At 34.5% G+C, this 62,775-nt stretch overlaps 1 protein-coding gene and 1 long non-coding RNA gene across 13 annotated transcripts; one reads left to right on the forward strand and one right to left on the reverse strand.

Moving 5' to 3' along the window:
• The first annotated feature begins 624 nt into the window (after nt 1–624).
• On the forward strand, nt 625–46,339 carry LOC129922793 (uncharacterized). Of its 12 annotated transcripts, XR_008774655.1 has the most exons (17): nt 625–791; nt 6,514–6,704; nt 7,202–7,313; nt 13,929–14,037; nt 14,743–14,803; nt 15,471–16,923; nt 18,078–18,188; nt 18,452–18,547; nt 19,408–19,530; nt 19,808–19,950; nt 21,268–21,330; nt 21,482–21,548; nt 21,778–21,881; nt 21,988–22,111; nt 22,612–22,682; nt 22,882–23,004; nt 28,132–28,639. XR_008774655.1 is itself a non-coding variant. In XM_056010115.1 (8 exons), the coding sequence occupies exons 1-5, from the start codon at nt 17,144–17,146 to the stop codon at nt 19,841–19,843; spliced, it is 426 nt and encodes a 141-aa protein (XP_055866090.1). In that variant the 5' UTR covers nt 16,931–17,143; the 3' UTR covers nt 19,844–19,950; nt 21,268–21,330; nt 21,482–21,548; nt 21,778–21,881. The 12 variants fall into 12 exon arrangements, 2 of the variants coding, with proteins under 2 accessions (XP_055866090.1, XP_055866089.1); XR_008774658.1 differs by lacking the exon at nt 14,743–14,803; XR_008774651.1 differs by lacking the exon at nt 7,202–7,313.
• On the reverse strand, nt 28,690–37,087 carry LOC129922801 (uncharacterized). Its single transcript, XR_008774697.1, has 2 exons — nt 36,960–37,087; nt 28,690–29,859 (listed from the first exon to the last, which is right to left on the reverse strand). It is a non-coding gene; the product is annotated as an uncharacterized LOC129922801 (long non-coding RNA).
• Nucleotides 46,340–62,775: the final 16,436 nt, after the last annotated feature.

A 62,775-nucleotide genomic window follows, 5' to 3' on the forward strand; every position in this document is an offset into this window, starting at 1 on the left:
CGGAACAGTGGCGGTTACAGTATAGGAATATGAGACAAGCTCCCCAAGTTAGCACTGTTCTCGGCCACTTGTAGCGAGTGGGGCCCAGGAACGGGGACGGTGCGCTGTGTACACGTCTAGGTCCGGTCTGGCCCAGTCAATCGATATGGCCGTCTACCGTTGGGAGCCCTCAGACCAGTGGCGTAGCTAAAGTGGGGGTAGGAGGGGGGAGCATTTCAAAATCCCCCCGGGTCCCCACTTGAGGGGGGCCCCCTAATGAGTGTTTTTTACATTGAAAGTTTAATATTAAGCAACTGCAGGGGCCCCCAAAGAGGCCAAGCCCCCCGGGCCCCCAATCGATGAAAAATTCCTAGCTACGCCCCTGCCTCAGACAGGACAGAGGTGAAGAGCCCTACGTCCAGGACTGTTAGTTAGATAAAAGCCTTTCTAACCACCAATGGGATAATGGCGCCTACGCCCTTCTGGACTTCGATGTAGGTAGACAACTAGAGCGTGACCGCTATGTCGAAGGCGCCGATTAGTCGCCGATTTTGGGTTGTTTCGTTTACGCACGCACTGCTAGTTTTTAAATAACGATTTAAACCTTTACTAACTCTGACCTAGAAGAGCGATAGTGAAGCTATTTTTAGGTGCTTATCATGGCTTATGATTATGATTATCTCATCTCTGCAGCATGTTGGAATGGATTTTTTGAAAGCCTTCAAAATGAAACATATTTAGGCTTATGAATAAGATTCTAATGGGAATATTAATGTTTCAGCTGTAGAATATGGATATAAATAATGATTGGGGTAAGTAATTCTAGTAGTAAGTAGTGAAGTAGTAGACTAGTCACTAGTCTAGTGGCAGTACTACTAGTAGTGACTAGATTTAGATTTAGATCTATGATCTAGATCTAGTACTACTACTAGTCTAGTACTACTAGTACTAGTACTACTAGTAACTAGATCTAGTTAGTAGTAGAGTTATAGAGTAGATCTAGATCTATATAATAAGTATATTACTATATAATAAATAACTCTACGAAATAAATTATAGACTATACATAGAGTTAATAGAGATAGACTAGATGAAGATTCAAGATCTAGACCTAGACGACTAGACTATACTAGATCTAGAGTATTCTAGAGTTTCTAGAGACGAGTAATCTAGACAAACTAGAATCTAGATAGTTACTGTAGAGACAGTACTACAGTAGAGTCTAGATCTAGAAAAAATCTAGAACTAGAGTTAACTAGACTAATCTAGGTCTAGAGTCTAGAGTTTCTAGTAGCAATTTGTATAAATTTGTTGAATTTGTCTCATTAACATTTGACAAATTTGAGACCAATTTTTTTTAGTAGTGAAAATGAATAAAAAAATTGATGCTAGATCATGAGTAGATCCAGTATTGAATATATGTTAGAATAGATCTAGTGAAAGGGGAGATTAGAAGGCAACTAGATCTAGATCTAATCTAAAATAATCTAAATTATATGACGTGATATTTGGGTACTTGGGTTTACTCAAGTTTACTGTCATTGACCTCAAGTCCTGCTGGTTGAGATGCTTCTTCTAGTTGTGTGAAAAAACTAGCAATGTCAGACGTTTCTTTACCCAATAAGGCAGTGATGCCCAACCTTATTTGGTCTGTGGGCCACTTTAATTTTCGGCATTCGTGTCGCGGGCCATATCACCAATAAGAAAAAAAATATATACAATAAACTATTTGTAATAGTTTACATAAATTAATGTGATGCATGAAGTTTATCCAAAACCATCTTCTGAATATCTGGCTGCATAGATGAAACACCAAGTCGGAGCACGGAATCTAGATTTTCATCCGTGAGTCGCTTCCTCAGGTATGATGGAGCAGAAGTCAATGGTCTGCATCACTTGTCAAGCAGGGATGTCTGGCTTTGTAAGTCAATCAGTTCCAGTTGTAGATCTGTCGGAGCACTTGACACAAGCAGGTATGTCTGGCTTTGTAAGTCAATCAGTTCCAGTTGTCGATCTGTCGGAGCACTTGACACAAGCAGGGATGTCTGGCTTTGTAAGTCAATGTTCCAGTTGCAGATCTGTCGGAGCACTTGACACATCGGCAGCAAACGGATTTTCAAAAAGACGGATCTCATTTTTTAAATTCTGAAAATCCACTAATTTTTCACTGAAATTATCCATCAAGAGCCTCAGAAGTTTGATCATTCTTTCTTTAGGGAAAGACATATTTAGCTGCTTATCATTTTGTAGAGTGGTACAGGTCTGAAAGTGGACAAGATGCACCTTTTCCGCCTGTTAAATGAAGAGTTCCAATTTTGTTTGGAAAGCACATATGTCTGCATACACATGCGAAATCAATTAGTCTTTCCCATGTAGTTTGGTGTTGAGTTCATTTAGATGTGATGTGATCTCGCATAAAATAGCCAAATCCCACAGCCATGAGGAGTCGTTTATTTGTGGCACTTGTTTTGATTTATCGGTCATAAATATTTGAGCACAATCATGATCTCATGGTCCAAATTCAAAACCTTTCCACAGAGATTTTGTTGGTGAATGATAAAGTGAAGCTGCAGGGGTTCAGTTCCATTTGATTCAACAACTTTTTAAATAACTCTTGCTGTCAGTCCGCTGTGACATCCAACCATATTTCTAGCGCCATTAGTAGTCACTCCAAATAATTATTCCAAGGAAGAGCAAGGTCCTCTATGATGGCTGACACTTCTTTGAACAGATCTTCTCCAGCTGTAGTCCCATGCATGCTCCTCATAGCTGCTAGCTCTTCTGATATATCAAAATTGCTATTTCTTCCGCAAAAAAAAATACCAAGATTTGAGCAGTATCAGTTATGTCAGTGGACTCGTCAGCAGCAGTAGAAAACATTTCGAATTCTGCTGCTCTGTCTTTTAATTGTAAATGAAGATTTACTCCAATATCTTCCACTCGCTTTGTAATTGTCATGCGAGAAAGGCTGACAGCTTCTACTGCATTCTTTTTTTCATGACACATTTCTTCCATCACTGCTAGCAAGCACTTTTTTTTACACATTCGACATCGGAAAAAAAGTCTTCATTGCTCTACTTAAGATGTGAGCAACTCTGGCCCTTGTCTCTTTTTGTTAAATATTCTTGTCAATTCCCCAATCTCTAGTCGTAACTTGGCAATCTTGTCTTCGGGGCTCAAACCAAGAATGCCACCATATGTGTTTATATGTTTGGCTTCATGATGCCTTTTATGTTCTTTAAAAACAGCCACACTTTCTTTACAAATCAAACATGTTGGCTTACTATCATATTCCACAACAAAAGTAAAGATCTGTCCACTTTTCCTGAAAGCTTCTACATTCAGAGTCCACATTTCGTTTCTCTCCCATTTCATTCAATCATAAACGTGAAACACTGACGGTACCTATCGCTTTGATATGAAAAGAACACGACCCAAAACTATGCATCGATGATGTTCTGTGTTGCACACACAAGGTGTCAAGGACACGGCTAGCTCAAGACAGTAGCGGAATTTTCCAAGAATTAAAAATAGCTGTCAAGTTTTATCGTCATTGAAAAAAACAAAACACTTGTGTTCTTACAATAAAAAAATATTTACTATGAATATTAAAATACCAAACAAAAAGATGGAATTCATCAAAGAATGAGGGAGAATCATAACTTAGTGAGAATATTTTTTTCAACATTATAATTTTTTACCTTTGTTTTTAACATTTTGTTCCAATGCTTTGGCGGGCCGGATAGAAGCACGTCGCGGGCCGGATCTGGCCCGCGGGCCGTAGTTTGGGCATCACTGCAATAAGGCAATGTCATCGGCATAAGCAAGGTATTGTAGAGGTTAGCTGTATATCGTGACATCGTCCCTGTTGGTTGTGGACCCACAGTTGTGGATCTATCTGATCTGAAATCAGATTACTAGTCACCTAAGATTTCTTCTGAGTATTTTCCTAGCCTCTTAGTTATAAGCCTAGACAGGATCTTATAAGTCACATTTAGTAGAGAGATTCCTCTGTAATTGCAGCACTTTAGCTTGGATCCTTTTTTGTGTATTGGGATTATAAGAGCTATTTCCCATTCTGTTGGTATTACTTCTTCTTCCCAAATCCTTGATATTAGTCTGTGTATTTGGGAATCTAAGTGTTCTCCTCCATATTTAATTAGTTGTGCTGTAATTTGGTCCTCTCCTGGTGCTTTGTGATTCTTTGTGGTCCTAATTATTTCTGATGTTTCAATGAGTGTTGGTTCACTAAGGGATCTGGTCCTCCAATGTGGCAGTTCATATTCTCCATTGTCCCCTCAAAGTATTCAGCCCATTCCACAATCAAATAATTCAAATAATTAAACCGTCTTACTAGAAATAGTTTTACCTTTCAGCAAAGGAAAATGTCAAAATCTGTTTTCACTTGCTTGCCTGGAAAAATGGGAAAGTTTTGTTTGAAAAGATTTAGCATGCACATACATTTCATGTGCAATACCTCCGAAGAAAAAAAAAGTTTGAGTCTTCCACTCTTCATTAGAAATATTAGTAGCAAAGTCATAGTCAATGTCCTTCAAGGAACGTAACAATTTCTTCCTTGAGATCCAATATTCTACTCAATATCTTGTCCATGTTAAGCCAGCAGACACTACTGTGGTACCGATCATTGGAATGTTTTATTTCCAAATCTTCAAGTACTTCTCTGAGTTTCAATCTTTGACTGGATCTTTAAAATATTGCAAATAAGAATTTACGCTAGGTTTAGTTTAGGCTTTTTAGAATGATGTGTAGAGACTATTTCTTTCACCTCTTCATCATAACTGATAAGAATCAGAAATTTCAATAATTTATATAGATATTTAAAAGTAGTTATTTTTTATATATTTGCATTCTTTATATGTATAATCTATGAGCTCACCTAATTTCTGTAGGTATGCGCAGGTCACATAAAACAGTTAGGCGGGTCTCATGTGGCCTGTGGGCCGTAATTTGCACACTTCTGATCTAGCATATCCGATCCATGTCTCTTATCTATGAGTATATGATCTATTTGATTCTGGGTGTTAAATCGAGTGAGATCCAGGTTACCTTGTGAATACTCTCATGTTAAAATTTAGTGTTGCAGATAGACATTCCTTTTCCTGATGCAAAATTCACTAATCTTATGCCATTATTGTTGGACTATTCATGTAAGCTTTCTTTGCCAATTGTTGGCCTGTATGCTGGTTCTTTTCCAATTTTTGCATTAAAATCTCCTAGGATTTATTTTGATGTTATGCTTTGGTGCTTCATCATAAATTCTTTCCAGTCCATCATAGAAGGCTTCTTTTGTGTTATCATCTGCATCTTCAGTAGGGGTATGGACATTGATGAATAATATGTTGAAGAATTTTCCTCTCAAACGTAGTGAGCAGAGTCTATCACTTACAGGTTTAAGTCCAATGACATTACCTGCCATTTTCTTTTTACAGCAAAACCTGTACCTAAGTTAATGCGTCCACCACTATAAAATATAGTATACTCCTTAGTTCTGAGAATGTTTTTCCACCTGGTTTCCTGTATGGCTACAAGAGGTATCCTTTATTTCTTTAACACTTCAGTAAGTTGGGCTAGCGCACCTGCTCTATAAAGGCTTTGCACGTTCCATGTTGCAAAACAAAAATCATGTCTTTTCCAGGCCAAGTCTGTTTTCCTTTGAGATCTGTCCAGGTTTTCTTGTGAGTAGAAGCTTTCAGGACAGTATTTGTTTTTTATATGACAAAGTAGTTAGCCCTGCGCACAACCTTCTGGGGGACTGCCCCTTTCATCTCTCTGGATAGCTGCCTTTATTTTCGGGTAAGGTGCCATAGCCTTTGTTGATCCCTCCACTAATTTCTCACAATTTATTGAATTAGAATTAGAAAAAGCTGAAAAGAAAGAGAGGGATAAACTAGAAACATATATTGGGGAATAAGAGAAAGAGATGAAAGAGCAGCTCAACGAGCTCATCAAAAAGAATTAAAAGACTTAGAACTCAAACAAAAACAATTAGAAACCAAACAAAAAGAAAGTGAGGAATGGATAGAATTAGCAAAAGTAGAAGCAGTCAAAGTAAACCCTAATATATCGACCCAACAAACATCTCCAAATTCCATAACTTTAACATCAAAGAGGAAACTCTTGAAAATTACTTGGATCAATTTGAACACATAGCTTCAACCTACACAATGTTTAGTGAAGAAATGGCAAAACAATTATTATTCTGTCGGGAGAATCTTCTCTCGATATTAATTGGAAAAAGGCTTAGAGTCCACTAAACTCTAATGCCTACCTTATATGGGTTGCCTAAATCAGCAAGGGAAACCAATGACTTAGCAGAGTAATCTGAGTTTAAGGCAATAAGAAACAGTCGTAATAAATATAGTTTGTTAAGATGTTGACCATTTGTCTATATTTCAAAAGAAATTGGACTGAAAACTTGATTAGTTGTAAAGAAAAAATTTAACCCAAGAAACTTAAAAATGTTTAATTCAGCTATCAGAATGCTTAACCTTATATATCTTTTTTTTTTTCAAGAATAGAGATGTAATTCTGATGTGTCCCCGTGAGTTGGAAACCAGTAAGCAAGTCTTCTAATAGAGGTCTGATAGAGTCATGTACATCAAGCGATCAGCACTAAAAGATGTGGACCTGATGTGGTGTCAAGCTGATGAAGCTTTTGCTTTCTTCTTTTGGCTGTTCGTTTAACACAAGACAAAGCACAGACTGTAAGATTTTTTTCCATTTTATGTTAGATTTTTGTTTTAAATTTCTTTTTAAGATTAACTTCATGTTTCTTCACTTAACCTCATGTTCTTCACCGTTCTCATTGTTATGTTGGAGTGTTCATATGACTAGACCAATACATGAGATGAACTGCGCAGTGGTTTCCAAATCAGGGAGCACTCCATATAGTTTTCTTTCTATTGGGGTGATTTGGGGCCAATGTCTTATACGGGCCTCTTGGTAGAGAGAGCAGTTTTGGAGGACGTGGTCGGCATTTTCTGGTGATACTCCACATGGGCAGATTTCACTGGTTCCAATTTTGAGCTTCCGGAACATGTGTTGTCGCATTCTGTTGTGTCCGGTCCTGAGTCGAAAGATTAGACGTTGGTCTTGTCGGGATAGCTTATAGTAAGCATCATCTTTCTTGTGATTTGGATGGGAGCTCGTCCATTTCTCATTTATTTTATCTACAATTAATTTCTTCATTTCTTCTGGATAGAGTGCAGAGTTTACTTGTGAGTTTGTTCTCCCACTCTTGGCGAGTGTGTCAGCCTTCTCATTTCCTGCTAGTTGTATGTGGGCTGGTATCCATTGAATAACAGTAACCTCATGTAAGTAAGACTGTCTAAAACTTTGATTCCATGAGTGGTACTCAGACATTGGTCTTTGAATGAAGCTTGCAATCTCCTGGTTAACTGAAAACACAAATTGCAGTCTCACTTCGAAACTGAATGATGCATACATATTACATATATAAAGACTGTTTCTGGGGTTACTGGTTATTGCCCTGCTTGTTACAGTCCCTTATTGTGTTTATATAATTCACTAATTTCTCTTATAAAAATGTGGACCCTAGTGCTTCACGGGGATGCTATATGTATGTATTGTTCATTGTTTCAGCATTTAGCGTCATGTTGAAACTGGCAACAAAAAAATAACAAAAAATTAAAGAAGCAAATTTGTTCAAGCTATTAGCCCATAATATTTTTCTTTCTCTCTTTCTTCCACTTCTATTGAACATGCCAAATATTAAAAAAACAACTCTTTGGTTGCTGAACTCCAACATAGCAAAAAAACTGTTATTCAATGGATACCAGCTCACATACAACTAGCAGGAAATGAGAAGGCTGACACACTCGTCAAGAGTGGGAGAACAAACTCACAAGTAAACTCTGCACTCTATCCAGAAGAAATGAAGAAATTAATTGTAGACAAAATAAATGAGAAATGGACGAGCTCTCATCCAAATCACAAGAAAGATGACGATTACTATAAGCTATCCCGACAAGACCAACATATAATCTTTCAACTCAGGACCGGACACAACAGAATGCGACAACACATGTTCCGGAAGCTCAAAATTGGAACCAGTGAAATCTGCCCATGTGGAGTATCACCAGAAAATGCCGACCACGTCCTCCAAAACTGCTCTCTCTACCAAGAGGCCCGCATAAGACATTGGCCCCAAATCGCCCCAATAGAAAGAAAACTATATGGAGAGCTCCCTGATTTGGAAACCACTGCACAGTTCATCTCATGTATTGGTCTAGTCATATGAACACTCCAACATAACAATGAGAATGATGAAGAAGAACTCTTTGGTGCTTAAAACAAGAAACACTGTTTTTGTGGCTGTTCTAAAGCCTGAGCTGGATTATGTACATTAAATAAAAATAAAATTCATCAAGATTTTCTAGTTTGTATGAGACTTTATTGAGTTTCTGAAATTTTTTCAATTTTATGCTCCAGACTTGTAGCAAGAACACTAAATTATTTATATAACTACACTTGAACCACTGAGACATGATCTTACACCATTTTCCCTTTTTACTTAGAAATATAATAAACACAAAAAGTGAATTAATAAAGGAAATTTCACAGAAGTTAATTCATCGCAGACAGAACCAATTACCACAAAATAACCAAGACTGTATGGCAGTGTAGAACAGCTAAAAAGTAAACAGCACATTTTTTTCTATGGGACAGGTTGTGGTGACTAAGTGGTAAAGCACTTGGCTTTCAAACTGAGGGGTCTCGAGTTTGAATCCGAGTGATGACTGGGTTTTTAATTTCAGGATTTTAAGGGCGCTCCTGAGTCCACAAAACTGTAATGGGTACCTGGAAATAGTTGGGGACATCTAAAGGCCATTGGTCATTGTGCTGGCCACATGATACCCTCATTAACTGTGGGCCACAGAAACAGATGACCTATACATCATCTGTCTTATAGATCACAAGGTCTAAATGAGGAAAAGTGGGCAGCTAAAGAGCCTAAAAGTCAGCAACATAAATGTGGCTTGAAGAAGAATGAATTAAAGCTCTCGTTTTATAAGGTTACATCCTGACAAGTTGATTTTATAAAGAAACAATGTTGTAATACAGAAATATAAGATCACAATATAGTTTCTCAATACATTGAGCCTCTAATAAGAAAGAAATGTAACAAGCAAAATAAAAAATAAACAAAGCTTATAAAATAGCTGCACATTTACAGGCACATATCTCAATACTGTTAGTTCTATTTCACTTTTCACATTCTTCTTCTTTTTCTTCTAGCCAGCTTTATTGCTGTGAGCTCTTTTGTAGACTGTGCCAAGGAAAAAAAGTGTGCCGTTTTCTTCAGTTGTTCAGCACTGCCATACAGGGTGTTGGTTATGTTGGGCTGTAGTGGAAGTAGGGTCTGCCTAAGGTGGATTAGGGAGGGGCATTCAAAGAGGATATGGTTTACGGTTTCAAAGGGGTGGGCGCAGTGTCTGCAAAGGGGTAGTTGTATGGAGTTTATTTTGTTCAGGTGGTAATTTAATAGTGGTGTGTGTCCTGTTCTTAGTTGGAAGATTGTAGATTGTTCTTTGCGGGGGAGGAAGTTAATACTGTCCAGTTTGTTAGGCGTAGTCATTTCTCTGTACATGGCTCTGCCTGTGTTTCCTGATGCCCATTGGTTGAGCCACTCCTCTTTGTGATTGTTGACTAACATTGACCTTAGGGTGAGGTAACAGGTCTATCTGGTTGTTCTATAGATGAACCTGCCTTTGATAGCTTATCTGCCTTTTCATTTCCCATGATGTCAATGTGTCCAGGGATCCACTGTAGTGTGATATTGATATTTAATTTTGATATCATCTGGTGGATTATCACAATGAGTGTTGTCAACTCTCTTGGGATGTTTGAGGTGCTGCTGTTAAGTGCTTGCAGAGTAGATTGGGAGTCTGTAAAGACAACAATATCTGATGGTGGTTGCACTCCTTCATATAATTTGTTTTCCACTGTCTGAAGTGCTATGGTAATTGCCTCAATTTCGCCTTGGAAGTTTGAGCAGTAATCGCCACAGGGTGTGCTTATCTCAAAGTGTTTATTTTTAGGGAAGACCAGGAAGGCACCAAGACCAGCACTGATGGTAGCTTTGAAAGCCAATCCGTCTGTATAAATATGGAAAGCTGTTTTTTTTGATAGCTTTCGATTGTTTCAAGCGTGCCTACTTTGAGCTCCAGTGGATTTGATTCTTTGTTAAGGTGTTATTTAGTAAATGTGTTTTGATGGTTGGTTGTTTGTAGTTTAGTCCGGGCGTAATGTTTGAAAACCTGGTAATTTTTTCTCTGTTATTGGGTAGGTGGTGTTTTAGGGCTAGTTCATCAGTAAGTTAATTCAGAGTCTTTTGCTTTTTTGGTTGTTTTTCCTATATTTCCTCCAACCTTCTGTATCTCTCAATAGCTTCTAATGCTGCTCTGTTGCGCCTTAACTTAAGAGGTTCAATATTGGAGTCTATTTCTCAGGCTGCTGTGGGAGTAGTTCTCATACCTCCACTAATTAGCCGCAAGGCTTGGTTTTGGATTGTATCTAATGATGATTGATAGGTTTTGTTGGCAGCTACTTGTATGGAGAGACAGTTATCCATTACAGATCTGACATATCCAGTGTATAACTGTCTTAAGGTTTTCTTTTCAGCTCCCCAGGATGTTCCTGCTAGGTGTTTTATTATGTTTAATCTTAGTGATGCCTTTTCTTTTAAATCTGCCATAAAGTGTTTTAGAGACAGTCTTTGGTCTAGTTTTACACCAAGATATGTTGGATTTTCTTCTTTATTTATTGGCTGAGAGTCTATTTTTAGGATGTAGTTTCTTTTTGCTGTTTTGTTGCTGTGGCTAAAGATTGAATTAACTGACTTTTCTTTGTTTATTTCCATTTTCCATAATTTTGAATATGTGGAGATAGTTGTGAGGGCTCTATTTAGTTTGGATCTAGTCAGCACTGGATATTTCTCTGTAGTCCAAATTAAAAGGTCGTCTGCATAAAGTGCCTTATTGACCGAAATGAGGTCCGGGAGGTCATTCATGAAGATTAGAAAGAGAGTGCAGCTAAGGGCTGAACCTTGTGTAGTCCTTCTTCCAAACTTTTTTTACTAGAGATGGCACCTTCGAATTGGGTTTGGATGGTTCTGTTTTTTAAGAATGCCCTGATCCAGCTGTACATTTTTCCATGGATGCCCATTTTTTTCATCTTCAAAAATAGACCTTTTCTCCACGCTTTATCATAGGCTTGCTGCAAATCTATAAATACTGCTGTAGTGTGCTTGTTTTCATGAAACCCTTCTTCTGCGTCCTGGATAAAACGAAAGAGGTGGTCTTCTGTTCTACTTGCTTTCCTGAAGCCAGCTTGTGCATTGTGGAGTGAGCAAGTACTTTCTAGCCACCAATAAAGTCGGTTATTGATCATTTTTTCTGCCATTTTGCCAATGTTGGATGTTAGAGATATTGGTCTATAACTTTTTGAGTCTCCAGGTGGTTTATTTTTCTTTAAAATGGGTATTATGTTTGCGGTTCTCCATTCCTGTGGTATGTCTCCAGTTTTCCATGTTTGGTTGATAAAGTTAAGTATACAGTTTTGGGCCTGTGGTCCTAGTCCCTGAATCATTTCATTTGTTATTTTATCGTTTCCAGGGGATTTTCTTGACTTGAGGCTTGAGGGCAGTATTGAGCTCATGTAGAGTGAAGAGAGTGTCAAAGATCTGACAGTTGACTGTTGGAGCTTTTTCTTCTTTCTTTAAGATATTACTGAAGGCCTGGTCCAGTTGTTTTCTTGGCTTTGACTTGTTAATGCTGGCAAAATATTTATTGAAGGTTTCAGCCTTTTTAAGGTTTTCTGTTATTATGTCGTCAGTGCCTTTTATAGGTTGGGGGTTTGTTATTTGTTTCTTTCCTGTTAACCGGTGCAGAAGGGTCTAGGCCTTTCGACCATCCTTGTTTAGATCTAGTTGAATTGACGTCTGTCTCAATTATGCTTGATAGTCTTGTGTCTGTTTCTTGTGAAAAAGCTGCCCAGTTAGCTTTTTTATAGTTCCATCTAGTTGTTTTGTTGGATTGGTATCTACCTGGCATTCCAATATTGAGGAGTATAGGCCTGTGGTCACTACCTATGTCTTCAAGTACTGTTATTTTAGAAGAGTTGGTAATGTCTGTAGAGATAAAAGTTAGGTCAGGTCTGCTAGTTGTGTTGTGTGCTCTGTGGAGGAAAGTTGGAGGTGAAGTTTTGTTTTGCAGAAGTTGTAGGTTAGAGGCATTTGTTACATCCTATATTTCTTTGCCACGCTTGTTGTAGTGTGGGTAGCCTAGGGAAGGTGTGTGTGCATTGATGTTGCCAGCTATTATTGTCCTTGTGTAGTGTGGTAGTTGTATGTCTATTTGCTGTTGATGATGGTGGGCAATAGTAGTTTTTGATGGTGTACTTTGTTCCTCCTCTCCAAAGAAGTATTTCCTGCGTGTCGATGTCTGTATTGTTCTGTATTTGTTTTACTGTGGCTTGTGTGTTGTTTCTTATGAGGGTCATAATTCCCTGACATTTGGTGCAAAGGAATCTGTACTGTGTGTAGCCTGTGATGTTTATTTTTTTCTTGGGCAGTAGTGTTTCTTGCAATAGCGCTATGTGTATATCATGCTTCTTGAGTATGTGTTGGAGTTCTGTTGTCTTGTTTTGTAGGCCTAAGATGTTGAGTTGCAAAAGGTTTAGGTGTTTGCTGCTAGTCTGTTTTTTATTTCCAGTAGCTGACTTATCACAGGCAGTCCTGGAAGAAATTGCCATGCGCAGACCTTTTACGAGGCGACGTCTGAGCTCGTATGGATTTTTCGTTAAATTCCTTGGCATTTAGTGTAGGCTGGCTGTTTCCTCAGGCTTTTTAAAAATCTATAAATATATATAGTCCCCGCATTTTAAGGGAGTTTTCGGTCTTGGCAATTTTCTCCAATACTGACATAAAAGGAAACATCTAGGTCTGAAGACTGTAACCGGAATATCCATGGGACAAGGTGGGGTTGGCCAATGGTCCATTCTCCGCCATCCATAGAGCTCTCCAAATGGAACTTTTCTGCAGTAGAAAGCTTAAAGTGGACTGTGCCCTGGGTATGCCCTGTGGAATCGTCACATCCTGGATCCAGGCCCCTTCACGATATCACATTCACCAGATCCAGAAAAAAAACACTTCATGATGGATTTATATCTAGTATTAGAATGTATTAGAACCTCTGTCTGGTGTAGTGCAATCCAAACCTCTGTCAAAAAGCACCTAGAGGGGGGGAAGGTCCACTATTATTCACTTAGTGAAATGCAAGTGGAAAGGCAGTGGGGTTATTTATTTCTCTTGGTCATTTCCAAGCCCCGATACCCACACGGGGGAGTATCGCCACAGAGTGGAGGTTTGGAGAGTTTTCCTTCTCCTAGATGGGTTGCGTTATTTAGGCTGACATGCCCCATCAACACGAAGCTAAACTGGTTTTGAGGCGCCAGTGTTCCGCCTTTCATCCTTTCTCCTGTCAGTTTGTAACAACACATAAAAAAGGAAAGTTCCCCTTTCAGACCTTGTGGTCTATAGGACAGATGATATAAAGGTCATCTGTTTCTGTGGCCTATTGTAAGTGAGGGTGTCATGTGGCCAGCAAAATGACCAACCGCCTTTACTTTTCCCCAATTAAAATTACATGTAGCCAATAATCATTTAACTCTTTGGTTAATTATGTTTTGTTAAGGACAATGAATAATAGTGCTATGTTTCAACTTGATCTGAGTATGTGAAGTGGGAGAATAACATGTACACAATTTTTATCAAAAAGTCAGTCAGACTTGATAAAAGCTTTATAAAAAGTATATTGATATAGACTAGTTTAGGTAACCAAGTGAGCTAAAAGATAAACAAAAATTGTGATGTTTGTGACTCATGGAGTTTTTATTTGTATTTTAAGGATCGTCATACCATTTTAAGATCCTGGGATGTGAAAGACTTTGCACCGGACTGTCTTCAGTATCTTTACCTCTTCCATGCCGGCAATAAAATACATCTGAAACTTGTTGGTAAATATTTATTTTTTATTATATTGCTCTAGATCTAGATCCTAGAGGCTTTTTTTGCAGTCTGTAAATGTTTATTTTTAATTTTCAAACATTAATATAAAAATAATTTTTTGTTTTATTATAATTGCTTTGTGCTATATTATAAACAAAAAATTTATAAAAGTCTAATCAAAGCATTCTTTTCACCCCGAATGGCAAAAAAAAATTAATTCCATCTAAACGTGGAAAATAATTCAGGATTCAAAGAGTTCTAATGGGTACCTGACTTTAGTTAGGGAATTGTAAAGGTGGTTGATCATTGTGTTGGCCGCATGACACCCTCATTAACCATGGGCCACAGAAACAACATCTACCACATAGACCGCAAAGTCTGCAAGGGGAACTTAACATACATTTAATGCTTTACTTTTTGGTATAAACTTAAATTTGTTAGCTTCAACTAAATAATGACTTAAGGGGAGACTAACGCTCTGAAAACAATAAATTGGGAAAAAAATATTTGAATGCTGGGACAAGAAGCCCCTGGATGAGGCTGCCAAGTGATTGGTTCAAATTTCACACAGTTCAGGCCAAACTCTTAGGCCCTTACTCAAATAGAGTAATGTTATTAATATATTTACATTTTGACATCAAAGTTTGTACTTCACCGATCATATTGTGCGTAAAGATGGGTTAGGTTAGATGAGTTCAGCTTTGCCTTGTTAGCCAACAACTGTCTGTATCCTGGACTGTCCACACTTGTATTATTGCTGGTACACTTTCAGCAGTAAGTTGACTTTAAAACATTCCTAAGTTATGACTGTTTTAGCTTTCAACTTCCTTTTAAAATAACTCTAGAACAAAATGGTGACAAAATGAGCCTTATAAACTCAAGAACCCTACATATAACAAATAATTTAAAAGTTTTTAAAAACAATTTTTCAAATTGAAAAAAAAAAAAAAAGCTAAACATGTTCTCAGTGTGTTTTACAGCTCATTGCATTGCACTATTAGTTCATTCTAGATTTTTCTTTGTTTCTGGCATTCATCAAAACTGTATCTAGTTAAACTACCAACTATGTCATTTCTTTGGGCAGCTGCTGGAAAGGGTGGGTGCCTAATGTAAAGCTTGGCATTTCTTAAGATCAGTAGAGAGGCAATAATGTTTGGGCAGCCCATGTTTTTAAAAAATCTAAAGCTAAGGAACTAAGCAGAAAGATGGTCAACAGATCTTTGTGGTGCCCCAATGGTCTAACATGCTAAAGGATAGGTAAATGTGATGAAGGAATGCAGCTTGGATAAGAAATATTGTCTCTCTCAGCAGATGAAGATTAACAAACATTTCATTCTGAAATTGATTTAACATTTGTAATGTGTCTCTCTAACACTAGAATATAAAACTCTATAAGACTTGGAATAATCTAATTAGTTTCTTACTTCCAATGCCACACCAGGTGAGCCATGGCAGCAGACGTATAGAAGGCATGCTGGGAATGAAATTCATCACATACAGCTGCAAAAAAGTATTTTCATTGGTAATTATGTGGGCTGCACTAGCCTCAGCTGATGCTCACCAAAGGTCAGTGTATGCAAGTATAGTTTTGTACATTGATACAATAGATAAGCAGTTTTTATGATTGCTTTATTATATTAAGCAGATCCCTTTAAAAAAAAGTTACTTCAAAATGTATTGGCCCATCAGTCATGTGAATAATAATGTTTTCATAGCCAAATGACATAATTATAAAAAAAAGTTCCCCTTTCAGACCATGGGGCTGATGATGTAAAGTTCATCTGTTTCTCTGGCCCATGGTTAAATAGGGTGTCATGAGGCCAGCACAACAACCAACCACTAAACCCAAAGATCCCAAAATTAGAAATTCGAGTCTTTGACAGGATTTGAACCCGGGACCCCTGGTTCAGATAGCTAAGTGCTTTACCACTCAGCTACTGCGCCTCCAATTAACAAAAGAGCGTAGTAGCAGAATCTTGTCTTGTTTTTCTAAGTACTATTCATGTGGCGTTGTTCTGAATACGTTGCATCTTTTGTCATCAAGTATACCTGCTAGCACGGCGTTGCAGTAGTCAAGGCGAGAGAGTATGAATGCCACAGCGGCGTTGTTCTGAATACATTGCATCTTGGCTATTTTGTCATCAGGTATACCTTCTAGCACGGCGTTGCAGTAGTCAAAGCGAGAGAGTATGAATGCCACAGCTAGCATTTTTGTTGACTCAACACATTTGGATCTACTAGTGGACCTCTTTTAATAGTTCATTTCACATAACACTTTTTCATTAATGTGGCTGTAGAGAGATGTTCCTTTCCTCATGTGTCCCAGGTTAAGGTGACATTTGGCATGCTTTTTTTTTCAGAACTGAGGCAAATCATTTTCGCTGTCCATACCTTTCTTGGTTACCATTTCTTTACATAGTGTGTACATCTGGAACCTGTCGTGAATTGTCCATAAAAATAACACTTGGTATATGATTGTCCTGCAGGACCAAGCCAGCTCAGACGTCGTTGTCTGAGGATTGTAAAGATATTTGGAAGACCAATTTTATCAAGTAACTTTATAAATGTTATAATATCATTAGCTCTTGGAAATCCTATACCGAACTGGGAGTCGAACACTTAGTGAGGTTGTGACTGAACGTCGCATGAGGTTTGAGGGACATGTTCTACGTCAAAATGAATTACGCACACCAAGAGTTGCGATAACATGGAAGCCAAAACAAGGAAAGCGCAAACAGAGACGTCCTCGTATTACCTGGCGACACACCTTCATGGAGGACCTCAGAACAGTGGACACCAGGTGGGAGGAGGCTTCAGACATTACCAGTGATAGATCATTATGGAGACAGCTTGCCGCCCAATGCGCCGAACGGCGCCGGAGGACCTATGTCTAAGTAAGTAAGCTCTTGATACCTCAACATCATCAGCAACTTACATCATTCAATAATTTTAGCTACATTTTATAACTTCAGCTATTAATGTTACTAAAATATAACATTATCAGCTATTGATGTAATTATATTGAAAGTTACCTACATCATGATATCAACAGTGATGTTATAATAATACAAGATACATCAGTATCTGGTCAGCATGAAAGAGAGATGAGTGCTGATGTTGGAAAGCCCAGCAATCACACATTTTATGCGCAGATTTTTCCTCAGTAATGGAGAGGTTAGTCCATATCAAATAGAGGGCAGTAGAGCTTCTCTATTCCATTTTTAAATGATTCTTGGCCTCCTTCAGTCATAAAGACAAAGGTTCATCTCATAGAACACTATTTCAACTTAACAGTTTTATTCCATAAATCCATGGTGTTGTTTTTTCACTCTGCTCTATATGAAGCTTTTCAAAATCAACACCAATAGCATGGAGAAAAAAAGCAAAAGCACAGGATAGACCCTCATGGAAAGCAAGCATAACAGAAATGACCTGGATCACAGTTGAATATGATGCAATGTCTAGTGATCAAAAATACCAAGCCTGTGACTGCAGATGTGTATCTAGGATTTAGGACTGGCCTCTTAAGGCACATGAGTAGTTGCAAAGGGAAAAGATCATCTATTGAGATGTTAAAGGATGTAGACAGACAAGCTTCATCCACAACAATATTTCTTGCTACTTATAACATTTTTATCTTGCATATCTTTGTCACACTTATTATAAGATTACTCTCTAAACCACAATAGTACAAGTTGCCTTATTTACAATACTGTTTGCTTACTGTCAGAATACTAAAAATAGCCATCTATGTTGTAATATCACTAGCTATTGATAACTTATTATCCATGGTTAGATACCAACTTCATTATTTAAATAAGTACCTTCTATTCATTATACTCATTAAAATAGAGAGGCAGGATAATATTTAAAGAGTTAAAAAAATGAACATTTTCTGGGATTTTTGAAAGTTATTAGGAAAAAAAATTACATACTACACATTTTCAGTGTCAGAACACTAAAGTCTGCAGAAACTGAAGTAAATCCTTTTTGTTTCAACTTACCTGTTTTATGCCATAAATCCATTTTTTTTTTCACTCTGTGCTAGAATGTTGAGTCAGATATTGAAGCCAGAGCTTTGTATCTAAGTCAAAGACCACTAGTATTTGACAGTGTTTACAGAGGACAAGATGTCCCAGCTCAGTCCAAAATTCATAAAGTAAGTATAAATATTTATTAAATTATAAAAAAATTTATGTATAGAATTAAATAAGCAAAGGGTTTACAATAGGTCTAGCGCAAGATACATTCTAGGATAACAAATCTATATACCAGTGATTATAGGCATGAAGAAAGTCAATATACCATTGTTCTTAGAGGAAAACTTTAAAGACCAGCTCCTACTAATAAATAATATTTGCTACTTTGTCAAAATGTGTTTAAAAAGAAAATTTGTTTACAATTTCTTTCTGTTCTAATTAGGACTGTGTCTCAGCGAAGCATAAGAGTTGGTCTTGGATTCAAACAGTCAATGAATGTTTAGGCATTCATAGTGAAAATACTGCTAACTATCATCAGGTAAATATTATTCCTTTTCCTTTGTGAAATTTTGTGTATTAGAAATTGCTAGCTAGAATCAAAAGTTATTGATTCTCAGTAAATAATTGTGTAGTAAATTTTCACCCAGCCAACATAGATTAAAAATAAAAATAAGTATTTCAAGACTTTCATCTTATATAGAACCAGAGAAATAGAAAAAAAATATGGTAAAAGAAACATTTAAAATGCAATATTATGAAATGAGCTGGGCTCAAAACTGGTCATTGGAAAATGCAGAAAACTAAAGTGAAATCTAATTAGAAGCAGTAGACCAAGTGAAACATTATTACAAGAAGTAAATGAAACACACTAAAGTTTGAGTAGTTAACCAAAGTGTCAATAGCTGTAGAAGTGGACAACCAGATGACAGTTTAATACAGGCAGAAAACCAAAATTGCATGCCAATTTTAATACTAAATCAAACATCTCAGTACAATCAGTAAGACATGCATGAAACCAGGTCTATGTCTACAATAATTGCATCTAATTGTACCAAGATGCTCTGATATTTTGACCATGATGTTCTTATAGATGTAGTATAATGATAAGACATTTCTATTCTAATGTTCTGTAAGTTCTACCATGATGTTCTGATAGAAGTACCTTAATGATTAGGCATTTCTATTCTAATGTTCTGAATGTTGTACCATGATGTTCTGATAGAAATACCTTAATGATTAGGCATTTCTATTCTAATGTTCTGAATGTTGTACCATGATGTTCTGATAGAAGTACCTTAATGATTAGACATTTCTACTCTAATGTTCTGAATGTTCTACCATGATGTTCTGATAGAAGTACCTTAATGATTAGACTTTTCTATTCTAATGTTCTCAAAGTTCTACCATGATGTTTGCCACCTGGAAGAAGACATGCTTTCATTCTTGCTTTGGATGGACAGTTCAACAGTTAGAGCTCAAGTCAAGACTCAAGATCCTGATGTCATGTTAAAACATTTCAGAGTAAGATTATTTATCATTCAGCTTTGTTTAGATTTAGATTATATATCATAAACAAAACACAATTTTTTTTTTCATATTGTAGTTCAAGATTATGTCCTTTTTTAATTACTTTTTTTTATATTCAGAGCAACATATTTCATGTTAAGATTACTCTTTAGCAAAATTGTACAGGTTTTTTACAGCACTAGAGAAGGTTTAATAAATATAAAGAAAGAAAGTGTCAGATGCTGATGCACAAATAGGAAAATAATTCTTTTGCTAATAATTTTTTTTTCAGTTAATAAACAATTGTTGGACTATCAGGGCTAGTTAGATCTTCTCGCAGAGCGAAGTTGAGATATTCACCCAGTTCATCACCGCCAAGAACTGCCAGAATGGCATTTGAAGGCTAGAGCTCTTGTCCAATATCAGCACAAACATGTGAGTTTGCCATGGGACTTTTTCATTCAGTTTCCTTGTATGAATCTTTATTATTCTGGAGAAGAACCAAATTGTTAAAGTTGCATCTATAATTTGTTCTGTATAGCTGTGTCTATAAACTAAAGCCAGTTATCATCATTGAATTGACGATTTTTTCAATGGTTAACCAGATAGTTGCTAATATCAACCTGATCTTGTACAATGAAAATTCTACAGCTACAAAGGACTTGTTTGAAGTCTTATGACCTTTGATGCACTTAAACTGTTAAATGGCACAATAGTGATCAAAGCTAGGGCCAATTATGTCTTTATCATTTATCTTTTGTACATTCTTTGAAGTTCTACAAGAAATTCCTTGTTAGCAGCATTATCAGCCATTCCCTAAAAGATACAATGATTTAGCCACTGTTCAAAGATTTATTTTCATGTGTTAAACAAATTTTTTTCTTTGTAATGATACACTTTTATTATAAGATAAGATAATTTTATTGATCCAATCAAATGGAAATTCAGTTTGACTACAGTTGACGACATCAGCGTAACTACTGTACAATAACATTATAGATGAAAAATTCGAACAACATTCACACACGAAACACAGCACTTTATGAATTTGACTTCTATGTACTTCTCGATGACGACAGCTGATCTTGTAACACTCCGACCGAAAGTGAGATAAAGGAATTTTTAAATCTTTCTGTTTTAGTCCTAATGGAAAGGAGATGACCACTTCGTTCAGATCTTATGTAACAGGGGTTTAATGGGTGCAGGTTGTCCTTATTTCTTCATTCCCAATTAAAAGTCAGTCTGTTTTTGAAACAAAAATAAAAATATTATTCTCATTTAAACATACAATTGTTGTTATCAAAGATCTTGTTCTTGTTCATCTTTCCAAATTGAGTTTCCTTGATTTTAAATTATCAGACAAAGTTAGGTGCAATAATTGTATTGTTCCTGTTTGTTCATGAAATAGTTGGGAGCTTATCCATATATCTTGTGTTAGGACTTGTCCCTGGTCCATGTGTACCAACATCATATCATAGTCACAGTTTTAAAATGCTTGAAATAAAGTTCATCCAAAGACCTAAATAATAAATAACCAGACAATATTTAAATTTGGAAAGCCTCATAAGGAATTGTGTGGAATGAAATATTTTAATTGTAATATAAAAAAAAATGTTCCAAAAAGGTTTGATGTCACTTAGATCCCATGGTACCAGAGCAGGTTTAATTAATGATTAGTTGTAGCTAAGTCTTCTTAATGTGGTTGTATTTGTTGGGATTAATAGTAAAGATTTTTGTTTCTTATACATTCAGGTGTCATTAGCAAAAGGAAACTTTGTCAAGATTTTGGAAAATTCTGATGCTGAAAGATGGAAGGTTATTTTTGTAATTTTTTTCAGTATAAATCTAATTCATTAGCGATTAAGTATCAATATAGTCTTCTTATAAATATAACAGCCTAAGTGAAATCTTGGCCTAAACTGTTAATACTATCTCATCTTCTGTGTGTTTCATATCAAAATTTTAGATGTAATAGAAAGTGAAGTCCCTGCTATTGTGTTGGTCATTCCTTCCTGCTTCCAACAGATTGATAAGTAAGTGTTTATGTTTACATGTTAGTGAAATTAAAACTAGTTGTAAAGTAGGTCAAGCTACAAAATGATATTTATTTTCTATCCACAAACCTAAATCCTTTGTGAAGTAGCTCTAAAATCTCTTATTATTAAAGATTCACACACTTTCATTGAAATACTGTCTATTGATTAGTATGCACTTTCAATGAAGTCATTTTCTAATCTTTTGTTTTGTCTTTGTTGATTTTAGATTAGGAGAACAAATCAAGGTCAATAGTTCTATTGCTGCTGATAAATGGTCACATTTAATCCAGTTTTTTAAGTGCTGCTATTTCCCAGACGCAGTCCAAAGATGTAAGTACACAGTTGGAATAGGGAGTTATTTATCTATTAATCATCTTTTTTTTTATTTCTGTATGTGGTAAAAGCTCATAAAATAATATTTTGTTATTATTCATAGTTATGTTTTTCCTGCTGAAGATGATGAATGAGGCAGCAGACATCTTGAAAGGAGCTGATTTCAAGTTCCTTCAACAGTCTTTTCATTTTATTTAGGAAGAAGCTCATCAGTCACTTCAAACCAGGTACAATAAGCAGTAATGTTTGTACTGTAGATATTAGGAATTAGTGTTGCAAACAGAAAGAGATTAATTTTTTCCTTCTCATGATTAAACTATTCTTACCATAATAATAATAATGTTTTAATCTGTGAGGAAATGTGTTTTACATATGTTTACTGTATATTGGAGTGGGGGCAGGGCTGGGCGGGGAATGTGGTCATTGACAGAGCATGTCAAACACAGAGTATAGAATCTTGAATGAGTTCTTTAATTGTGGTCTTAGTTTTTGAGATCTTAAATAACAGACTGCACAAAACAAATGCCATGGGTGCATGGAACAGCTTGCACTAATTTGAAAATGTGTTATGAATACAGTTTAAATCACTAATGAACAACTATATTACCATGTACATATGTTGTTTTTTTTTAAGAATTATTTGAAAAATAAAAATTAAGTTGTTACTAAGTCCATATATCCAAAATTAATTTGACTTGATCTCTAACACAAATTTGTTCTTATTTAGGTGATGATGGAGTCATAAACAGTAGGATACAGAGATGGAACAAAACTGGAGCTTTAGTTTGTTTGTTTGTAGTAAGTCATTTTTCTTTTTTTGAAGTCATTTCGTTGGGACAAATCAACTAGTTTGTTTGATTTTTTTTTTTTAAGAAAAGGTTAGTTTTTGAGTTTTATCAACAAAAGTCAGTTACTTTAAAGCTGTAATTCTCTCTACTGTACAACAGTATTTCTGGATTAAGGCATGCAATAAAATTTTGGGTTATTTCTTGTTTAGGAACTTGGCATCTACTCCAGACATTATTCTGAAGAACACTCAAGTAAAAGAAAAGAAGAAATGTTAAAGGTTAAGGACTTGGGCTCCAATCATACTTACACTTCAAAAGCTTTAATTTGAAAGGTCAGTACTTAGTGATGGGAACTAAACTAAATTTAAAAAGTTAAACTAAAACTAAGTTTCAACTAACAAAAAGTAGTTAAACTAAAAGTTTATCATGAATTTCAAAATGTAGTTAAACTAAACTAAAGAAGATTAATCATACCATACAAACCTTTTCATAACTTTGGGGGGGGGGGGGGGATCTAGACCTATCTATAATCATTCGACTCTATGCCTGCGGCTTGAACTAATTCTTTTAACATTGTAGAGCATATTAAAATCAGTATTGAGGAAGATCTTTCTTACATAAACGTTAAAGCACAATAAAATTTAAAAAAAAAGATGTCTAAATAAATATGTGTGCTTGTATATTTGCCTTGAATTAAAACCTTTACCTGGTACTTTTACAAAAAAAAATTATATTAACTTATTATTATACCGGTAAAGTTTAAAATCTCATTAAATAACAGATTTAGAATTTCAGATTTAGATCTAGTAACGAAAGATATAGAAACAAAATTTTGGAGTGTTATTTTCTTGTCTGACCACTCAAAAACACTATTGCATAACCGTTAAAAGTGTGCATAGAAAAAAACACGGGGTGGTCTTGTCACTATGGGCCGCCCACTGCAGTACACTAGGCCTACATGTGTCTATGTCTATCTGATCAGGTTGTTAAAATCACTGTCTGTTTACTTTTTGGGCAGGAAGGGTGTGTACAAATTTCAGTGTAAAGATAGATCTACGAACATTCTTGACTAAACATGGGCCAGTGTGTTATTTTCTTGTTTGACCACTCAACATCAAGCAAACACAATTGCATAACGTGCAATGAAAAAAAAAAAACAGGCTGGTCTTGTAGTATCATTGACTACACATGTACAGTACACTAGGCCTACAGTCTATTTACTTTTTGGTCAGGGAGGGTATGGATTAGGGTGTTGTTTTTTTCTAGAGTTCATTATGCTAATGCTTTTAGATCTATAATTTGTCAATTTAGACATAGATCTCAATAATAAGTCTTAAGACTAGAATCTATTATATGTCTCTGCTTCATCAAAGGTTTAAGCTATAAAAAGGTTGTACTTGATGTTCCTGCAGTTAATAAATTATTGTTTGCAGAAAATGAATTGACTAAAACTACTAAATATTGACCTAACTTGCTAATCAGATTCCCACTATAAACAGAAATTAAACACCAGAACATGATTTTAGAAAAAACTCGGAACAACTCTATTCATAATATTGCAATAAAAGCTTTTGGTAAACAAATGTTTAGCAACATTTAATACTACTGCTAGTTTCAAGTGCAGATATTGACTCACGGGTAACTTCTACTTTACCCTCTTCAAATGCAGACTGACAAAATAGTTGTTAACTGCATCACTCTTTGATAATCAAATGTTGTTGATATCACAAGACCAGAAAACTGGGATGTGCTTTTCAACTGCTACTACATGTTGAAAATTCTACAAATTTTAATTAAACATTTTAGTTTGTAACTAAAAAAAAAAATATGATTATAACTAAACTATTTTTTTCTAGTTAAACTTTGGCCTTAATTAATTTGTTTTAGTTAAACTAAAAGTTTCTAGCTTTTTAATTAACTCTTGCACAGTGATATATAATGTCTGATTAGATTTAAGTAGATCTAGATATAGATAGATCTAGATCTAATGAGACTAATAAAAGTCCAACTACAAGTCTAGATTTATCTAGAGTTCTAATCTAGATTCTTGATCAAGAAAATATCATCTAATGAGTGATTTATAGTAGATAAATCTTTACTAGGAATTACTAGTGTCTAGAAAATCTAGGTTTAGTCCTACATTATACATACATTATTTAAAGAATATAATAAATATAATTAATTCTACATTATTTTAAAAAATTTAGCGACATCTTTTTAAAGTCGCTGCAACAGGCCAGTTAAAAAAACGCTGGTGGACAAAATTTCCTAAAATGTTTTCAAAGTCTGTTCCCATCACTGATTGAAGTTAATGTTAAACTATTGGTAGAGTTAGTGAGACAAAAAATTCAAGTTCAAAAATGGAGGCATGTGTTTGTGCGTGCTAAATAAAAACTTGAATGTAATAGCCACTAACTATCAGAAAAAAAATTTTATTCTTCTTCTTGAAACTGTCAGTTAGAGTTGAGCCTTCGGCTATTTGGAACTCTAGGCCAGCAAAAGTGAACAAGAGCTCTCTCTCACTGGCCTGAATGAGAACAGTGTACACTGTTCTGTCTGGCGGGTGGGTCAGACTCACGGCAAGAGGCCGCGTACACTAAGACCCCCCCCCCCCCCCCATTTTCCTTTTCTATACCAGGCTAACCATGCGGGACACGCCATTTATGTAACAGCCCCTTGAGGAACAGCGCCTGGATTGTGACAAGGTTGTGGGAGCTTTTTTACAACTCTGCGCAATGCAAGAGGATGCTCTCGCACCCCCTTAGGCACCCCCACGGGAGTCTTGTTTTGCTACCCTTTAACCTCATTTCCTCCTACGATCGTTTCCACCCGGGCACCACTATGAGGCAGGGTATCATGCCCGGGAAAAAAATTTCTATCAAATGATGATTAATTTATATGTCAAGATAAATGTCAAGATTTTTTAACCACTTATTAATCTGCGTGTCATGTGTTTATCACAAATACCAACTATCTTTATTTTCCAACAAAGGAACCAAGGCCTTCTGAAAATCCTATTTTGAAAATTGTTTTATTTGGATTCATGTCAAAATATTTAAAAGATCCATTTTGTATAATTTAAATAATAATTGTGAAATTCAACTTGATATAGCCTAGATTTTAGTCCTACTCATAATATTCTGTATGTATAAATGATTATTTTTTCAATGAGGTTTATAGGCATATTAGTCAAATATTGGATATGTAGCATTAAACAATATAAAATTTGTTTATAGTAGGGGTGCACTGGATAGTACTTTTTTATATCCGGCCGGAGCCGAATACCTAAGTGTCTTGTAAATAGCTTGTATTGCTGAGCATTTTACGAAACTGTTAATAACATACCTATATTTGTTTGTTTTTTTCTCCTTTTATATACCTTATTGTTTTAAACTCTGTTACTGATTGATTTATAAAAGATTAACAGTATAAACAAAAATTAATCTGTGTAGCATGAGCGTGTCTGTATGTATGTACAAGGCCACCAACTATAAAGGCTGTGTGTTGGAGGGTCAATGTAAAATATGTTAGTAAATATTTAACTAGTTACTAATGTAAATCTCTCATCTGGCTTGTATGGTGGTTAGATGTATGTGTTCAAGAATTTCTGACCAACAACTTGTAATTTTAAGTCCAAAGACTGCTTCTGGATTCAAGGGCATAATACTGATAGCTGTTAGTTAATAGTTGGAATCTGAAGCGTTGTAGGTCATATATTTATTAATCCATTTGCGGCAAACGATATTTTATTAACAGCAGGAACATCTATTATACCTACTCATAGCCAGAGCCTTAAATGTTGCAAAACATAGATTTAATTGTAGTCTGTAGGCCTTTTATTGATATCTATGTTTAGATCTACTGTTATATAGATCTAAGAGAATTAGGAAAACCAAAAAAAACAAAAACATATTTGTTTTATTTTATTGTGCAACGAACGTTTGTTCAGCGCCCTAAATGACATTTCTCTCCAAGTAAACAAACTTAGTCTCATCATCTAGTTACCTCTAGACAGTGTCAATATTTCTCAACAATCTGCGTTAATCCATTCTGGCTTAAGAATGGTCAATGTCTATCAATACATTGTCATGGATTAAACAAATAAGAAGTTGAGCATGTTGAGTCTCTTGAGCCCTCCCTTAAAAGATACCCCTGGTCAGTGTCTGTTTGGCTTGTAGTCCAGCCTCCTAATTGAGACTTAAAGTAAACAAACTTATTGTCCCGGCCAAAAGTATAAAAGGTGTGGCATGTGGTCCAGACCCTTGATTGACAACCTATCTCATAATAAACAAACTCATACCAGATTAACCTTATAAAGATTTGGCTTGTAGTCCCGCCCCTAATAAAAATTCTTCTCCAAGTAAACAAACTCAGTTCCCTCATAAGATGTGACCTCTGGAAAGTGTCAACACGTTGACATCTGGCTTGATGTGGTAAGCTGCCTATCTGTGAACTCAATGTTATGGACTATACAAACAAAAAGAGGTGGGGGTTGCTCATCTCTACCTCTGGAGATATACCCGCACATCTAGACAGATTATCAGCGTGGCGTAGTTAAGGAATATTACATGTTTACTAGACCACTCAAAAGTCAAGACAAGCTTTTAAAATGTGCATGACATCGTTGCTATGTATGTAATGCGAATTTATAATGTAAAGTCTTATTTCTATTTAGATTAACACGCCTTGTCTTTGTACTAAAAAAATATTTGGTGCATATTCATAGTTTTTAGTTTTAAAAACAGATTTTTTTATTTGAAACAAAAAAGTTAATGTATTTCAGAACTGACATTATTGAATCATGTCCACTTTATGAGTATTGGTTTATTTTTATTAACATGGAGATTTAGTTTAAACTTCTTGTTGGACATCGTTTATCAGCATCGACTACCTTTATATTGTTTGCCTTTTGCCTGTGTTGTTTCGATATTTAAGTGTTACCTCCGTTTGGCGTATCTGGAAAACACTTAGCACGGAGGCGCATAACAATATTCATAGAAATACAGGTGTAGCTTTTACTATCCTGTAGTGATATCCAACCGGAGCCGGATAGTGAAAAAGTGCAGAATATTCAGCAGAAGCCAGAGCCGGAGCAACTATCCGGTGCACCCCTAGTTTATAGGCATATACATCAAATAATATTCTATCTGCATGATGACTGGGTTAAGTTTAGGGATTTGGTTAGGTGAACCCCATGACAAAAGTCAAGGAACAGATGATATATAATATATACAGTTAAGCATTCTGTATTTAAAAGATCTCTAACATAAAAAGTTACTCACTAAAACAACTTAAATTTCCTTACTAAGTCATTGCAGTGTGTTAAATTAGTCTTTCTGATTTCATGATTAGCCATGTAAGCTGTCCATTTCACACACTAGAAAATGATTTTAAAAATATATTTAGTTACTTAACTTTATTTTTGATATTAATACAATAAACATTCTTTTATTTTACAGGTCTTATATTTTTGTGGAAATAAATTTTACTAGTGGAGTTTTTGTAGCTGCCAGAGTGGATCAAGGTGGATGTGATATCTATTTATAAACATGTATACCAGTATATTGTAATCAGTGATTTTCATTTTTTGGTAACAGTTTGTTTCCATTTAGATTGCAGTCTTTCTTATGTGAAAACAAGATGTCTGCATAATCTTAGAGGACATTTTTAAACTCATTTAAATTTATTAGATGAAATATTTATAAAACATACAATGTAAATTGTTTTGTAAAATGATTATACATTTGAGTTCATAAAAATGTGTAATTTTTTAATGGCATCATGTTTCTGCTTATCTGTATCTGATACTGATGATGTGTTTTCTAAATCTATTACTGCTTCACCATTGAGGAAAAACTGCACATGTTTAAACCCATATCTGAAGTAACTTTCCAGAAAAAAAAAAGATGTATGTTGGACAGTGTCCAAAATTTCAAATCATTTCCTTCAAAATGTTATCTATTTCTCCATAACTTCATAACATTATTGAATTTTTTCCTTCAGAACACAATTGTAAATTATCTTTTTTTTTTTTTTTTTTTTTTTTTTTTTTTTTTTTTAAACCACAATGAGAGTCTAATAACTAATAGTCTAGCAAACAATTACTTATAATTTGCCTTATTATTATACAATATTAAGATTTACTTCTGCAGGGATGAAAAACTTTTTTTAAAATACAATAGACATGTATAATAATAAAGTACATTCACACCTGACTCACTCATAATTTACATGTGAAAAGTTTATATCAGATTGTTTCTATTTAATGATTTGATTGCCATCAGTGTCTTGTATCTCTTTTGTGATGGTAAAGTCACAAAATGTAGGAAACCCCACTGTGTTTGGTCCAGTATGTGGGTTATTATATGTAAGTCTATTGTATTTTCTATATTATTTTACAAATGTAAAAAAAATAAAAAGAAATTGTTACACTGTTGATGTTTTTAAACTAACATTTTTATTTATTTATGCTTACATATCTGTTGTGTTTTAGTTTGTTCATAAATATAGATTCTTAAATTAAATTGTTTGTTTCCGCACTTATAAACCATGATCATCTGTAAGCCTGTCTTTACTCTTTTTTTTTTTTTAAGTTCCAGAAAACATTTATATTTTTTTTCTTGAAACCACTCTATGGAAGCCTCAATTTTAATTATATTAACTTTCATCATAAACATTGGATAGCTGCCTGGTTGTAATGTAGCGGTTTGCTACCATCTCAAGAAGAGCTTTTCCATGAAACATGCCTTTCCAAAACACTCACTATTCTTAAAGATAACCTTCACCCATTAAACCACTGTTACATAAGATCTGAATGAAGTGGTTGTCTCCTTTCCATTAGAACTAAAACAGAAAGATTTTAAAACTCCTTCATCTCACTGTCGGTCAGAGTGTTACAAGATCATCTATCATCATCGAGAAGTTCATAGAAGTCTAATTCATAAAGCGCTGGTTGTGAGTGTGTCTGTGTTTTGTGTGTGAATGTTGTTCGTATTTGCATCTATAATGTTATTGTTACAGTAGTTGTGCTGAGGTTGTCAATTGTTGTCAAACTGAATATCCATTTTCTGGACTGTCGATCAGAATTCTCAATGGTCCAGAGTTCATACCCTGGCAGTCTGCCCAATGACATCCCCGTCATCTTGCAGGAGGTTTGTACGTGGAATTATGTTATCCTGAAGGTACATCTGAAACATGTAAAGCAAACATTTCTTTAGTCTGGCACACAACTTGCACAAGCTTGGACATATGTCGAATACCAGAATAGTTTACTCTAAAGAAAAGTGTAAATATTTGAAATCCATAAATCTATATATGAAAGTCAAAACATGGACTCGCTCTTCTGTGATTCTCCTATTTAAAGATAATTTAAAATTTTACCCAGTTTTTCATTACCTCTTCCTTGGAATAAGTGATCACTTTTTGCAATCCATTTCTTTACTAGAACTGATTTGGTACTCTTTCCTAAATGTTTTTTTTTTTTATTTCTGCACATAAATTTGTAAAATGCAACTTTTTATTCAACACAATATTTTTATTTTTTGAAAAAAACTGAATATCACACTATAGCTTTTAGCCTTTATATGAGCCAATGCATGGACTAGATTGAGAATGGTAATGCCTTTTGGCAATGGTGAGTGACTACAAATTGAAAGATGTAATGAACTTAAAACAGTTTACAGCCATTAAAAGAACAATAAATACAATAATATTTTTAATTACAATTTGACTAAGCCAAACTTAAAATACACTCAAAAGTACATTCAGCTTAATGTCCATGTTAACATTTCGGAGAAGAAAACAACAAATCTGTTTCATTATGTTATTAGTAGAGTTGGATCATGAGTTCTCCGTAATGAAGAACATCCTGTTAAAGGGAAAGAATCAAACTAAGGATCTATAGTAATAAGGCTTGTCTTCCAGTCCGAAGATTGATGAGGAATACAGTATTTCCTGTTGCTTCGAAGCACCAGCTATGACCTATATATTTTGCCACTTGCAGCACAGCATTACCATTGTTCATCTATTGTGGTTAACAAAATGCTTCTCATTCATGATCAAAGATGTCTACAAAACATCATCATGTACCGGTTAACAAAATGCTTCTCATTCGTGATCAAAGATGTCTATAAAACATCATCGTCATGTACTGGTACTGAGCACGAATCCCTCTTAGTTCACACACACATAAAATCTCAATGTGTTCGCAAAGTTTAAGTATATTCTCATTTTGAATGTAGCCTTCACTAATATGGATGCAAAAGACGATTTATCTGGATCATTAAATTAGTCATGGCCTACGGAAGCATATACCTTATTAAATTAGCTCTATTCTACGTTTCTTGTTGCAGCTGTTGTCCTTCTTTCACAGCAAGACAATTCCGACTACAAGAAATCGATTTTAAGCTACGTTTTCCCAGTCCGATATTAGTTCCACATTCTTGGATAGAAATCTTGAGTGTAATTTCATAGCGTTTTTAATGATCCCCTTGTGTCTTCCTCTGCAGTCAATCGGCCATACGCTTAAGGCAATCCTTTTATTTTGGGTGAGCAGAAAGGTCGGCCTAACATATGTTCACCCCCCCCCTCTCCAATCCCAAGAAACCATTTTAAGATCAGCGTAGAGCCAGCAAGCTTTAATTGACATAGAAAACACCTGGCAGAAGCGACTTCAGAACGAGACTTCCAGACTTGTTACAAAGGCTGCGAGATACACAATTGAGACAAAATATATTATATTATATTATATTATACAGTCGATACTTCAAAAAAGAAGATGATTACGTCCTACGCGTCATGCATATTAAACAATGACCTAAAATTCTTCTAAGAAACGTACTGGTTTTTCCTGGCTAGCTCAGGCAACCCATTCCAAGCACTAATAGCACTAGGAAAGAAGGAGCATTTGTACTCATTTGTCCTAGCATACGGAACGAAGAATGTGCCTTTATCTTTGTTTCTTTTTGAGTATTTTATTAAATTTTGTATTTGAAAATTATGGATAAAAAGTGTTTTATGTATAATTGCTACTTTACTTTTGAGTCTTCTATCCTGAAGGTTAATGAGGAATGCAGTATTTCCCGTAGCCACGCCTCCTCAGCTGCGACCTACATGTTTTGCCACATCTAGCGCAGGCGTAAACATTGTCCGCCGCTGGTCTATTTAAATTTTCATTTCGCTGACTACAACAGTCCTCGGCAGCAAATTTTCTTATGGTCTCAAATGTGTATCCCGAGGCCTTTGTAAGTGACCTCCACCTGTCTCGTTCTGAAGCCGCCTCCAACCAGATGCCAGTAGGCGACATTTAGAGGTATCCTATCGACTCTGTTGCGGCTAGTAATTAGTTAGCTATTTATCTAAAATACTGTACTGCCTCTAATATATTAGGCTATCAATTAAGTCTAATATTTAAGTTCAACACTAATATTTAAGATGCAACTCAATTTTATTGACATGAAAACAAGAAGATTGAAAAAAACAACACACTAACAGGAGACTGTAATACACAATTATAGGCCAAACAAACTTGAGAAAAACACGTCAACACACTAATAAGGCTTGTCCTCGAAGATTAGTGAGGAATGCAGTATTCCCCATGGATGCGCACCCCTAGCTGTGACCTACATACCCTGCCACACACAGCGCAAGAATAACCATTGTCCTCAGGTGGTCGAATTAGATTTTCTTTTCGCCGTCTGCGTCTGTCCTCGGCAGCAGATTTCTTTTGGTCTCAAATGTGTATGCCGCGGCCTTTGTAAGTGACCTCCAGCTGTCTCGATCTGTTCGAACGTGAAAACACTGAACAGTAGAATAAGGGAGACTACAAGAAAACAAACACACAGCATACACAAATACACATATAAATGTAACAGCCTCCTTTGTAACAATAATAATGTTATATTATTACAAGCAGGGGCGGACTGGCTATATGGACATTTGGGGAAATGCCCGGTGGGCCGGTACTCAAAGGGGCCTAAAGCATGCATATCAAACACGGCGTTCGGCAACACTTTGCATGCGGCCCGCTTGGCCAGCTCAAAAATTATCAAAATAATATTAGACTATTACGCTGGGAAATAAGAGATAACAAGTTACTTGAATTGAAACAAGTATTTGTTAAGCTGAACAACGAGAATGAGTCTGCAGTGAAAGCAAGCTACATTTTGTCAAACTTAATTGCAAGCCATAGCAAATCATTAGTGAATGTCAGTTTATGAAGGAATGTGTCGTTAAAGCTGAGATTTTTTGCACTGCGTGAAGAAAATGTATTGTTTATGAACATGTTGAACATTTCCAAACTTACGAATGGATTCAGGATTTTTGCATTTATAGTTGATCTCAATGGTCACCTGCAAGACTTGAATTTGAAACTTCAAAGTAAAGACAAAATTGTCACTACTGCGTGTGATCATGTCAAGTGCTTTCAAACAAAATTACGACTATGGATAAATCAAATATGAATAGAAAATCTTGTTTTCGTCTCAACGTGCCAGGAACTAAAAAGATTAAATACGGCTACAACATTAGGTAAATATGTCCTACACCTGGAATCATTAGTAGATGCTTTTCAATGACCGTTTTCTTGACTTCGTTTCATACGAGCAAGAATTTTCGTTGTTAGTATCTCCATTTTTATTTGCTTCTGAAAATGCTGCTATAATGTGCAACTAGAGCTGATGGAAAAGCAGTCTGGATCTTTGTTGAAAGCGAAGTAGATAGAAGTGGCTGTGCCAACATTTTTACAGTTATTTACCTGTAAAGAAAGTTAAATTGCGGAAATTTACAGCCCGAATTCTTGCTATGTTTGGAAGCACTGATCTCTGTGAGCAGTTCTTTTCCTTAATGAAAGCTACAAAAACACCTTCCCGTTCGAGATTATCTGATCAAAATGTGTCATCAGTGATGAAAGTGTCAGTGGCAAACAAGCTTCAATCAGACATTTATAAACTTGTATCCCAGAAAGAATGTTAAGCATCAGGACAAAGAAAATAACGCGTAATCATAGTAATTTATAATTACCAAATAGTAGGTAGGCTACTACAAATTTAGCTAACAATGGGACAGGTATGCTATTAAATAATGTATTCTATTGTATTGTTTATCATCATCACTATTTTGAGTTCCTCATGGAACATAGGGCCTCGACAAAAACACGCCACTCTCCACGGTCTCTTGCTAGTTTTTTGATGGTTTCCCAACTCTTCCCGGTCTTCTCTACTTCTTCAAGTACACTGATGCGCCATGTTCTTTTTGGTCTTCCTCTGCGTCTTGTTCCCTGTTGGTTCCACTCTAAGGCCTTCCTAGCGCTGTTGCTGGTATCTTTTCTAAGGGTCTGACCAATCCATCTCCACTTCCTCTCTATTGTTTATAATTTACATAAAACTAGTAGGCTGTTTTGCAACTGATTTTTGGCTGCGGCCCCTCAGGTCATAGTAAGTTTTTTATGTGGCCCATACTTAATGAGTTTGACATGCCTGGCGTAAATGGTCTCATGGATGCCACTATGGCACGCATAAAATTTTTAAAGGTTTTATAATATTCTCTTATATAAGGGGCTATATGAGCGTCAAGTTAAATACATCTTTTACAGACTACAGTGTAATACTCATTTAATCTCACACATGTTCAAAAATAATGTAGGCTAATATACCTACATACGTAGACAGTGCTATTAGTAGGCTTCATTCTTTAGGACGATTCAAAAGCAACATAAGTCCTATATTTCTTTTAAAGATGTAGAGTATTATAGAGCATGCATATATTTACCGATACGTCATTAAAAAAACCCAATGATTTTGAGAACAGATAGGCATATAATTGGAAACCCATCAAATGATATACAATTTACGAAATGTACTGTTTAGAAATGCCTGGACCGATTTTGACATCCAATCCGCCCTTGATTACAAGTACAAGTTCTTCCCTAGTGCCATTAGAGTCTGGAATGGGTTGCCTGGATCAGCCAGGAAAACCAACTTAGAGTTTAAGCCACTTATTAACATGCATGACTAGATTGACAAATTAAACGCATTTGACGTAGACGTAATTAGAATGTCTTCTTGAAGACGTGTCTGTAATTTAAAAGATAAGATTAACCTATAATAAAGTCACCACACTCAACCATTCCCTGGCCACTGCCAACAAAAGATAGATAGGACAAGGACGCCGCGGATTTTACCGTAAGTAGATCTAGACGACTAGACAGATATCTAGATATATTAGAATTAGATTGTTGAATCTTCTTATCTTATAAAGGCCCTTATGAAATACAGACGTTACTTCGAAGAAAAGAAGATGATTATGTCCTACGCGTCATGCATCTAGTCATGCAATGACTTAAATTCTGCCAAGTTGAATCTTATCATTTTATTTTACTTTTACACCATGTGACCATGTGACATGTCATAATTATAATCAGATTACCAGTCATCATAACAATAACATGTTATGAATTAAAGATTACTAGACTCTAGATCTGTATAAATCTAATGTACATCTTTGTCCAAACCTAATTAAATTAACTAATTTGGTAATGTGCATAATTATGATAATATCATTATGGTTTCTAAACAAAAAACTGCTGTAATTTGAAAGTTCAAAATATAGATCTATTATACTTTATAGTTATAGAGAGGAGGCTCTTAGTCTTATAGTTTGAACACCCCATCGAATTCTCCTCGGGTCGCTTTTTTTTGTTTGTAATTCATTTGTTTTTATGTTTGGAGCTAAAAAACGACGTTTCGGGACTGTGCATGTCCAATTTTAGATAAGTTCCGGTAATTTTGTTCTGTTTTTCCAAAGCAGATGGCAGTTATTTAGATTCTCGGTAACCATGTATGCTAAGCTGTTGTTTTAACCTCCCCCGGCAATTCATACCCATATAAGGGATGAAGGCTATATCATGAGCCTGTTTGATTGTAGGCTGATGGGCATATCAAAATAAGCTTCCAAACATCTTTAGAAAGACATTCCAATCACATTTATACCGTTAGCTGTTAAATAAAATTAATAAAGGGGGTGTCCAAACAAATAATAATGAATTCAGCTCATTCTCCTTTTTGAACACAGCAAAATCGTATTAAGAAATATTATTGGAATTAATCTATGATTTTTTCAATGAATAAACATGACCTAGATAGAGATATCTAGAATATATAATTTATGAATGAAAGAAAAAGTGCTGGCTGCTAATTTGAAGCCAGAGACCATGCCCACTGCATGTGATCACGCAAGATAATCTGGCGGTGAGGAGGGGTATACACTCAGCGAGTAGTGTCACAAACTATCCAACAGGCAGTGGAGGGAAGGGGGAGAGAGTCATGAAAAGAATTATAAGCATCTATGGGAGGGAGGGGATGTTAAGGTTTCACAAAACGAACATCCAAATTATGAAAACAAGAAGAGGGTCCTTGGATGGGAGTTAAAAGAAAGACAGAGAGAAAATACAAGTAGCCTAGTAGAAAATATCATGTATATTTCTGTCTGTTTCTACACAAAGATTATATAGGTATTTAAATAAATAAACTATATACGATATATATATATAAAGAGAGAGAGAGCATATGAGGAAATAAGACTATAAATACATATTTCAAAATTGAATCTACTTCTTTTACTACAATCTAAATAATTTTAAAGTAACACCAATATAATTTATTAGCAATTACATCTAATTAGTGGTGTTCAACACCGATGCTCACTGTTCAACTAAGGAGAAAGCCCAAAAACTGCGTTCTAAATAGGAGCATGAAGTGACCTAATTTATTTTAAAATAAAATCTTGACTATGGGTGGTAATACAAAGAAACACAGCTATTTTTATAGTCCTTTAGTTGCAGAATAAGAATCTGCTTTCAGTTTTTTTGTAAGTTAAACCTTCACCAAATAAAAAAATAAAATATAAAATTGACCTAGTTCCCGAAAGTCGGTGTTCAGTTATAAGAATCTACCATAGAGATCTATGTTACTATGTAGGCCTATTAAAAGAAAAACATAATAAAAAGGCAGAAAAAAAAAATACATCAAAAAGATATTATTTTTTTCTTTATGTAAATTTGATGCTTTAAAAAAAAAAGCAACAACTAAGCAAATAAATAAAAAAAAACATGTAAAATAGAATAAATGAGACTGCATAGAGTTGATAAAGTAAGCTTACACTGTTACACTAGAAACAAACAGATAAGTTTAAAAGTCAGGCCACTGATTTTAGAGATTTAATGTTATTTAATTAAGAGAATTCAAAACATGAATGAAAAAATTACAATGAGACTAATAAAGCCTAAACTGACCCCATGGTACCAAACACAGGATTTTTTTTTATAGTACTGGTAACTGAGGAAGGTTTATTACAGGCATGAGTTTGATCTTTTTGAAACTAATTCCTAAAAAAAAATTTTTTCCTAGGCAACTTCAAAACTACTTTGTCAACTATCCAGAGATTCAGGGGAATGAAATCTTAGACTATTTATAATTAAGATAAATTTGAGAAAAATAGTAATTTCTTGATTATGATTTTAAAACTGCTTTTTTCTATGACATATTTATTATAATGTAATAATGTTTTTTTTTTCAGTTAAATTAAACTGATGCAAACAGTATTTACTTATTAACTTTGACTTACTGATTATCTATGATGAGTCTGGAATTATTATGTGTGCAGGATCTAAATTGTGGTGACCCATTCTGATTATTGTAAAAATGTTTTACATGTTTCAGATGTTCCTTCAGAGTTGAAAACAACTACATTCTAGCTTGAACGTCCCACAAGAAGATGTGGGGTGGCAGCAGGCAGGGGTCTAACCTAGGATCATGGAGACCACTAAACGATAGTCCAGAGTGTATATGATTGATTGAGTAGACAAAGAAGGGATGGATTACTGAAGCTAAGAGAAGGCATAATTTAACAATAGACTACTTTGGGGTAAGTTTCCGTAGCTGCCCCTACACTTTCTATGGTCTTATGTATTGGTTTTCTCTAGACTTTTTGTTTTTTTGTTGGTCTCTATTACATACACAGTTTAGTTCATAATATAAAGATATTTATATTTAACTCTATATGAAAAAGTTTATGTTAATATGTATTACAAGTGCTATGCCCCTTTGCTTGGGTTTGAAATGCCCTCTGTGTCAAATGAGTTAGCCTTAGTCAAGATAGCAACATAAAAAAAAAAACATTCTTGAAAATGAACTCTACAAAACGAATATATTTGTTCTAGTTTCTACTAGCCTTAATTAACAGTTGACTGTCTAGATTTTACTTTTCTGTTGAATGAAATTTAGATGTTTATTTATTTATTATTTTTCTTTGGTTTATCATAACATAAAGCTTGCTCAGTGCTCAGTTTAAGCTCTTTGGGGAACATGTGGGGAGAAGCAGTATTTGGGAGAAGATTTCCATGCTGTTTCCAACCCTTACTTAACCCTTTCTGCAACATAGCTCAAGCCAAATCTAAATTGAAAATTTATGAAAATGTGTGGTGCTTACTGGAATTCTAAATCCAGCCCCTTGAAAGGTAGCCAACTGGTGTATGCCCCTCAGCCCCACAGGGACTTTGTATAAATCTAACAACTAATTTTAATTTATCTTCATCAGATATGGAATGAGAGAGGCTATAGTGTTGATTATATAAATATGTAGGTCTCAGCTGGGGCTGCACAGCCACGGAAAATACTGCATTCCTAACTTATCTTGGGACTTATTATAAAGGTAATTGTCTACATTTTATACTATACTATCTTTATAAGACATACTGTATAATAATACTTGTATATTTTTGGAAAAAGTGAAGATCTTTGTTTTTACCAGATCATATTGGATGTATCTGATAGTTGTCCAAGAGTTAAAGATTAGTTTCTTGTCATCACAAGGCATCACTTATTCTATAGTGAATCATTGTAGAAATGATATAAAAAGTATTCTAACTTTTAATGTATATTGACATTTTTTCTCAAGTGATCATAAGGACAATCTTCTATAGCTTTTAAACATATCAAAATATTTTTTGAATATATAATAAACCAGATGGTTCATAAATAAATTGATTATTGAAATTCAACAGATTGTATATTTAGGGTCATATTTTCCTAATCATTTTTGTTTTTGAAATTATTAGTTCTGTTAGAAGGCCTGCATACAACATTTACCAGACATCTTTGTTTATCTCTCTATTTGCAGACTTTGAGAAATGCATTAAATTTAAACTTACTTTAGACTTAGGTCCTCCCGCGCCGTTCGGCGCATTGGGCGGCAAGCTGTCTCCATAAAGATCTGGCAATGTCTGAAGCCTCCTCCCACCTGGTGTGTCGAGTTTGCCGTTTCTGTAGCAATAGTGGTTTTACAGGGTGGGGGTCGCTAGCCCCACGCCAAACCCTCCTCCTTTTTCACCTGGGCTTGGGATTTAAATGGCTTTTAAAAATATTTTAATTATAGCACATGATGGAGGATGGGATATTGCTCATGACATCTTAAAAGATAAAAAAAAATGAGCTAAATCTGTTTATGTTATTGGGTATGTTGGTTACGTTTTTTACTCCCCAAAACTAGTGATGATGAGATAGAAACAGATAAAAAGACAACACCACATAATTATTTTCAATTTTCCCTAATGCCATTAGAGAGGGGAATGGGATGCCTCAATCGGCCAGGAAAACCAATGACTTAGTAGAGTTGAAGTAACTTATTAACATGCATGACTAGATTGATCATGAAATGCATAGGACATAATTATATTCTATTTTGAAGTAATGCCTGTAATCTAGAAGATATGAAGATTGTGTTTGTCCTGTTCTTTTTGGTCTTCCTCTGTGCCTTGTGTCTGTGGGTTCCCATCTGAAGCCTGAATAGCTCTATTGTTGGCATTTGTATTTTAGGTGTAACTTGTGTATTGTTCACTATTTATTAAGTTTTGAAAGTGGCTGAGTTTGGAAAGACCTAATCAACTTTGTAACAAACAGCTCTGCTAACTTGTAGACATCTAGGTGAACATATAAGGATATCTAGCATGTAATAAATTCTATGAAACTTTTAAAAGAATAAGTATATTATTATGAGGTTGTTTTTAGAATAAAGGCATATATTAATATATTTAAATAGTTAGTACATTTTGGAAAGTGTTATGCAAAAGTGATTCTGTTCACAGCTTCCATTATCCAAGGACATATGATTCTCTGGAGGCTTACATCACTGGAAAAAGTCTTTGGGCCCCTGAAGATTACAGTACATGTAATGCTGCAAAAGGAGGAGGATGCTGGGCCAGGGTAAACACTCCATAACATAATGACATAGTGAATGAAATAACATTTTATTTTAGTGTATAATAGTTGTAATTTTAGTCTAAAATATTTAAATAAATGTTACAGTATAAGCCAGTTCCTGAATTAGCTTGTCACAATGCACATTCAGCCAAAGTTAAAAATTCTTGAATAAAGTTATCTCTATTGTACTTAAGCTAGCTATATCCTGTATAGTCAAAAGATTGGCAGCAATTCTCTCTGCAAATGATGCTGTGCTGATTCATAATGGAACATTTGATTTTTTAATGGGGGGGGGGGGGGGAAGGACTTGCTAAGTGGTTAAGTGCAACTGCTTTTAAGCTAGAGTTTTCAGGTTCAAATCTTGGTGAAGATTGTTTTTGAATTTCAGGATCTTAGAGTGCCTCAAGTCCATGCAATTCTAATGACATTAGTTGGGGAAGTAAAGAAGGTTTATCATTGTGCTGGCCATATCATGATACCTTTATAACTGTAGGCCACTGAAACAGATGACATTTACATCATCTGCCCTATAGATTCATCATCATCACTCCTTTGAGTTCCTTATGGAACATAGGGCCTCGACAAAAACACGCCACTCTCCACGGTCTCTTGCTAGCTTTTTGATGGTGTCCCAGCTCTTCCCGGTCTTCTCTGCTTCTTCAAGTACACTGCGTCGCCATGTTCTTTTTGGTCTTCCTCTGCGTCTTGTTCCCTGGGGGTTCCACTCTAAGGCCTGCCTAGCTCTGTTGCTGGTATCTTTTCTAAGGGTGTGACCAATCCATCTCCACTTCCTCTCTAAGATCTGCACTTCTATATTTTTCTGTCCACTCATCTCCCACAGTTTGGTGTTTTCTACTTTGTCATACCAGTGTATTTTTAGGATATTTCTCAGGCATCTGTTGATGAAGGTCTGTATTTTTTTTGTTGTGGCTTCAGTTGTTCTCCATGTTTCAGAACCATACAGTAGGACAGCCTTGACATTAGAGTTAAAGATTCTTAGTTTAGTCTTGTTTGAGATGTAAGGAGATTTCCAGGTTGGTTTTAGCTGTGTAAATGTCTGACATGCTAGATTTATACGGCGTTTAATGTCTTCATCTGTTCCACCTGATATACTGACTACACTCCCAAGGTATATAAAATTTTCTACTTGGTCTATTGTCTGAGAATTCAATACTATGTCTCCACTTTGTTTATTGTCTACTTTAAGTACTTTAGTTTTTTGGTGGTTTATTTTGAGGCCTACTCTTTTTCCTACTTCGCTTAAAGCTGTGACCTTTTCTTGCATATCCTGTAGTCTGTGTGATAATAGGGCTATGTCATCAGCGAATTCCAGATCTTCCAGCTTTTGTGTGAGAGTCCATTGGATTCCTTTCCCTGCGTTAGAGTAGGCTTCTTTTGTGACCCAATCCAGTACTAGAAGGAACAGGAGTGGTGAAAGAAGACATCCCTGTTTGACTCCTGTCGTGACTGGAAATTCCTCTGACAGCTTGCCACAGTGGGTTACTTGGCAGGTGAAACCATCATAAAGGTTCTTGATTATGGTTAATATTTTATTGGGGATCCCATAATGTCTCATTACAGTCCAAATAGATTCTCTGTCGACACTATCAAAAGCTTTTTCAAAGTCAACAAAAGTTGCATAGAGAGGAGATTGCCATTCGACACATTGTTCTACAATTATCCTGAGTGTAGCTATTTGGTCAGCACAAGATCTCCCTTTTCTGAATCCGGCCTGTTCTTCCCTTAGGTGTTCATCACATGCTCCCTTTATTCTGTTTAGTAGGATTCTGCTAAAAATCTTGCTTGGTACTGACAGCAAAGTGATGCCTCGCCATTTCTCACATTGTGATAGATCTCCACTCTTTGGTATTTTTATTAGCAAGCCCTATAGATTGAAGTTTTAAAAGGCATTCTTATTACATTTTAATCCGCAACTATTCTAAATATTATAATCATTTTTTCAGACATTTTTTCTTTTCTGAGCCACTAAATTGATGATTATGTTAAATCAACAATTGATTTTAAAATAATATTTCTGATTTACTTTGATGCTAGAAAAAGCTAATATTATAAGCAATACTTACTATAGTCAAATTATGCACTTTTATAAAGTATGCTAAGCAGGCTTAAACAAAGCATAAAAAAAGAATATTTGCTATTGATCTTTTAGAAAATGGGGCTATAGAATATACAACTATCTATTTGTTATAATTTTAATGAAGGTTTTTTTGTTTTTACATTTTATCCTCAAATTTAAATCAAAACTATGTCAATAGCTATATGTCTTCATAAGTTATAACTAATTTAATATGTATTTATCTTTGGAATGTTTGTAAATTGTTTTACATGTTTCGGATGTCCCTTCTTCCTAGTCCAAACCTCCCGCAGGGTGACGGGGGATGGGAGCAGGCAGGGTTTGAACTAGAGACCATCGATAAATCCGATCGACAGACCAGCGCGCAAAGTGCACGACCTGGCAGCCAGGATCGTTATCTGGGTAACTATTGTCTGATAAGTTGAAATAATGATTAAGTCTAGAAGAAGTAAAACTATGGCATGCATCCTGTTTGGAACTATCTATTCACCTAAATTAATTCCACTAACTTCGATAGTAAAGCAGTTTACTTGCTATGTTGTGAGTCTTTTTTTTAAAAAAGATTAAAAAAATGAAACATTTGTTGGTGCTTCTGCTCTGACACTGAAAAAAAAGTAGGTCTGTTGAAGTTAATGAATAATAAAAACAAAGAAGAATATCCAGATTATACATGATTACATTTTGTAGTGTCATTCAATAAGGAAATCTACTTGAATTGTAAGCATGTTTCTAACCCTAAATATTTACTATATAAATAAATTATGGCTTTCATATAGTGCTACTTTCATGCTTATAGCATGCTCAGAGCACTATGGTCCAATCTCATTTGTGGACCAGTGGGAGTAGGTTTTCTAACTGCCTTAAAGCACTCAGTAAACACAACTCAACTCGAGTTGTGTGTCGAACCTCTTGCCCCCTTCATAGGCAGCCAAGCTAAGCCAAGTTCAAGCGTAGTTGGCCTCTTGACCACGCTTCCTACTAGGCTCGATTGGTTACCTTGGTTGTGGAAAAGGAAATATTTAAAGTTCTTGAAGTGTTCAGTATCCTCATTTTGTAATTAAACCTGATGCATGATGGACATTAATATTTTTACTTTATATTTTCATATGTTTCCAACTGTGAATTGCCTCTTACTTTAAAATTTAGCTCTAGCTGGATAACTTTGTGCAATAGAAAAATTATGTTTAGATTTTGGAAATTATAATTTATGTGCTACATCTTAAATTCACTATATACTTGTAGAACTATTGCTTGGAATCTAATTGCAAGTTTCTACTGTCGACTGTCATACTAGATATGGTCTTATGACTGCATTAGAACCGAAACTATAATGGAATCTAATTGCAAGTTTCTACTGTCGACTGTCATACTAGATATGGTCTTATGACTGCATTAGAACCGAAACTATAATGTTTGCCCCCCCCCCCCCTCCCTCCCTTCATATGGAAAGCAGGTAAATCTTTCATTTAGAGAAAAATTATATAACCCTTACCGTATTTATACAATAAAAGTGTACTGAGCATGTTATAGTAGAAAGAAGACACATTATAGAAATCTTATACATAAGAATTTGGATACCAAGAAAAAAAATCTTTTCTCTAGTGAAACTAGATCTGTATGGATAATGGTTTGCTTTTAATCTTTAACAATACAGCCAATCAACCTAACTGGTACATCTGGTAACAGGTACATCTCTTATGGCTAAAATGACCAGTGTGTGTGTTTTGTATCAAGGATATGCATGTTGTTGGTTTTGAAAAAATGTTTGATGTGACTGCCAAGGCTTTTTACAAATCTTTTGTATATGTGTATGTGTTTTTTTTTTTCTATTTTTTTAAATTTTGTATTGTAATCGGAATTCTTAAATGGTGGGAAAAAAATGTAAACCACTATTTTGACTGTCAAAAACAGTAAACCTAAAAAAAATGAATTTTGTAGTTTTAAACAAATTGAATCACACTTATAACATATATAAAATATAGATTTATAACATATTGAATCACACTTATAATACATACAGGCTGGCTGCCTGGTCGTGTGGTATATTGTTTGGACTTCTCGATGGTCCTGGGTTAATACCCTGCCTGCTGTCATCCTGCTGGAAGTTAGGACTAGGAAGTAAATTATCTTCAACTTTGAAGGAACAACTAAAATATGTGAAACATTTTACAAACATTATTTTGTTTTCCATTCTCAGCACATACAACTCAATTTACTTCTATTGGCTGGAAATATTTAAAGCATGACAGTGGCGTAGGTAAATTACCAAATAGTGGATCTTATGTTGGATTGATCAGCCCTGATGAACTGACCTGACCATTGTAATTGAAACCATAGTGAGTAATAATTTCTTAAAAGCACTCTTCTTACCTCCCTCTCCTCCCCATAAGATTCTAATGAAAAAATTTGTCAGCATGTTACATTACTAGACTGTAAGACTCTTTATGACATATCTGTCAGACATACCTACAAGAAAAAAGTTTTTCAGACACAATCACTTTATTTGTATTTCAGACTCATGACCACTCTATCTGTATAGGTCCTGGTATACCCTGGGATAATGTTCACCCACAACTTTTAACTTGAAATCTTAAAGGAAGTTTTGTAAGTATATTTCATTAGATTCTTCTGCTTAAAATAATTTATAACAATAAAGAAAAAGTTAAAGACTGCTATTGCAATGAGTTCAAAAGTTTGATGTCAGCTGGCAGAGTATGAACCTGGCACCATTGTGAAAGATAATCCAGTGTGCCTACTGCACAACCAGGCAGCCATCCAGTCTTAAAAAGAATGTGTTAATTAATCATTTTATTTAGTTTTAAATTAGACTGTTTTATGTTTTATTTGTATCTCTTTTCTATGGACTTTCTTTTGTTTTAACAATATTTTATTACCAGTTATATAAATTTAGTAGAATGTTAAAATATCACTACCATTGTTATCTTTAGGCTAAACTAACAAGCATGAATGTCTGGTACAGTAAGATAGGGTTAATGGTCAACCTGACATCATGGTTCATTCATTGGGACAGCTAATGGTGAGTCAATTTTCTATTTTTAAATATTAAATTAATCTGATGAATTCCTTTGACTCTTTTTGTATTAAGTATCAAACTTGGCAGTGAAACAAAGACCAAGGAAAAGAAGCATAACTTAATTTATTTAGGTGATAGAGTAGCGGAGTAGGCCTAAAGTGTCTAATGCAGAACATTCTCAGGACTTAAGCAATGTATTCATATCTTGTACCTTTGCTGAAATGTTAACACAGAAATTTAAAGAAGGGAATCCACCTGGGAAATAGTTTAAAGAGTGTTGGTAGACAAAAAGATTTTTAAAAAATAACCATAGACTTGCAATGAAAAAAAAAAGAGCCTACTGCTGTGCCACACCAGTTGGTTAAAAGAAAGACTTAGCAAAAGAAAATCTGGAGATGCTTTTGTAATAAATAAGTCAGCACTTTAATATTGTATTCATATATATATATATTCATATTATCACATTCCATCTTTCACAGTTTGTGTCTGATCAAGCAGTTCTCAAGTTAGGGCTTGATGAAGTCTACAAACTGACCATTATATCTACTGGACAAAAAAGGATCTTATATGTATATTTTAAACCTGGTCAATGCCTATTTCTCCACTATTGTCGACATCTTGAGACATCACCATCGGCAGAAACCGAAGACGGCTGATACATTTGTGTGGATGAAAAACTGAAGGCGTCGCTCGAAGACAGCTGATACATTTGTGTGGGTGAAAAACTCAAGGCTTCGCTCGAAGACAGCTGATACATTTGTGTGGGTGTAAAATTCAAGGCGTCGCCTGAAGACAGATGATACATCGTTTCCACTTGAGCGCTCGTCACCAACTTTTGACACGCTCTTGCACTGTCGAGGTTTCACCTTACATTGCTATACAGAAGGTCCTCCATTTAGACCTCTGTTCACTTATGGTCATTCTAATTTTTCAGAGACTTTACATATTTGGATTATCTAAGCTGAAGTTCTCCACTTAAGTACTGTTGGATTATTTATACGAATGTTCAAGTACTTTTGGATTATTGATCTTTGACGTTGAAGTTGGACTAACTTGTACCTATTGGCGCTCTCCTAGTCATCGTTGTACGCCGAAGAAATAACACATGCCTGCATTACTACACTTACATTTTGGATTATCTTATTGGATTATTTGGATTACCTGTTGGACTTGTGTTAATTGTAAAGGTCAAGAGGAAATATTTTTTGACATTACTTGAGCATTTGAGCCATCTTATGGCATATGACTGGATTATTTTACTACTACTTTGATGCTCACATTGATGTGTATTCTCAATCGGATTACTTAGTTACCTTACCCATGGATTATTATTGAACTACTCAAGCTGTATTTGTATTTGACAAGCTACAAGAGAGGATTAATCTACATCAGTCTACAAAAGAAAGTCTAAGTTATAATTAAGGATTGAATATATTCATATGATTAATAAAGTACATTGATTTTGCTGTGGTATAGCAGTAATTGAAGTTGATTATATATAGAGTTAGTGATTGATAACTCTTGGAACCATATTAAATTGATTTTCTCTTTTTTTATATTTGTTATCTTAAAGGGCGGCCGGCGTGGGTCTGTCTTATGTTTTGAGACTGAATCGGCACAATTTATTTGTTCCGTTCCATTTCACTTCATCTGATAGGGATCTTTAGGGATTTTCTTGTTGTTCTCCTAGTCCTAATAAGGTCCGAGTAGACCAGCCTTGTTTGGTAGGGACTTCTAGATCATTTTGAAATTTTTTGTTTAGTGGTATATAGTTTTGTTTGTACAATCGTAGTGTGATTTCTCTTTGTATTCATATTGTTTGTTTGTGTAAGTCTTGTATTTACATATCTATGATTCTCTTGTCAAAGTCTTCTATTTATTGATTTCTTTTAAAGCAGACTGTATTGTTATCTATATTGTTTTTGTGTTCGTCACCTATACTTTAATTTATCTCTTTATTCTCTCATTAATTTTTTTTTTTTTCATTTTTTCACTGCACATATAACATGTTACAAAGATATATTTGAAGTAATAATATTGTGTACATATATACTATCACTTGAATTAGAGCCTTATTTTTTGAGCTCTTGTACTTATTTTGTATTGACACATTTCTTGTACTCTGATTATTTTGTTGGTACATTTTGACGCAACACTTATTACTATTGACTCATTTGTACATTGTATTTGGCACACATTGATTACAAACTCAACACATTTATTGGCCATCTATTATTTAAATATCAAAGATACATGCAAAGTGAGACATTATTATTTGTATTTTGATAACTAAGCACTCACTACACAGTTAATACTACATATAGATTGGAATCCTATATATATTTGTTGACTTTATACACGTTGAAGATTATTTAATATTTATTGACATTATACACACTTGAAGCCTAAACCCATACCTATCAACAATGTCTACCTATGATAAAATCTTGGAGTTGGCCAGAGAAATGGAATTGAAGGGTGAAAAGAAAAGAGAATTTATCGAAAGAGAATTGGATGAATTAAAGAAGAAAGAACGTGAAGTAGCGGAACGAGATGAACGAGCGTCAGAAAGAGCGCATCAGAAAGAAATGAAAGAAATAGAGGGAAAAGTTGAGTTAGCTAAACTGGAAGCTGCAAAAGTGAATCCGAACATATTACAACCACTGACACAGCAAGCCAAACCATACGTCTCGAAGTTCCCTAAGTTCAATGAGAAAAACGAAACTCTTGAAAACTACATTGTGCAATTTGAGCACATAGCCTCAACGTATGACATGTCACCTAGAGATATGGCCAAGCACCTACTCGCCAATCTTGCAGGTGAACCGCTGAACATAATAGCCACCCTGACACCTGAACAAAAGACTGACTACAAGGCTGTGAAAAACAGACTCCTCGAACACTTTGGCAAATCCGAGGACCACTACAGAAAACTCTTTCGAGACATCAGATTGCAAAAGAACGGTGATTACAACAGAATTATTTTTGAAATTAAGAAAAATATCTTAAAGTGGCTTGAACTCTCCAACTGTGATATGACGAGACCAGACCAAATCATTGATATGTTCTTAATTGACAGTGTACTATTGAATGTTACAGACAACATTTTCACTTTCCTGAAAGAGAAGAAAATTAAAAACGAAACAGAACTCATAACTAACCTGAATTTATTCAAAGACAGCCATCCCAATCACACCATCGACAGAAGAGACCATCAAATAGCTGCCACCATTAACACTGATTCAAGTAAATTCAAATACAGCAGCAACAATAAAACCTGCTTTAACTGCGTCATAAAGGGTCACATAAAGAGCCAATGTAGATCAATCAACAGAAGCAGTATCAAAATATGACAACAGAAGAAACAGCAGAGCAACCCAAAGTTACAGCCCTAATGATAGAAGAAGGCAATACAACACCAACAACGATAATTACAACTTCCAGAACTATCAAAGAAGACAGCAATACAATACCAACAACTTTCAGAACTATCACAGACAATCCAGACGTGATGGCTACGAACGAAACAGATACAACAGAAATACTTCAAACAGATGGCAAAGTAACAGCAACAATAGAATCCATAGACGCCCTAGCAGTTATGACAACTCAGCCACAACCATCGACACTCACGAACACGAACATGTAACATTCATGAACTCAACTCCAGAAAATAATTCCTATCCATTACTTACAAACGGGCTGGACAACGCATCACGAAACAGTAACATTAGAACTGGAAACACACATGACACTAGTAGTTAGCAAGCTAGACATAGGGCAGCACAACATACAATTTTGTTTATTATACAATAGGATACAACACCATCACAAATCATTAAATATTAGTAATATAACTAAACAATGACATTGTTCACATAAGTCAACAACTATAATTATCACACTATTTTACATAACACTAGCACCGTTAAGGACTCATTAGCCAGTACAAGTGTAATTCATTGAATCTGTTGATGCCATATTCTACATATAACTTTGATTGTATTTGTACACATGACATTTCAAAAGGTCATATGTGCCCAATTTTTGCATATGTGTAAATTATTTTTCCAAGAGTCCATTTGAACAGAACGCAGTCATATTAAAACCTGAGTATGTGACACTATTTATTGAAATGTATTTTTCATTTTTTCAAATGTACATAACCTTTGTAAATTGTATAGATATGACTGTGACATTGATCTTCACTGATGAATTTATTTTTTCCCACATATCAGTTTTGAAGACTATTTGAGCTTAATTCAAGGCTTGAAACGATACACTTGATGATATGTAATGCAAACAATGATTTTTTGAAAAGAATATTGTATTAATTAGTGAGATCTATTTGAGCATTACTGATGGCTTGAAAAATAATTGATACTGTGTAATGCAAACTGAATCTTTGAATAGAAGATAGTACTTAATATGAGAAGTATTGGAGCATTATTGATGGCTCATGAAGTAATATATATAATGTGTGATGTAATCGCTGATTTTTTGAGAAGATTGTATTTAATATGAGAAAATTATTTGAGCATTATTGATGGCTCGTGAAGCAATACATTTGATGTTTGTCGTAGACACTGACTTTTTGAGAAGATTGTATTTAATATGAGAAAATTATTGGAGCATTATTGATGGCTCGTGAAGTAATATATTTGATGATGTGTGATGTAGACACTGATATTTTTTGAGGAGAAGATTGTATTTAATGACAAAACTTTTGGAGCATTATTGATGGCTCAAGCAGTATATTTTATATTATGTGATGATAACACTAATTTTGAGAAGAATATTGTATGGATATGAGAAAACTATCGAAGCATGATTAATGGCTCGAAGTAATATACTTGATTTTTGAAAGAACATTGTACTTGATTCATGAAGACTATTGGAGCACTATTAATGGCTCAAAGTAATATATTTGATTTTTGAATAGAACATTGTATTTGAGTGATGAAGACTATTAGAGCACTATTAATGGCTCGAAGTAACATATTTGATGTTACATAACGTGAAAAGCTGATTCATTTTTTCGAGAGAAGATTGTAACTTACACTTATGTTAAAAGAACTTGTGCTCACAGTAAGACATATGAGCCAAATGAATATCATGATAACGACCTTGATGCTTTAATATGCTTATGACTTTGATGATTTAAATATGTTCCTCATAAATCATCATTAAAGAATATATTTTCTTGACTTTCATGATTTAGTAGCATTGTCAAAACATTGCCATTATTTTTGTACATAAACCATTGAGACAACATAAATATTTATTATAGATACATTTCACTTGCATTGATTTATTTTAAAGAACATTGTCAATATCTTTTCATTTGACCATGTAACCATTGTCAATATTTTTCATTTGATTATGTAACCTGATGGGATAAACTAAGTATATTTGTATACGAGCATTTTTCATGGCTGCTCATTCCTTTGTAAAATTAATATTGAAAGCATTCTTTTGATAAATTAAGAATTTACTTTGAAATTTTGTGTAAAGAAACACTTGCTTTTTGAGTAATGTTGACAACTATGAGTATTGTCTACACAGACAAATATTTTTTCAAATATTGTAAGGTCAAATGAGACCATATATTAGTCTCATCAAATTTTTTGATAGCATGATAAGACATGTGCCAGAGATTATAGCACACATTGTACATTTGTATGGATTATTTCTCTCTCAAAAGATGTGACTATACATATAATAGTATTATTACTTAAATTTCAAAAGATTTTTACAAAATCTTTTTTTTTTGAGGGAAAGGGCGTAATGTCACAGTCTTAGTTGACATTGCATGATCTAAAGTTCACATCATGTTAATAGTTTAAAAGACACGTGGAATTCCTAATGTAGAAAACAGGAAGTAGAATGAATAAAGTTGACTTTGAAGTCAGTCAGTCAGTCAAGTAAAGCAGTCAAGTGAAGTCAAGTTAGAAGTCAAGTGTTATTCTTTGGACCGAGTGGTCAAGTATATTTTAGTCCGGGATGGACAGTAGCGATTAGAAAAGTCTGTAGTAATTTCAGTTAGAAAGTAACTTGTGGGCAGTTGTTGCCAGTGGTCTTTTGAGACATGTATTAGTTAATCTATATTTCTACACAGTGTTGCCCGCTGAGATGCGGACATGATTTGTTGTTAACGTATTGGATACTTTTGATACCGCTGTTATGCTGATAGGATTATTATTTCTTGACTTGTAGCACTAACAAGGAGTGCAGTATATTATTATTATTATAGTAAAATAAACTTCATGTTGTCTGCTGAACGGACTTGAGTCAGTCGTATAGTGTTTGTCTTGTCACGTGTCTAGAGTACTTCAGGAAGTAAGAACTCAATATTACACCATTCAACGTTCATTGACAGACCCCCTCCCTCCCAACCATTTCCTCTGCCTTATCTTGATGACTTTGACTTTAATTAGACATTAAGCTTTCCATGTGCTGAAATTTAGCATTGTAGAACGGGAAATAAATTGTCTATGACAGTTCAAAGTGTGTATACATTTTTTTTGACACACCCTGTAAATATATTGTATTCAGTGATTTTTTTATTTTATCATTTTCTAATATTAGTTTGTTAGCTCAATAACTATTAACCTTTTAGATTGTTATCTTTCGTAATGTTAAGACTAGAAAACAAGATCTCAAAATTATATTTAGGACTATGATTACAATTACTTAGTCAATTACTTAGATAAAATAATTATAAAACAAAAGTTATATAAAGACATAATTATACAATGTTTATATTTTGTATGTTCATAAAAATGTGTATAGCAGTGTTATGGAGTGTGTGTGTGTGTTTCCAAGGTAACGTTGAGAAATTAGCGATTGGTTGGCGGATATGCAGTGAGGATGGTGAAATTACAAAAATGGTCTAGTGTAATGCAAATTACCCAGGGATCTGAAACTGTACAGACAGGTTTTTTGTAGTGAGTTAGATTTTGTTTAAAATACTTAAAATACCATTTTATATTATTGCTACTAGATTTATTTCATTTCATCTAGGTTAGTATTAAGGTTAGTGTTATGTTGTAATAAAAGTTATATTTAGTTTTGTTTCATAAAAAGAAGATTTTTCAAGTTTCACAATTAAATATATATATATATATATATCCAAGCAGTAGTTCTCACCAAACTTTCATACACTGGCAGAACTACCTTAAAAAAATGTTCTGCTGGAGGCTGGTGTGTGTAGTATAGAAGAAATACTTATCATTCAACAGCTGTGATGGGTTGGAAAATTATCCCACATGGGGGGCGACTGCATGCCAAATGGTATCTTCAAGGATGGCGTAACGGGATGCTCCTGTAAGCACTATAAAGATTAATTTAGGCACCTTTTTGCCATAGAGGAAAGTAGGTTGTAATAGGGTTTATGAAAACACTGCACTCATCTTTTATCTTCTGCATCATTATTATTATTATTAAACTATTACTCAAATTTTGCTTTGTTATTTTGCCATGTAGAGATTTACTGCTGCTGGGGTGAACAATGCTTAAAAAAATACAAATATGCTGTGTTTTTACTTTGGCCCAGCCATGCTGTGTTTTTACTTTGGCCCAGCGGTGGCTCCCACATTTATGTCTTGTATTTTTCTATACCAGTTCTGTTACTGTGCAAATGCAAAAAAAAAAAAAAATACAAGTTGTTGCACTATTGATATTTTTTATACTAATTTTTTATTTATATTATTAATTATTTATTATTATCTAAGCATCTGTTTGTATTTGAGCTGGGTAATGAATATAGATTCTTAAATTTAATTGTTGTTTGTTGCTTTCCTCACTTTTAAACTGTGACCATGTAAATTTTGTCTAGATGGAGAATGGTAATGTCTTAGTGTTAATGATTAGATTGAGAATGGTAATGTCTTAGTGTTATTGATTAGATTGATAATGGTAATGTGTTAGTGTCAATGATAACAGTGAGAATGGTAATGTCTTAGTGTTATTGATTAGATTGATAATGGTAATGTCTTAATATCGAAGATTACATTGAGAATAGTAATGTCGTAGTGCCAATGATAACAGTGAAAATGGTAATGTATTAGTGTCATTGATTAGATTGAGAATGGTAATGTCTAGTGTCACTGATTAGATTGAGAATGGTAATGTCTTAGTGTCAATGATAACAGTGAGAATGGTAATGTCTTAGTGTTATTGATTAGATTGATAATGGTAATGTCTTAGTATCAATGATTACATTGAGAATAGTAATGTCTTAGTGCCAATGATAACACTGAGACAATCATTAGATTGAGGATGGTAATCTCTTAGTGTCAATGGTGTAATACTATGATTAGAGTGAAATGGGTCTTACACATTGTCAAGCAAAGAGGTACCATTTTTGATCACGCGACCACATTTTTTTTTAGTAAGTTAGCGCCATGATGTATCAAGAGACGGAGGTGTCTCTGTTTTCTGAAATTGGATTAAATAATATGAGTACCTAATTGGAGCTTTTTCTATGGATGTAGTTTGTATTTGATGTGAAATAATTCGCGATGATATTTTATGGCTGAGATTGCCTACTTTCTGAACTATTATTTGATGTAATAAATATTTGTCTGCCAGAGAGGAGTTTGTGATTATTTTATCCATAATATGTGATGTGTTTAATTAAGAATACAAGAACACTACATCAAGGCCAGAAGAGGCCTTAATACCATTCAATCAACATTCACACCATTCAAGACGATACAAATGGTTAGATTGAGAATGGTAATGTCTTAGTGTCAATAATTACATTGAGAATAGCAATGTCTTAGTGTCAATGATTACATTGAAAATGGTAATGTCTTGTTGTCGATGGTAATGTCTTAGTGTCAATGATTAGATTGGGAATGGTAATGACTTAGTGTCAATGATTAGATTGAGAATGGTAATGTCTTAGTGTCAATGATTAGATTGAGAATGGTAATGACTTAGTGTAAATGATTAGATTGAGAATGGTAATGACTTAGTGTCAATGATTAGATTGAGATTGGTAATGACTTAGTGTCAATGATTAGATTGAGAATGGTAATGTCTTAGTTTCAATGATTAATTTGAGAATGGTAATGTCTTAGTGACAATGATTACATTGAGAATGGTAATGTCTTGGTGTCAATGATTAGATTGAGAATGGTAATGTTTTAGTGTCAATGATTACATTGAGAATGTTATGTCAATGATTAGATTGAGAATGGTAATGTCTTAGTGTCAATGATTAGATTGAGAATGGTAATGTCTTAGTGTCAATGATTAGATTGAGAATGGTAATGACTTAGTGTCAATGATTAGATTAAGAATGGAAGGTCTTAGTGTCAATGATTAGATTGAGAATGGTAATGTTTTAGTGTCAATGATTACATTGAGAATGTTATGTCAATGATTAGATTGAGAATGGTAATGTCTTAGTGTCAATGATTAGATTGAGAATGTTAATGACTTAGTGTCAATGATTAGATTAAGAATGGAAGGTCTTAGTGTCAATGATTAGATTGAGAATGGTAATGTCTTAGTGTCAATGATTAGATTGAGAATGGTAATGTCTTAGTTTCAATGATTACATTGAGAATGGTAATGACTTAGTGTCAATGATTACATTGAGAATGGTAATGTCTTAGTGTCAATGATTAGATTGAGAATGGTAATGTCTTAGTGTCAATGATTAGATTGAGAATGTTAATGACTTAGTGTCAATGATTAGATTAAGAATGGAAGGTCTTAGTGTCAATGATTAGATTGAGAATGGTAATGTCTTAGTGTCAATGATTAGATTGAGAATGGTAATGTCTTAGTTTCAATGATTACATTGAGAATGATAATGACTTAGTGTCAATGATTAGATTAAGAATGGTAATTTTTTAGTGTCAATGATTACATTGAGAATGGTAATGTCTTGGTGTCAATGATTACATTGAGAACGGTAATGTCTTAGTGTCAATGATTAGATTGAGAATGGTAATGTCTTAGTGTCAATGATTAGATTGATAATGGTAATGTTTTAGTGTCAATGATTACATTGAGAATGGTAATGTCTTAGTTTCAATGATTACATTGAGAATGGTAATGACTTAGTGTCAATGATTAGATTGAGAATGGTAATGTCTTAGTGTCAATGATTAGATTGAGAATGGTAATGTCTTAGTGTCAATAATAAGATTGAGAATCTTATGTCAGTTTTTAGATTAAGAATGGTAATTTTTTAGTGTCAATAATTACTTTGAGAATGGTAATGTCTTGGTGTCAATGATTAGATTGAGAATGGTAATGTCTTAGTGTCAATGATTAGATTGAGAATGTTATGTCAATGATTAGATTGAGAATGGTTATGTCTTAGTGTCAATGATTAGATTGAGAATGTTAATGTCTTAGTTTCAATGATTACATTGAGAATGGTAAAGACTTAGTGTCAATGATTAGATTGAGAATGGTAATGTCTTAGTGTCAATGATTAGATTGAGAATGGTAATGTCTTAGTGTAAATGATTAGATTGAGAATGGTAATGTCTTAGTGTCAATGATTAGATTGAGAATGGTAATGTCTTAGTGTAAATGATTAGATTGAGAATGGTAATGACTTAGTGTCAATGATTAGATTGAGAATGGTAATGTCTTAGTTTCAATGATTAATTTGAGAATGGTAATGTCTTAGTGACAATGATTTCATTGAGAATGGTAATGTCTTGGTGTCAATGATTACATTGAGAATGGTAATGTTTTAGTGTCAATGATTAGATTGAGAATGTTAATGACTTAGTGTCAATGATTAGATTAAGAATGGTAATGTCTTAGTGTCAATGATTAGATTGAGAATGTTAATGACTTAGTGTCAATGATTAGATTGAGAATGGTAATGTCTTAGTTTCAATGATTACATTGAGAATCGTAATGACTTAGTGTCAATGATTAGATTGAGAATGGTAATGTCTTAGTGTCAATGATTAGATTGAGAATGGTAATGTCTTAGAGTAAATGATTAGATTGAGAATGGTAATGTCTTAGTTTCAATGATTACATTGAGAATGGTAATGACTTAGTGTCAATGATTAGATTGAGAATGGTAATGTCTTAGTATCAATGATTAGATTGAGAATGGTAATGTCTTAGTGTAAATGATTAGATTGAGAATGGTAATGTCTTAGTGTCAATGATTAGATTGAGAATGTTAATGACTTAGTGTCAATGATTACATTAAGAATGGAAGGTCTTAGTGTCAATGATTAGATTGAGAATGGTAATGACTTAGTGTCAATGATTAGATTAAGAATGGAAGGTCTTAGTGTCAATGATTAGATTGAGAATGTTAATGTCTTAGTGTCAATGATTAGATTGAGAATGGTAATGTCTTAGTTTCAATGATTACATTGAGAATGGTAATGACTTAGTGTCAATGATTAGATTGAGAATGGTAATGTCTTAGTGTCAATGATTAGATTGAGAATGGTAATGTCTTAGTGTAAATGATTAGATTGAGAATGGTAATGTCTTAGTGTCAATGATTAGATTGAGAATGGTAATGTCTTAGTGTCAATGATTAGATTGAGAATGGTAATGTCTTAGTGTAAATGATTAGATTGAGAATGGTAATGACTTAGTGTCAATGATTAGATTGAGAATGGTAATGTCTTAGTTTCAATGATTAATTTGAGAATGGTAATGTCTTAGTGACAATGATTTCATTGAGAATGGTAATGTCTTGGTGTCAATGATTACATTGAGAATGGTAATGTTTTAGTGTCAATGATTAGATTGAGAATGTTAATGACTTAGTGTCAATGATTAGATTAAGAATGGTAATGTCTTAGTGTCAATGATTAGATTGAGAATGTTAATGACTTAGTGTCAATGATTAGATTGAGAATGGTAATGTCTTAGTTTCAATGATTACATTGAGAATCGTAATGACTTAGTGTCAATGATTAGATTGAGAATGGTAATGTCTTAGTGTCAATGATTAGATTGAGAATGGTAATGTCTTAGAGTAAATGATTAGATTGAGAATGGTAATGTCTTAGTTTCAATGATTACATTGAGAATGGTAATGACTTAGTGTCAATGATTAGATTGAGAATGGTAATGTCTTAGTATCAATGATTAGATTGAGAATGGTAATGTCTTAGTGTAAATGATTAGATTGAGAATGGTAATGTCTTAGTGTCAATGATTAGATTGAGAATGTTAATGACTTAGTGTCAATGATTACATTAAGAATGGAAGGTCTTAGTGTCAATGATTAGATTGAGAATGGTAATGACTTAGTGTCAATGATTAGATTAAGAATGGAAGGTCTTAGTGTCAATGATTAGATTGAGAATGTTAATGTCTTAGTGTCAATGATTAGATTGAGAATGGTAATGTCTTAGTTTCAATGATTACATTGAGAATGGTAATGACTTAGTGTCAATGATTAGATTGAGAATGGTAATGTCTTAGTGTCAATGATTAGATTGAGAATGGTAATGTCTTAGTGTAAATGATTAGATTGAGAATGGTAATGTCTTAGTGTCAATGATTAGATTGAGAATCTTATGTCAGTTTTTAGATTAAGAATGGTAATTTTTTAGTGTCAATGATTACTTTGAGAATGGTAATGTCTTGGTGTCAATGATTAAATTGAGAATGGTAATGTTTTAGTGTCAATGATTACATTGAGAATGGTAATGTCTTAGTGTCAATGATTACATTGAGAATGTTATGTCAATGATTAGATTGAGAATGGTTATGTCTTAGTGTCAATGATTAGATTGAGAATGTTAATGCCTTAGTGTCAATGATTAGATTAAGAATGGAAGGTCTTAGTGTCAATGATTAGATTGAGAATGGTAATGTCATAGTGTCAATGATTACATTGAGAATCTTATGTCAGTTTTTAGATTAAGAATGGTAATTTTTTAGTGTCAATGATTACATTGAGAATGGTAATGCCTTAGTGTCAATGATTAGATTGAGAATGGTAATGTCTTAGTGTCAATGATTAGATTGAGAATAGTAATGACTTAGTGTCAATGATAAGATTGAGAATTGTTATGTTTAAGTGTCAATGATGACTGACTAAGTTTTGGAGGATGTCAGGAGGAGCATACCAGTTTACGGCAACTTCTATTAGTGACCATAAAAAGAGCAATGAAAAAAGGGCCTTAAAAGTTAATCAATTACAATCTTAGAAGCCCAACTACAAAGTACTGTTAAGTAGTAAACTCACTTTAATTTTTATAATAATACTTTGAAAAAGTTTTCTCTATTAAATCAATTATTTTATAAGAGTTAAACATACATTCTCTATGAAGAAAATATGGTTACAGGAGGCGAATCACAATATAATCATCTGTAGTGTAAACAAAATGTTACTTCGTTACCAAAGATTTGTTAATTTCACACAAAAATAAGCACTATGTCATTGTATTCACAAGAATTCATTCACTCTCGTTTTCACTATGCATGAAGATAAACATATTCACATTTTCTAAAGACTCAGGCATTCAAAATTTTGCACAATGTCATTTTATTTGTACACGAAGGTAGCTGCAAAGTCTTGAAAAAAAAAAGACTATATCTAGATCATTAAATTAAGCTTGGTCTAAGACTACCTTGTTTCTCATTATATCTTTTATACTTTGCTAATCTATTTATAAGTCATTAAGCTGCTTGTCTTTGTAGCACTGGCAAAGATATATATATTGTAACGTTTCTCACTACCCAAACTGTACCACACGACACAACCTATTCAAAGAACTTGACAACTCAGGGCTGAGTAATAGTTTAATATCAAATATAGACATTACGATTAGGATTTTATAACATTAGCCAATTGCGATTGAACTTGGTCTGTGAACGAATAAAAAATTACGGTTGGGGTTCGATGCTTAGTGGAGAATCTTATTAGGGGGTTGCAGCACTAAAAAGGTTGAGAACCGCTGGCCTATCTCAAGAGTTGCCCTGGCTGTAAACGTCATTGTCTAGGGGATTGGGTAACTGGAAAGCGACTCTAAGCCTTAGTTAGCTTCTTGACGACAGAAACATCTTAACTTGTAAAAGTGTAACATGAACATACAGGGCTAAATTTAACTATGTGAAGGCCCCCGGGGTAGAAATTTTGTAGAGCCCCGTACACTTTTTCAAAATCATAAATTAAAAAATCCACTTATTAATAATAAAACTATATGCCATGTTTTGGAAGAAAGAAACAAAGTAGGCCTGCTTGTAAATTTATTCTACTTTATACTTTATAGACTCTTAAACAAAATTTTTATTGTATTTTTTTAGTTAAACAAAGAAGGTACATTTAATTTATCTTTGAGTTTGTGGAGGGTAAGGTCCTGGTTTGACGCACAGCCGTTGAGATTCGAAACTGCATTTCTAAGTTGTAAGCATGATACAAGCATACACGTCTTTCTTGTCAATCGTAAAATTTAAAGTTTTGTCGGAAAAAATGTTCGAAACAACAAACATAAAAGTGTCTGAAACGTCAAAATTTTGAGACTTAAAATCTTGTGGAGGCCCCTTTCTTGTGGATTCACTGGGGCAGTAGCTCCACCATGTCCTGTCCTAAATCCGGCCCTATGAACATAGGCTACTCTTTAAATAGATACATCTCAGAACTTTATAGTTAATGAAACACTTTATTAACTATTCTACGTATTAAGTAATACGTCCCGTACGCAGATAAACGCAAAAGAAAATACAACGCTCACCAACAAAGACTATCTACGATAAGACTTTCCTACTAATAAACCCTCGACTTACTCAAACCCAAACTATAGTCTAAACTAACCTCTGAAAGTATATGCACTCTCTCTCATTTGTGCCCCAGTCACCAACTCGCTCTCTCATCTGTCCTTACACACATTCACCTGGACCTCGTGCAACTATGAATTTATCCCTACCATTATAATAACTAACACGGTTTGTTACACTGGTCTGTAAAAGATTAGTTACTTTATGTAAAACTGGGTGTGTATGATGTGTCTGTCAGATGGACTAGTAAGCAATCAATGAAATAATTACACGTAAGTAACATATCCGGTGGGGCTATGGTTGAGTAGTTAAGTGCTTGACTTCAAAACCTGGGGTCCTGGGTTCGAGTCTTGGTGAAGACTGGAATTTTTAAGCGGTCGGTCGTTGTGCTCTATAGCTGTTGGCGAACTATAATAATTTTCTCTGAGTGCTGTGCAAACTGCGTTGGTAGCCTAATAATTTAAAGTCGTAGAATAAGCCAATCATAACTGTAATTAATCAACTTTTTACTTGACAGCCAATTAAATTAGTCCACCGATATCTCATCAGTCGAATCTACACCTGTTTATTATTTAAATTTGTTTTGAGGTCAATTAACAAACCTATTAAAGCACATCTTGTTTATTCTTTATTATGATATTGTGTTCAGATATGAGGTGATGAAGACAATACAATATTTTATTTTACAAAAACATTTTCTTTTAGTTTACAATCTACTTCACATTATCTTCCTTACTAACTCTAATATTTTCACATGCATTTAAAGCTTAAATATATATAGATTACAGACATAACTTCAAAAGAGAAGATAAATACGTCCTACGCATTTCATGTTTAAATCTAGTCAGTGGCGTCACTATGGGGAGAGGCGTGGGGTGCAAAGCCGCACCGGGTGGCACCCATCAGGGGGTGACACCCAAGTCGAGAAAATGCACTTTCCCAAAAAATCAACTTTTAAAAATACAAATTTCTACCTCGAATGTTTCTCACATTTTAGAATCAGCATGTACTAAACTTTCTGAATTCAGTTTGATTTGACTAGTAATTTTCCTATTATGAGAAAAATATTACGTTGTACACGCCACGGCAAAGAAGATTATGAAGCTCAGAAATGTAGAAAAACGTTTGGCACCTGGGGATCCCCGCAGACAACTCTGAGTGAGATTAAGGCGCTGATCAGTTGAGTGGCGAAAGTAACATTTTATTAATGCAAAATGTTGAGAAACACATTGACATAAGCGCTCGCGCGCTATTCGACACATAGGGCTGCAAGCTTTCTCCACAGCTACTTTCTGTAACGGACTTAGGTTAGTTCTTTGAGAGCTAATTTATGCCCAAACTGTAGTTCTCTACAAGCGTACAAGTATTATAAAGTACACTCAACGAAGGAGTAGAAAATTAGTATTTATTTACTGCAAACAATATAAAATATAATATAATATATTACATAAGGGTATCATGACACATCATAGCATTACCCCAAATATTCAGTACGCACACATAGCAAGAATAATAATATAACATCTCCTTACTCTAGGCATAATAACCGAAAAACAATCACCAACACCCTACTCAGACAAGGTCAGCTTTCTGACTAGACGGACCACAGGAAACCTTATTGTCCCTTCCCCCCTCCCTTGAAAAACCCCGTGCTAAAAACAATATACAACTCAACTAATAAAATAAACAAACACACACACACAATTTCACTTTTTACACACCCCTCTCTTGACAATATACAATTGGGGCATTTAAATAGCCCCTCAAATAACTAACCTAAGTCCGTTACACTTTCCTCTTGAATCGGTGTGACACCATGATTAAACGTTGACGGCATGTTTTTGCGCTCCTCTTTTCGGCTTTCGTGTTAAGGATGACTTAAGTAAACATGTTTCGTCTTGTCTAATTGTCACAGTCTTAGTTGACATTGCATGATCTAAAGTTCACGTCATGTTAAGAGTTTAAAAGACACGTGGAATTCCTGATGTAGAAAACAGGAAGTAGAAGGAATAAAGTTGACTTTGAGTTCAGTCAAGTCAAGTCAGTAAGGTTTTGCTCCCGGTCCAGGAAGGTTGGACGTTGCTTCCTGGACTGGTGTATATATATGTATATAGGATGAAAGTCGATGGACTAATGATTGTTGATTAATAATATTTGAGAGTTGATTTCATTACGTGCTTATTGAATATTAAGGTATTATTCGTATTTCAATGGATATCTATAGTTGAAGCTCCAGTGTCACTAGTAGTAATTGTTCTTATTGTTACCCGCTGAGATGCGGACGTGATTGATACATTTGATACCGCTGCTATGCGGATAGGATTGTTTATTATTTCTTGACTTGTAGCACTAACAAGGAGTGCAGTGCATTATTATTGTAGTAAAATAAACTTAATGTTTGTCTGCTGAAACGAGCTTCAGTTAGTTTATAATATTCGTCTTGTCACGTGTCTATAGTACTTCAGGAAGCAAGAACTCAGCATTACACATTGACACTAATGATGTATCTCACAAATGTCAATCGACGTTCAGTCGCCTCTTTCCGTAGACGGCGAATGCCTGTGCTGGAAAATATTTCTCTATTGGTAGCATTATCTCAGTATGTTATTCAAATGATCCTTCTCAGCCGTCACTGCTCAGTCTTTTTTCAAGGTGGCGTTGGGACAATGATTGTTTTGAGTAGGTGGATTTCATCTCCAAGCTAATTGATTTGTTTGTTCAAATTGGCCGTGCTTTTTGAAAGATGGCTTTCCAATCCGTGATAACACTGCCTAAATTCGGGTGTAACAAATCAATAATTTAGCTTACAGTTTTATTGTTCAATTTTAAGAAACAAAAAAAAACCCACAATAGTTGTTTGTTTTTAGGGAGAGATTTCGTTTTCCTTGGGTGACACCGACCCTAGTGACGCCACTGAATCTAGCCATGCATGTTAATCAATAATATAAACTTTAGCCTACTAAGTAGTTGGTTATCCTGGCTG

The sequence above is a fragment of the Biomphalaria glabrata genome, chromosome 14 (genome assembly GCF_947242115.1).
Source record: "Biomphalaria glabrata chromosome 14, xgBioGlab47.1, whole genome shotgun sequence".
Taxonomy (NCBI): Eukaryota; Metazoa; Mollusca; class Gastropoda; family Planorbidae; genus Biomphalaria; species Biomphalaria glabrata.

Bases quoted from the DNA above. Each gene is read 5' to 3' on its own strand.
- LOC129922793 (XM_056010114.1), top strand. From the start codon at position 17,144: ATGTTGGAAAGCCCAGCAATCACACATTTTATGCGCAGATTTTTCCTC. The intron at 17,204-18,077 runs GTTAGTCCATAT...ACTCTGTGCTAG, and splicing joins TTTTCCTCAGTAATGGAGAG to AATGTTGAGTCAGATATTGA. The intron at 18,189-18,451 runs GTAAGTATAAAT...TGTTCTAATTAG, and splicing joins CTCAGTCCAAAATTCATAAA to GACTGTGTCTCAGCGAAGCA.